This window comes from Nyctibius grandis, chromosome 3 (genome assembly GCF_013368605.1).
Source record: "Nyctibius grandis isolate bNycGra1 chromosome 3, bNycGra1.pri, whole genome shotgun sequence".
NCBI lineage: Eukaryota > Metazoa > Chordata > Aves > Nyctibiiformes > Nyctibiidae > Nyctibius > Nyctibius grandis.
Genome location: NC_090660.1, coordinates 30561554 through 30633642, shown reverse-complemented (window position 1 = coordinate 30633642; position 72089 = coordinate 30561554). Strand labels below are relative to the sequence as shown.

At 40.0% G+C, this 72089-nt stretch overlaps 2 protein-coding genes across 6 annotated transcripts; one reads left to right on the top strand and one right to left on the bottom strand.

Moving 5' to 3' along the window:
- Nucleotides 1–35169: 35169 nt before the first annotated feature.
- On the bottom strand, nt 35170–60144 carry ATPSCKMT (ATP synthase c subunit lysine N-methyltransferase). 5 transcript variants are annotated; one of them, XR_011047823.1, is made up of 6 exons: nt 60079–60144; nt 59024–59307; nt 56808–56945; nt 55630–55680; nt 50449–50790; nt 35170–35214 (listed from the first exon to the last, which is right to left on the bottom strand). XR_011047823.1 is itself a non-coding variant. In XM_068396410.1 (5 exons), exons 1-5 carry the CDS (start codon nt 60116–60118, stop codon nt 50593–50595), a joined length of 711 nt encoding a protein of 236 aa, XP_068252511.1. In that variant the 5' UTR covers nt 60119–60144; the 3' UTR covers nt 47121–50592. The 5 variants fall into 5 exon arrangements, 4 of the variants coding, with proteins under 4 accessions (XP_068252511.1, XP_068252512.1, XP_068252513.1 ...); XM_068396410.1 differs by lacking the exon at nt 35170–35214 and having other exon boundaries at nt 47121–50790; XM_068396411.1 differs by lacking the exons at nt 35170–35214; nt 60079–60144 and adding an exon at nt 59838–60016 and having other exon boundaries at nt 47121–50790.
- A 59-nt stretch (nt 60145–60203) lies between these two features.
- Nucleotides 60204–68128, top strand: CCT5 (chaperonin containing TCP1 subunit 5). The gene is made up of 11 exons (XM_068396095.1): nt 60204–60367; nt 61207–61267; nt 61354–61518; nt 62017–62215; nt 62992–63184; nt 64034–64183; nt 64512–64631; nt 65043–65228; nt 66212–66349; nt 66740–66920; nt 67840–68128. The coding sequence occupies exons 1-11, from the start codon at nt 60263–60265 to the stop codon at nt 67965–67967; spliced, it is 1626 nt and encodes a 541-aa protein (XP_068252196.1). The 5' UTR covers nt 60204–60262; the 3' UTR covers nt 67968–68128.
- The last annotated feature ends 3961 nt before the right edge of the window (nt 68129–72089 follow it).

The following is a 72089-nucleotide window of genomic DNA, read 5'->3' as shown; positions in this document are numbered from 1 at the left end:
TATTTTCTGCTCAGCCTTTCAAAACTAATTATTTAACACTGAGGTTAGGAAATCGGAGAGTGAGCCTCAAGAGAGATGGGGCAGAAGGTCTCCTTAAAAAATAGCATTTGAGCCTTGAGGGGAAAGGAATATTCTAAAAAATAACTTTTGTGAAATTGCATAAGAATAAAAGGCCCCCCAAACAAACCCTGTAAAGGTCATGCACTTCAGCATTGTTTTTGTCTTCACACAAATGTCTTATGAGACTGAAGAGTTTTATGGCAGGTGAAATTCACTGCTGATACATGTAAAGTTATGAATATGGAAAAAGAAAAGAGGTGTGGCATACAAAGTGACAGGCTCTGATTTGACCATAACTAGCCAGAAAATACAACACAGAGTTGCTCTACGACAGCCAGTAGCAGCCACGAAAACAACCCCTGAGATCACCTCCAATGAAGAGAAGAACAACGTACATGGATAGAAGCATATAGGTAGGGTTTCCTGCTCTGCATTTATTACCTAGAAGGCATGTTGTGACCTCATAGTACATATATAGCAATGTGCATACAAGAAACCGTATGGAGCCACCATTTTAAATTAAATCTTAAAATAGACTTTGTGACTGCGAGGAAACTATTTTCACACAACGTAATTCATCATCATCTAAATGGCCAGCACAAGGTTCATACACCAATATTCCTGCTGGATACCCTTAATCTGGATGGTATCTAGAGGAAATGGCACTAGAGTTCCTACAGTAACTGTGTCAACCAAATATTTACCATTGCAGGAAGCAATGCTTACACAAAGTTTAAGACTTGCTTTGGCTATGCTTAAAGCACAGCCAAAGATCAAACTAAGGAGTCTTGATGGAACAGAAAGGACCTCGGCATCACCTCTGAGAGGATCCTCACCATTTTCCAAGATTCACCTCTAAGTCTGCAGGTTGTCTAGTGAGTGATCTCCGTGTTGTCTTGCAGACAAGAATGATTTCCCTTGGATAATCCAGCAAATCTCTGTCCTACTGTCATCCTTCTGTGCAGATCTTCATAAATACCACTTACTGTTACTACAGCTGCATCATGGATGGGAGGCTGCTATTAAGGAATGTATAAGCATCTTCTAAAAGGCCACTTTCTCTCTGCTAACTTACTTTGATAGCATCTTGACCTGCAAATTTATTGACAATCAATTCTTGTTTCACTGCATAACTTCAAGTATTGGTTTCTTGACAATAGAAAGAAACAAGTTAATATGCAACGTTGTTCATTACCAGGTGCTGCAGAATCCTGCAAATCTTTCAAAGGTTATTGCTTTCGTTAATGATCACATCTAAATTAGGCTTTAGTACTGACAGCAGTGTTTAATACATTTCATAGCTACAGTAATATTACTGTTTAGAATTACCAAATATGTTTAATCAACTACTTTCATGTACGCATCAATAAGGAAGATGGGCAAGGGCGTCACAGAAAACGCCTCTCTGATTTAAAGCTTCAAGAAGAGTAACTGTGATGGCTGTGGATCCTGCAATAGGGAAAACATTGAACAGTAACAAACACGATGATGAAAGAGTCAGCACGGTGGCTGGATGATACCACTTGAAATACTCAGATACAGTCTCGCCAGAACCCTGCACAGGAATCCTGTCACTCAACAAAGCATTGCCCAAAACCCACACAAATTACATCTTGTATCTATCTTAACTGTCCAAAATCAGCACAAGACAACAGTAATCTCTAACAATATGCTACTTAAATTTTAGCAAAGAATTCTGTCTGCCTTAGACAATCAAACTGGATTTATATTTTTCATTTTACCTCATTAACTCTAGGTTTTTTTTACCACATCTTTCATACAAAACCCAAGCAATCCATTCATAAAATAAGAATAATTATACTGTCCCATGACAAGAGCCTCAGATTTGCCTGGTAAAAATAACGACTAGACAGGAAGCCTACAGCTTGATGCTATTTTCGCTTAGTTTAGCATATCTTCCCTTCAATATCATGGCTGAATGGGCTGAAAGATCTCCTCTTTCAGACCAACATGACTGATACTAAAAGCAGAATCTTTCTCCTCAGAAACAGACTTGGAATCAGTTAATCCAGGCCTAAGCTTTTGATATCCTTCTCAAAGAAGAGACTGATTTAAGAATTCACACCACAGAAAAGCACAGGAAGATTACTCTGTATTACTGAGGAGAGTAAGATTTGTTCGTAAAACAAATATGAAGAAAATACAATTTAAGAAAACCCTAACTGTAAAAAAAAGGTAATGTGTTATGACAAAAGCACAGGAATTATACCTAGAAAAATGCAGTTTTATAGCTGCAATTCAATTATTATGAAGTATCTTAAGGTGGGGCTTGAATACAAATGGAAAGAAACAAGATTAAAATCTAAATCATAAAAATTACTGTATTTTATGGTGTTTCACTAGAATTACATCTAGCAAAATAGTGAATTACATAGTTTCACAAGCATAATTCATATGAAGATCTGCTCTATGAATTTAACCACAAAAAAACCTTATGGTAGACCCTAAATAAAAGTCTGTATTTTAAATTCAAGATTATCTGTAGCACACAAATGACTAAAAATGAATATGATTCAGATATGTTAAAGGAAGAAATCTATATAGGATTAATACAAGAAACACATTTCAAAAGTTCAAATCCATCATCAATGAGTCTGCGCATTGCTATCCCTCAGAGCAGCACGCACATGAACAATATTCCATATGAACAGAAATGTTATTAAATGGGTATCACTATTAGGGAAAAAAAAATAGATTGTTTTTTCTGTAAATGTGCCTCCCCTTCCCCCCCTACAAAAGAGTAAAGACACAAAGAAAAACATATTTGCGATAAACTAAAGCCCCAGACGCATCTACACATAATTATGATATGAATCTTCCAACATGTACAGGCCCAAAGGATTTCTTAGCTCTGAGGAAGCTCAGAAAAAATCTTTCAATCTATTAACCTCTTGCAGGGTAAAGAATACTAAATGCCTGAGAGGCAATCAAGACTTTTAATTTGTTTAATTTGGGCACCACTTTCTGACAAGCTTAAAGAACATTTCTACTCAAGACACAGAAGTATCTATTAAGTATTAGAATTTCCAAATCTTCTTATTCCTCCTTTTATTTTTTTTTTTTTAAATCTCTTCACCTCTCCTAGGAGCTCTCCCCACACTACTTGATACAGAGGGCATTTGTTCACTTCAGTGGGCTGTGGATCAGGCGCTTAATCACATGACCACCTAATGTAAATATTCACCATAAAAATGGTGCAAAAATACTGAGTCTGATTTTCCTCTTCCTAATTCCTTCTTCTCTTTGTAATCACACCACTATTGTAAATCAGACCAGCAGACAGAAGCTCTCGCTGCCTGCTGCTCCAGCAGGGTTGAGAAGTGGGGGAGAAGCTGCCTGGGGAGATGTACGGGATCTGCGGATGCGGGGACGTACTTTAGCGATTAGTTGCTTTAGCTCGGCGAAGATGGACTTTCTGTGAGCAGATGCCTGCGTGTCCTCTGATGGAACTGGTGCGAACACCTCCTTCTCCACCCTACAGCAGCTCCCTGTGCGAAGTGATTAAAGGATTTGTGTCTACTTGGACCAGTGAAATACAATCTCACTCTGGGCTTTGTGCTGTACAAACAGGACAGAACAACTGAAAAGGCTCATTGTTCAGTTTATTAGCAAGTCTAATTAGGCTCTATTTCTAACAAACTCTATTAAGCTCTACTTATTAGCAATGGTATTAGACACTACTCCCTTGCTACCGACTGTCTGGACCCTCTCTAGCATGTGCAGCACTGGGGTCCAATACCATCACCTGCATCTGCAGTGTTGGGGCTGCAGATGTAGGTTGGGTAGTGGGGGACTGTTGGGCTTTGGCATTGGGGTGGGCTTGGCAAAGGCAGAGCTGAGGCTGCTGCCAGCATGGGCACTGCAAACCATGGCTGACAGCAGGGAGGCAGGCCAGTCCCAGGGGCTTCTGGCTGCATGGGTCCAAAGGTGGGATGCCCTGGCCCATGTGGAAAAGTTGCAAATCGTGGCAGAGAGGCATAAGCAGCACGCTGGAGACGATCCAAGGTTTGACTGCTGTGCGCTGGTAGAAAGAAGAGGGCCAGAGGGATGAACATCTCGCTGTCTGCTGCTCCAGCATGCTCTGGAAGTGAGAGAGCAGCTGCCTGTGGAGACGTATGGGCACTGCCGAGGCCAGGAGGAACTTTAGCCCATCGCTTGGTGGGTGCGGTCATCATGGGTGGAGATGTCTGCGTGTCCCCTGCAGGTTGACCATCTGGGCTTTGGGAGGGCTACCTTTCATTCATCTCCACATCCTGCCCCGATGCAGCTGAGGCTCTCCACTGGAGGCCAACTCTTCTCTTGCACCTCTCCAGCAGGTTGGGATGCTCTCTGTTAAAGTTGGGGTTATAGTAGTACAGCAACTAAAAAAAGCAAAGGAGAAGAATTAGTTGCCACCAGGTAGAGACTGGAAAATCCCAAGCTGCAAGAAGTAAGACTTTGAATTGCAAAAGACAAACACGGATATTGAAAAGGACTATCAGGGGCAGCAGAAAATCAAAGCTTAGGCTAACACATTATAAGATGGTTATGTTAAGTCATCGATACCCCTGGGTTTTTGCCATCTGGGAGCAGAGCAGTATAGGATTTTCAAAAGCATAAGAACTGATTTTGAAAGCCCAATACCACTACTTTTCAGCCACTTGAATGTGGAACGAGCACTCAGGTAATAATGATCCTTAGATGTATCTTCTCACCATTCAGGAGGTGCCATAGGAAGATTTCAGATTTGGTACAGCAAGACACGTAGCAAATACATTCAAAGAAATCAGGTTATGCTGCGTTTGTCCTTCCACTGAACAGGTTCAATCTAAGCAGAATAACTGAAATGCATCTTATCCGAATTTCTACTAGTCCGAAAGACTAACTCAAAACTTCCTGAAAATGACCTGAGAAGGAATTTAAAACCAGACCACTCACTACCATCCTCATCTCCTATATTGCAAGGCCCTATCTTATACGAATGCCAGTTGGTTGACGTGTGGAGCAACTGCTGTAGCTTGCTGTGAGCAGAAGCTGCTGCTTATTCTACCAGGAATTCAGGAAGTGAGGCCGATCTTTGGAAATCCTGTTGCATTTTGACGAATCCATAGAGGTTGAGCTGTCGCATGAAACTCCGCATGTGCTCGGTTGCAAAAATGTGCATAGGTCCTGCCGGGCCCAGCACTTCTTGTTTGAAGAGGTCTTCACTGATGGCAATTCATTTTCCACCCTTGCTCCACCAAATGGACATAAATTGGTCGCTTTCCACCATTTTTCAGAGCTCTTTTGGAAATGAGAGGGATGAGAATTGGTTGGCTTCACCCACGCTCTTGTTAGAAACAGGAGAGACTCGTTTGGTCTTGTGCTCATCACTGCTAGGTTGGACATCCTGCTCCTCCTTTATCAGTTGTATGGCAGCATCCTGGGGTGCTCTTTCCTCCTGTCCTGGAGGACCAGGAGAAGTTGTGTCTGCCAACTCATATATTGTCATATATTGCAAAGAGTAGCTGCAAGTATGTAGGAAGAAGGCTCTGCTAGGCAGAGGAGAAGGTTGTCCAAAACACAAGGAAACTATCAGATAAAAAGAGGAGGGGAATTTATCTGGTCCTCAGCTTTTTGAAGTGGTATAAATATACGGAAGAAAACAGCAGGAAGAAAACCTTTTCTGAAAAATCATGAAAGAAAAGGAAGGAAAACCTTAGGCAAAGATGTGACAGGATCAGCATCAGCTTACATCTTTTCACTGTGGTAATGCAATGCAGAAGCATCATCTCCAATACAGAGAATCCCTTGCCTGACATCTGCTCTAGAGCAGCAAAGGTGCCACTTCCAAGCACAAGGCAGGAGTTAGGGCCAACCTGTTTTCCTCTAACTTTTTTCCACCACGGACAGGGACAAGAAGGCAGTGCTCACATAGAACCAGCTCCATTTTCAACCATCATATGCTCTACACTGAAGAAACAACCACAAGCCATCCACTCCTCAAAACAATGCTGAAGGGTGCAACTGCATCCTTAGTCATCTTAGTTGTGAGATAGCCTGCTCTTTGCTGTGATACAAGAAAAGGTCCAGTTGGAAAGTCTAGGTTTCAAAGACTAATTTCTCCAAAGCATCCATAGTCCAAGAAAATCCATCAAATGTCTTTTTAAACGAGAACAGCGGTGAAAAGCACAGGTTAAAGTCCATGGTTATTGCCATGAAAAGGAAGATAGCTCTTTAGAAGGTATGTAGAAAAAAGAACAATTTTAATAGATCAATGCAAAGTTTTATGTTAGCAGAATTGAGAAAGCCTTGAAAAAAAAATCTGCATTGTCACAGTGCATTTGCTGTCTACAAAACATAGCTAATCTTAGTGAGTGGAAGCAGTCAATATTGTCCATAACGGTGAAGAGTAAAAAGAGAAACTATTTGTATTTTACAATTCTCCTACCACCATGTTAGAAGAAAATATGTACCTTACATAAAGAAGAGAGCTAAACACAGAATTTGAGTATATTCTGGTTTACTTGCTTTCAGGAGAGTATGGGGTTTAGTACCAAATTATTTAAAATATTTTTATATAGTATGAATATTGGGTACCTGGTGTGTACATTTCACATCTGCAAAATATAATCCACTGTAACATTTTCATTACAAGCCTGCATTTTACTGAAATCTCTGAAGGTTGATCAAAAAACTGTGGGGAATGGAACTGCCCAGAGCCTTTCTTCCCCTTTCTCTGGGGAACCTCCTCTTTCTTCTCTCACTTCTTGCTTTTGATGGTGTAATAACTGTGTACTTTGTCAAGGCCAGCGGGGCCCCAGGGAAAGCTTATAATTCAGATCCACAAAAGCCTAACCTTTGTAGCAGTCTGCATAAGTCCAGGGAAGAGCACGGTGATCATGGTAGTTGTTTCTGTGGTGTTAGGAGTGTACTGGGATGCAAGAACTGGGCAAAAGGTATGCAGACACTCATGGTGAGTGGATGGGGCTACTTGTACGAAACACTCCAAACTGTCATCAAATACTAAACACTGTGGAAAATTATTAGGAAGGATGGATTACGTAGTGGAGGTGAGGGCAGGCATGCCTCTCCTGGAGGTTAGAATGGCTCGGGTGATCTGACTGGGGTGAGTTTGTGAGCCATCCTGATGGAGGGCCAGAAGAAAAAGCCAGTCTGGTGCAAGGCTCAGGAAGAAGGTGCTTTAGCTCCATTTTCATTTGGCAAATCCTTTGTTATTGCAGGGGCCTAGGCTACATGCAGGCAGCATCATTTGTCTCTCCTGCTCCCTCCTTATGGCACGCTATAGGTATCATCTCTTGTGCTACAGGCATTCAGCTCTCTGTGAGTCTGGGGAAGTGTCTGGGCATGGAGTGGAAGGGTCCTGGGGCAGATGCACTGTGGGCACTAGTAGAGGAAAATCTTTGCTGTAAGGCTTCCTGCAGTTTTCGTGAGAGTGGTGTTGGTGTCTCCCATGTCCTCATCTTGTGCGTGCCAATATAGTTCAAAACAGAGAACTAGTTTGTTTTACCTAGACCCACCCATTCTACTTTTTCTCAGCCTCACAAAGAAATATGAATTATCATCTTGGTTGCTGGACCATCTCGCTGATATAAAAGTATTAGGGCAGACTAAATGAATCTAGAAAGAAAGAAATCTCCAAGTCCCGTTGCCAGGCCCTTCAACCAATTCAGTCTTCTTCCTGTAGCAGTAATATTTAATTTATATGTCACTCAGAACACCCAGGTAAAGTGGAAGGTGAAAACCATGCTGAGAAAATACTGAGAGGGACCCTTTTCTCTTGGGTGTTTTTGCCTTCACTTATCTCTAAGAAAAATCCTTTTGAATGCTGAGCTGGGATCAGACAGTGATGTTGAAGTGTAAGGTCAGTAAATCCAAACTTTTTTAAGGAGAGGGAGAAAACACAGAGGTAGCATCAAATTACTCTTGGATGACAACTACCCTGACATCTATGAAAGCTTCCATGTACTGAATCGAGGAACATAAGCAGAATTTCTAAAACACTGAGGCATCCCGCTGTTGCTACTTGGCCCGTGTCAATGGTATTTCTAGAGTAAAGCAATCCCAAGGGCTGAGGCACAGTCAGGAGACTAAACAGAGAGGTACTGTAGAGGTCAAGCAGACAGAACAGTGTCTACCTCACACCCTTTCAGTACTGCCAATAACGTCAAAATACCATCAGCTCCCTGCTAACCCCTTTATTTTACTGCCCAGACTCCAAATCAGGCCTTTTTTTCCATATGTAATATAAATACATGCTTTCTGATATAACCATGCTGTAAGTCCTTTCTAAACTCCAATTTGCACGCCTGCCTGGTGCCTACCCCAAACTCGTCTGAGGTTTTTGACCCCACACTTCAACTTGTCAATTCTGTCTGAACCTTGGCCTCATTTCTTCTCCAAGTACTCTTCATTCTGCTCTCCCAGGTCATGACAGGCCTTAGAAGAACCCCCAATTCCCTGCCTACACTAAATGTTGAAGAAGAAAAGAGAGAAATTGTGTTCATTACTTGCCAGCTACGTGGACTACCCAGACTGCTCAGTTTTTTCTACTCCTTTCTCTTGTGCTCCAGATGAGAGCACAGCATGGGGGAGGCGGGAGGAGGGATAAGTTCAGCACATCTCTCTGACAGACTTAATTGGATGCTTCTGCCTCTGAAAGTGAGCAAGTAAGGTAGCAGAAGGCACTTTAAAAATAAAAAAAAAAAATTAAACTAGACAGGCTCCAAAAAAGGAGAGACAAGCTGAAGGTCCCAGTTCCAATCAGCATCCCAAACACTTAAGAAAATTCAAAACACTGACAAGCTACCCATCTTAATCAGATATTCAGGAAGCAAGGGTCAAATTTAGGTCTCCTCAGGAACAACAATCAGGCTCCTGGCAGGACGCAAAACATAGCCAGAGGCAATACTTTATGAAGGACTTTCCACACAAATCTGCTTTCATCCAGACAGCACTGCCATTCAGTGGCCCCACTGCCTCTGGCAGAAAAGGATGAGAAAAGAAACACCACCAACATTAAGATGACAGAAAAAAAATCCCATTTAACAGTGCAAATCTAAGATAGCTGATGAGGAATGCTGTAGAAGCAGTGTCCTGAAAACTGACTAAGACAGCGTCTTCCACTGTGTGTTGAAAAGCAGCTATCCGGCATCTTCAACAACATGCATAAAATGGTTGCTGCACATAGGACTTTTCAATAGTAAGGTATTGCTAGGTCAGGTGTGGCATTAAAAAAAAAAAGGGGGGGGAAGGAAAGGGGGAAGGAGGGTGGAGATCCATCATATCAAAGATTTCTGTCTCGTTGAGTTTATGAAGACGATATGCACGTTAAATTTCAAAATGGCACCTAAAAGCTGTGAGGAAGGAATGACTGAGGAAAGAGGAATCTAAAAAGGACAAAGAACAAAGAAAAAAAGATTTTGTACAAAACTGAGCTTGCTAATGTCTGTGTAGAAAACAAAGTCTTCTCTTAATGATAGCAACAATGAAATCCAATAAATCAATGAACAGGGCAACTGGTGAAGAGTTTACAGAATTTAAACTAAAAAACAAAACACACAGGAAATTACTCAACTTTCCCTACAAAATGTTCACCATTTAATACTGTGTAATGTACAAAATATGCCATTGAAACTTTTCTAAGCCATCTTTGGTTCAATATCTATATCACATAGCTTTGCATTTGTGGAGATCTTTAAGAACTTTATTTTGCAATTTCTAAAATACTAGTTTCTAGGGTTTTAATTAAACATCAGCCCTGTAACAGAACTAATCTCACTTTTCTAAAACATAGTGCACATCAATATGCTGTACACATCATTCATTTCAGCCAGTCATTCGGAAAGTTGGGCAGCTGAAATGTGAAGTAAACATTAATTTCAGATAAAACTGGAATTGGTAGATACACATTTTAGTCACAATGCTGCGCTTTTGTACTGTGATCTTTTGCTAAAAAATACTAGTACTCTGCCCATCTTCAAAAGTATGTGCTTCATTTCACTTTTAAATGTACTAGTGTTTACTCTCGTAATTCAGAAATAAAGAACATGGAATTACATAGGAATGCTCAGAATAAATTCAATGTAATTTCTTGGTAGAAACATGTAGAGGAATACAGTTGGCAGCTTCTAGGAATGGTAAGTGCCTCCACAATTGTGGTGGGTTGGCCCTGGCTGGACGCCAGGTGCCCACCAAAGCAACTCTATCACTCTCCATCTCAGCTGGACAGGGGAGAGAAAATATAATGAAAGGCTCATGAGTCAAGATAAGGACAGGGAGAGATCACTCACCAATTACCATCACAGGCAAAACAGACTTGACTTGGAGAAATTAATTTAATTTATTACCAATCAAACCAGAGTAGGGCAATGAGAAATAAAAGCCAAATCCCTTCTTCCCGGGCTCAACTTTACTCCCAAATTCTCTACCTCCTCCCCACCAGCGGCACAGGGGGACGGGGAACGGGGGTGCGCTCAGTTCATCATACATTGTATCTGCCGCTCTTTCCTCCTCAAGGGGAGGACTTCTCACACTCCTCCCCTGCTCCAGCGTGGGTTCTCTCCCATGGGAGACAGTCCTCCAACGTGAGTCCTTCCCACGGGCTGCAGTTCTTCACAAACTGCTCCACTGTGGGTCCTGTCCATGGGGTGCAGTCCTTCAGGAACAGACAGCTCCAGCATGGGTCCCTCACGAGGTCACAAGTCCTGCCAGCAAACCTGCTCCAGCATGGACTCCTCTCTCCACAAGTCCACAGGTCCTGTCAGGAGCCTGCTCCAGCACGGGCTCTCCATGGGGTCACAGCCTCCTTTGGGTGCATCCGCCTGCTCCAGCGTGGGGTCCTCCACGGGCTGCACGTGGATATCTGCTCCACCATGGACCTCCTTGGGCTGCAGGGGGACAGCCTGCCTCACCATGGTCTTCACCATGGGCTGCAGGGGAATCTCTGCTCTGGTGCCTGGAGCACCTCCTCACCCTCCTTCTTCACTGACCTTGGTGTCTGCAGAGTTGTTGCTCTGACATATTCTCACTCCTCACATATTCTCACTCCTCTTTCCAGCTGCAGTTGCACAGCAGTTTTCCCCCTTCTTTCTTAAAAATGTTATCCCAGAGGCACTACCACCATCGCTGATGGGCTCGTCTTGGAGCTGGCTGGCATTGGTTCTGTCGGACATGGGGGAAGCTTCTAGCAGTTTCTCACAGAAGCCACCCCTGAAGCCCCCTGCTACCAAAACCTTGCCACGCAAACCCAATACAATATTTAAGACTAACTCATGGGCAGCAGCATATTACGGATCTGAAATTTGAGTTATGACTGTAATGTGTTAATCGAGGATGGAATTCCTAATCAGTAAAAAATTAGTTCCCAGTATCATTCTGAATAAAGCATGATATCTTTTTCCCCCCTAAAATACAACTGCTACTGAAGCTTAAGTGATTATGGTGTTCAATATGCTCTGTTGTCTCTCTCATAAAGGCTTAATCACTGTATGCACACACACAAATTGTTCTGAGACTAAAACCCCTGGAGCTAAATGCTGTACCATTCCAATACTCCTTGATAAATAAAATACAGACAACCTGCAACAGAAGTCTGTCATTTGAGTGGGAGTAAAATACATTCCTTTGCTGAAACCACAATCGGAAAGATCACATTTTCTACCTGAATGGCCCTCTTGTCATGATATGAGTGTCATTATACTTCTGGAAATGTAAGAGTTTGTTCAGGAAGGAATGAAACCACAATATATTAATGAGAAGAATGAAAATAACAAAAGGCTTTCACGTTATGCTATGAACATTTCAATTTTTTAATCTGCCCTAACAGACAAGTGTGCAAATGAGTGTTTAGGTTTGATTAAAAGACCACTCAGAATAAACTGAAATTTAAAAATGTTTGGGAAACAGCACGGATTTTAAAAATAGATATATGACTATTTTAGTCACAAAATTCAATTTATCATGCTACCTGAAGAACCAACAATGTAGCATCTGTTGCAGATGAATTCTTTTAAGAAGCCGTAAATTAGAGTGGTAAGAAATAATCTCTGCCCCAAATACAGAAGACTTGCAAGAAGCTATTTCAAGTAGGACAGAAAGGAATTACATTTGGTTAACACAAAAGAGATCTCATATGACAGCTAAAGAAAATGAAAGCAGAACTGTAACCATGGATATTTACTTTGTCTCTATATTGAAATACACAAAATGGATTAGTAACTATTCCATTCAGCTTTTGAAACTACTGCTGTGATGTCTTTCCAAAACCTAAGTGGAATGCAAAATTTAATAGTGCTCTTCTGATCGAGTTACATTTCAATTACACATGCATGATGGTTCTATGATGCAAGTTAGATCCACTCACAGATGACATAGAGGAATGGAACAAATTCTGCTTAAATTATAAATTGCAGATAATTGTTCCTGCATGTTATGGATTCCCCTTTAAAAATAGCCCTTCTTGCTATTAAAAAGTGAGAAGAGAGGGACAAGTATCCAGCTAAACAAGAGCATACACAAGAAACTAAGGAAGGAGGAAAAAAAAGAAAAAAAAAGGCAGAAGGAACCAATCTATTACACTAAGCCAGTATGCAAGTAATGTTCCTATCGAGAAGACAAGAGATCCAGGCTAGAACAACGGGGACTGGAGTTAAAAGTAACCTAAAAGTAAAATGTCCTGATACGGGATAAATCTTCTATTCGCTTTGCAGACTTAGGAGCAATATTAAGGGCTGCAGAATAGTGAGGAGATAAGAATCCCTCCCCACCAAAACAAAACCAAAAGGTCTCGTGGATGAAAGTGCTAGTGAAAAGATCATTGTAAAAGATGGTAGACCCTTACACTTTCAGTAACACTTTTCTGCTGAAATACGATCATGTCATGCATTTGAGTCTTATGCAGGAATGAAGAAATTTTCACTGTGACACCAAGACTTGGTCTAGTGTTTCCAGCCAGCGAGCTCAAGAAATTTATGGAGTGAGTTCCTGCATATTAGGAAGACCTGGACTTGAAGAGAAAATTGACACCAATATTTCTGTCGCTTTGAATTATTTATTAAAGAACAGAAAAAAAAAAGTGAACCATTTTTAACTATCCATTTTATGTGGATTAATACTTGCTTACACATAGCATAAGAATCTCCCTATATCTCCTTATAAGAATATAAGGAGATGCTTATATGAAATCTGTAATATGAAAAAGCAAACTAGCAGAGCCTGAAAAGGGATGAAACATCAAGCTTTTCCATGCCTCATGAGGGAGCAGCCGCAACAGGAGTGGACCAGGTGGCAGCTCAGCAGAAGCAGCAGCTGCTCCAGGAATTAAATCCAACGGAACTGGTGTAAAAGGTGTGAAACAAACTACTGCAAGCAGCCACGTTCTTTCATTTTTCCTCATAGGGTAGCTGGGAATCTCAGTTGGCTGGAACTGCCCACAGAGCCTGCCAGATGAGCCAGTTTCAGGGGATGGGCTGTGCTTGTTATTGTTACTTCATTTGGATAAACAAACTGTCAAGATTATGCTCTCAATGACTTTGTAAAGGAGAATTCAGGCATTATTTTAAAGGCTGTTTATGTAGGTGCTACATGTGGAATTAAGTACAGTGAAAATGCAAAATGAAGCAGGATTTTTTTTCCAGACAGATATGTTGCAAACTCAAAGCATGCCATGACACTCAGATAGAGCTGGCTGACAGGATTTTTTTTTCCCCAGTGTGAACTTGAATAAATTCATGTACACATCAGAACAGATTGAAGGTGTTTTCTTTAGAGGAATACTTTACTAAACTGCACTTTAAGAGAAACACAATACACCAATTACTGTGGAAATTCTTGCCAAAGTGCTTTAGCATTAATTTTGAAAGGCCTGGCAATAAGAAGAAACAATGAACTCATACCAATTTATAACGTTTGAATTACTCTGCAGAATTCCTTGACTATCAGAGCATTGCTGTACGACTGCATAAAGTTAGACACTGCAAAGACAGCAACTACAATGCACTATTCTCTATGCGTCACCTCATTTATTGCATTTCAGTGTTGAAAGTCAAACAAATGAGAGCACTAATCAAGCAAGCGACAGTGCTAATCTATCTCTTCATCTGAGTTTTGAACAGAATATGCCTCCTTAATGATTTCAGGCTCTCAACTTGATTGTTACACAAAAAGTACGTGTCAGTATATTAATTGTGATCTGGAACTGTCCATGTACACCAAATAAGTGTCTGTTTTTATAATTTGCTCTTAATTAGCTGACAGAGAAAGCAGTGTATTATGCAGCAAAAAAACTCTAATTTTTTTAAAGTTTGCAGTCATTTACTAGCATTATATCAAATTGACAATTAAGCCTGGAATAACAGCACAGCATTACTGGGCTACAGTAAGGCTTTTACAACTAAGTTTCATCAGAGAGTTTAGAAAATAGCCCAAATACCATTTAGTAGACAGGCAACTCATCGTCTGTATGTGGTTCCCAGCTGTGATCCATCAGACAGAACTCTGGACTAAAACTCAGGACACCTGGGTTCACCTCATGACCTTTGACAACGCACTTCACATTTATGTTGAACAAATCCATAAATGCTTGGCTGCTTCTGAGAGCTAAGATTAGAAGACAACAGGATGAACAGCAAGAAGGCTGCTACACTTTGCTAGCTGAAACACCCCTTTTCCCTTCAATATAAAATATTGCCAAACTTTACACAGTCTGTTTCCACCCTGCATCTCTGCTTCAATCTCTTGCAATTTCTACTCTCCCCGCTCTTGCGTACAACTCTAATGCAGCATCATTCAGTTTTTCTGCACCTCCCCTTCATTCCAGATGAAGCCCAACTTCTTCCACAAGACGGAAAGATTCCTTGCCTGGGAGTCACCCACTGAAGTAGTCTCCTGTCTGTGGGATTCCTGCAGCCTTGGTCACAGGGCTTGGAAAGGTCTGTACCAAATGAGCCCCAGGATGGCAGGAGACGGAAGGATGGTCATATGGTTAAGGCAGTTCAGTGCCTTCCTGGGAGACCTGACTGATTTCATCTTTACCTCCTCAGTCCTGGAGCTCTCAGTCTTAAGCAAAATAAACTTCTCATAGTTGATCACTGAATATTCCAGTGCATCCATCTGCTGAGATCCAGACTTACAGAAATACTGATCATGCAAAAAGGTACATCTGAAGGCACTGGGAAGTCTATTTTCATAATAAAAAATTAAATCATTCCAAGTACTCTGGGCATTTAAAAGAGCATACAAAATCAGAGAACATGACAATTTTAGCTTTAAATCTCTCCGCACCTCGTTTTCTTCTCTGTAAAATGAAGACAAATTATTTCCTCTCTTAGCATATTCTTTTCACAGCATCTCTGTGATACTTGTGAAACTCTTACTACAGTAGGAAACCTAGTTTTAGAAATTGTCTTTTCAGGAGGAAATTTAAATAATTCATTAAATAAGGCATCAAGTGAGGTATGGAGGGGTTGTTATACTTTTTTTTTTTTAATTCTGGCCATTCAAATGTAATTATCAGTGCAGAAACTGCACTCCTATTGTGTTTGCTCAACACTTTGAGGTTTGAACTGCTGAACAAATTTTCATTTCTACCTTTCCTAATTTCTGGGCACTTACACTGCCTCTCTGCTGTCCCAAAGCTCTGCAAGCTTTATATCACAGGAAAAAAAACATAAAAGGGCATGAAAATGAGAAATATTTTTAGAATATTAAAAACTACTGAGTTCTGTTTCAAGTTCAGATTGAACTTTCACAGTAATTCACATTTCATGTGCTCCAGCTCATCCCTTCTCAATTAAAACTTGTACATTTGCCAATAAAGATTTAGAGATCAGCAGTTCATTTATCATGTTTGCTTGAGTTACTCATTTCTAAATCACATGCCCATTCCAGCTACTTACCACACAGCAGCGTTGGAAGGACTGATTAAAGACCATGGTTTCTGTTGCCAGTGACAACTATGATAAAAGCACTTTTCACTTAAAAGGAGGAAGGATTGGATCCAGTGCCACGAAAATACTGTGCTGAAATACAGCAAAGTTTTTAAATCTTAAGATGAAAGTATTTTCCAACAAGACAGATGCACTTGCTCTGACAAAACTGAGGCTATGAAAAGCCTGGCCGGCTAAACACCAATCCTGTGAGTTACAAAAAGACAAACAGCAAAGCACCTGTTTCAACTGAAAAATGTTAAATATTCCAGTAGCTGAGAACCAGAAAGAATATTCCATTTGTTTATAGTTTTGCAAAGAAGTGTCTTCATGTTCAGATTAAGCATGAAAACTCATCACGGAAAGACATGGCAGGGAGCAAGGAATTAATGTGTAAGGGGAAACAGAACAGAGTGCTGCAGAGGTAGGCATTCCTGCGATCATACTGATAAAGTAGTCTGAATCTGCTTGCTTGCTACAGAGGATTCAGTGCTCAGCTGTGAACAATTCTTCTTTCTTGTTTGCAAGACTAAAAGATTTGAAATCTAACTCTTTCTTATTCCACTGTAGGTTTTAGGTTGGTGGGGTTTTTTTGTTAAGTCAGTGATGCCTTAAGCAGCTGCACAGCACATCTTAAAGAATATAAACCTTTCATCCATTTTGGCAAAAAACTCAAACTACAATGACTGGAACTCTTAAGCAAAGAGAAGAAATCAAATTTACATCTGACTCTTCAGGAGAGTCTCCATGATAAAATGAAGCCCTAGAAAATTAGGAGCATTCAGGCAACTTGTTCAGGGAAACCTCCCAAGATATTTGTAAATGAATGTCCTGAATGAACAATGATTTATTTTGTTCCTTTTTTTTTCCACTGTAGAGGTACCAGGAGAGAATAAAATACACTCACCCAAGAAAGCACACAACTCAGGCATGTTTTTATTTTATTATTCAAACAGACATTTTCTGACCTACACCCTCAGTTTCCTGTACTTAGCAAAGCTGCTCGTGGCTTCACTGAAGTTTCTGCCTGCATAAGTAAGCATGTGGAAATAGCACACTAGGAAAGTTACGTGGCAATAATAGCTATGGAAGACAGCTGAAAGCCATCACATTAAAAATTCCTGATTTTTAAATGAGGCTCATGACATTTTGGTAATCAGCTCACAATCAGACTGTATAAAGGAGGCAGTACTGAAACTACAGTAAGAAAGGTGTGCTTGTATGGAGGCGTTTCTGCATGTTTGTTGTTTGTTTGGTTGGGGTTTTTTTTCAAAAAAAACCCTATTTTAGGTCCTGCAATTGGTTAGGAAAATGCATCATTTGATAGTTGCTCCTTGTTACCACCTGCTATTACTATACAGACACTACTGCATGGCCCTGGCTCAGTAACAAACTGTGAAAAAAACAAATGCTCATTTATCATGTTTTTTAGGGATTTATTTCTGGTGAAAGGATTTTTTGTTTGTTTGTTAAATAACCTATGGTAATGTTAGATAATTTAGTCATTGGTTCAATTATACTTTTCCAGCCTTGCTGTTTTTTCATTTACCCATAAAGCATTAGTTTTCCATCTTCACGCTCAGGACTTTATGTTTACTATACTGGTGAAGGTTTTGGCATAACATCAGTGTGAAAGTACTCCAATATATGCCAGTAAAAGTCCTGGGGGCAAATACTGACTATGACTATACTGCGAATGCAACTGCCATGTCCTTAATTCCATGTCAAGCTGGGACCTGAATACAATTTTCTGGCCCTTCTTTCCTCTCCCCTCCAAGTTATAACTGAAGGAAACCAAGCACTTGGACCCAAAGAAGTTGGAAAGGAAGAGGAGCACCCCAAAGTCCCCCTGCTTTTCAGTCCAGCCAGCCACTTTTTAATGGTGTATTTAGACAAGTAACTTAGTTATTTGAGCAATGTGCAAAAAGTATATTCTGGCAAGAGTAAACTGCATCTACAGCCAGTAGACTTTGCTGGTAAAGCCAGTATAGATTAGATCTAAATAACCCTTTTTATACCAGTCCCCTCTTATCTTTATCCTACCATCTCCAGCTGATTCTTCTACTTTATTCAGATGCTCAACCACCTCTTAAAAGTTGGACTGAGCAGCCTGATAGAAAAGATGTAGGCTTGTCTTCATGTCCTTTTTGCAAAGGAAATCTCTGGGAATACCTGCAGCCTCAGAGTTTAGTCAGCTTTTAAACACTTTATGCAAAACCAGCAGGGAGCAAGGAGGAGGAAAAATTTTTCTCCCAAGTAGTTTGATTAATACATCTCAAACCAAACTTCCATCTCAGCAACAATTCACAAATTAACCAAACTGTAACAGTTTTGAGCAAAGGAGAAATAGTGAGTCATAGGAAAAGTAAAACTGCAGTTAGAAATTGTAGCTGGAATTCAGACCCCAAGGTGGAACTGAGACATCTAAAGAAAATTCTTAGAGAGTGGATTGTTCCTTCTCTAAATACTCAATTCAGTAAACAAATAAAAATGGAACATAACACTCTAAATCCTTTCCCCATTAGAAGTTTCTTCAAGATTTTGATGTTGGCTTTGGAGAGAAAGAGGTTCTTCCTAACTCATTTTCCTTCTTGAAACTATATGATATTTCTGTGTTTCCCAGTCAAGAAAAAGGTGGGTGTAGTTTGATTAAGGTTTTTGAACTCAGAAAATAATGAGACCTTAATCCTAGAGTAACAAAAACTAATGGTTTTCCTATTTGAGGAGTGGAGGTTTCAGCCATGCATCAATAAATCCATGTCATTTCCAAACTCTCTACAGAAAAATGAATCATCAGTCCTTTGAGTCAGTCAAGCCTTTTTAAAGACCATATGGACTGCTTTCTCTCCTGGAATAGCACAGAAAACCTTCTTGTTATTTCCAGAAGTTCTTCAACTACAGATAGATGAACAAACCCCTTCTAACTTATTCACTGCAAAAAGTGAGTACATCATAGAAATAATAGTCTTTAAATTATTGTTATTATGTGCTACATAGTTTGAAGAAATTCTTTTCACCAAAATAAATCTGATGCTTTCTCCTGGAGAATTAATACTCCAGGAAAGGTCAGAATGCACTATCATCTTCTAATAAATATAAATACATTTTCTCAGTTCTTTAAGGAAAGAGTTTACCTATTGTAAAAGTATGCTTATTGTTCTCAGTTTAAAACAAACAAACAAAAACCAACCCCAAATTCCTTTGACATGTAATCCAAATAAAAGATCACACTTCTGCAAAAAGACAAAACATGAGATTTCCCAGAATGAGAGTGGCTAACATCTCAAAATAGCTTTCTTCATTATCACCATTTGCATTTTAGCATTTTTCAAATATCTTCTTGTATCTCTTTTTACAGACATATCCAGATAAAGGAAAGGCACTGTTAATGGCAGAATCAACAAGATGAGCATCAGTAGAAGAAGTCAGGTGCTTAACAGGACTTGGATCTCAGTGCCTTAGATGTCTAGCTCCCACTGAAATCAAATGTCAGGCACTGAGATTTGTTTAAGAACGTGCAACAGGGTTCTTAATACAGACCTAGACCAATATAAGCCTTACATTATACCATAGCATTTTTAAATACTTGATTAAACGAACATTCTTTGCCAACCTTAGCACAGAAAGATAAAGAATTAAACTTTATCTTATATCTATTTTCTACTCATACCCCAACAGAAAGAATTCATTACGCAGTTGAAAAGACTTTGATCTAGAACTGTTGCCATCTGCTTATATGAAAGGAGTAGAAGAAATTTCAAAAGAAAAGGGAATAAAGGAAATTTCTAGTGCATTTCCCATTATATAAGAAACCAAGGATCAAACACAAATAAACTGCTTGGCTGCAACATGTATGTCCATGTCTGGCCCTACCTTTACAGTGAATTAGAGAACTGGGGAAGTAATTCCTATTTCCTGCTCATGAACCATGTCCTAAATTTCTCCTTAGCTTTCTCAGATACACGCAGACTTTCTTGTACAGTGTACAGGCTCGGGAAAATTGGTCATATCTGCCTTAATGCATGGGTTAGTATTCCACCTTCAGCACAGAGTTGTATTTATCTCCCCATAGCTGGAAGCTAAGGCTAATGCTGCAATAAAAGATGTCTGGGGTTTTTTTGCTTGTTTGTCTCAACTAGAAAAAAAAAAAATGAAGTGGCTCATAAAGTAAAGCTTATGGGGTTTTACATAGACCTTGATCTTCCCTTTCCACCATATTCTCCACCTTTCATATTAGCATGTTAGTAAGTGCCCTAGATTGCTCATCAGTGTAATGGTCTCTTCGGATAGCTCAAAAGTCTCTTGAGATAACTCAAAAGCAAAGGAAGTATTTTACTGAATAAACTAACAATGCCCAAGATTCCCACTTTACAGGTATCATCGTGCCATGTTAAGGTTCACATCTAACCTAAACAGTTCACAACCTAACCTAAACATCTAACCTAAACAGGTTTTCTGTTCCTTTACTGCATGAAGTATGATTTCTTTCTAATATTTGTACTCAAGAGAATTATGAGAGTGGAATACTGTTTGAGCTGTGAGAATATTTATCTGTGTATCACATTTTTTTAAAATTCAACACAATTAAGTAATGATCAATAATAATAATGTACTGGTCTCTACGAAGTAATGCAACAGCTTTCTGAAAGTAAATCAGCAGACACACAGAATCACCCTCAATGCCAACTAGTATTAGTCTGGTCACGTGTTTGTCCCGTTATAGGCGGCACTCTATAAAGGATGCTGAGGTTTCAGCTTAATGACTGCACACATAACGTTTCAAATGTAGCACAGAACTTAAAACTAAATGGTAACTTCTTCAGCCTGCAAATACATTGGGGAGTGAGTAGTGCAAGATTTGAATAGCCATGATCATCTCAGCACAGACTTTAATGTTAACTTTGTATTCCACTGCTAATTTTACAGCACCAACGGCATTATTCAGTGCTATTAAACTTACGGCTGGTAATTCAGAACAAACAACTAACACATCCATTTGTTATGTTAGCCAATAGCAGAAAAGGCAAGCGGGTGCACTTAAACATTTACAGAATGTGAAATTGAGTTCAGAGTCCCCTGATGTCATAAAACACCTCTATGTTCATTCCCAAGGAAAAAGGAAAAGGGCATTGCACGTGCCAAGAGCCTTAACAGACCTTGAGAATGCAAGATCCCAAACTGGTCCCAGTGATCACACCTACTGTTCCCTACACAATTACAGAAGCCTACAGCTTTTCCTCACACTCACTCCTACAATTTAGTTATGGGCTGTAAACACAAATATCCATAACAAGTTGAAACCTGAACTTTTTAGACAAATAAGCAAAAAGCCCATAATATAAAGCTATATAACTACCACTAATATTGGTACTAGTCACATTACTTATGTTTAATAATTAACTTAAAGGTTTGAATTGTAATTTAATTGACACAAGCTTTAGGTTGGAAAATGCTACTGAAATAAAGTTAAAGCTTTGCTTATTTTACTGTATTTATTACAGACAGCACTTTCACCATCTCAAGGCTGTTGGTGGATTTCAATGGCTGAACCAACAGAGGTTTCTAAGGAGTCTAAGGTGAAATAGTGTAGGTTATAACCACATTCATCACATTCTCCCCACGGGGACAGTAACAAAAGTTCAATATTTGCCCATGGGGCTTAACCATGAGATTTGGAAAATGTTTGTGAGCTTTTTTTAGAAATTACATTGTCTTCAGTCTTCAGAATTTTCAGACTGTCTTATACAAGAACTTTCTTTTTATGAAGTTAACTACTGTTGTGAACTACAAGCCAATCAAATCTACTACCACAAGATAAAATAATCAGCAGATGCCAGAAAACACATTCATCACAGGTACTGGTTTGTATTCGGATACCTGCATGATGGTTTGATATTTATTCTTCTGATCCATCAGCTGACACAACATGCCACATGACACAAAGGCTACGTTCCACATCAAGACTGTTGTGACAAACATAATTAATTGTATGCCTTTCACAAATCCATTTATTTGGCTAGACCCACAACACATTAAGTTCAATCAAATATAGAGACATACAACAGAAAGACAGCTCAAAGCAGCATCATAGTCAAGTAGGCAGAGCAATTATTCAGTATACATTCAGCTTGGTATATTTATATGACCTAGCTTAGAGCTGTCTCTTCAGAAATGGAAGAATTATGGGAAATCTGGAAGGTAGTGCAACGTTCAAATAATCTATTTTTTCAAAATAATGCAAAAACATGCTAGAATAAGGCTTCTATGCGTTAATCTAATTGGAATACTATGCACGTTGCCTTTGTGTTATGCCAGCAACGTATTATTGCATAAGAGCTATTAGCCATTAGTGAAAGACATTGTTTTCACAGTATACAATGTGGTGATACAACGATCCAATCTTTCCCTGCTCAAGTCATATACTTTTAATCTTTTCAAACAAATCTGGTTTTGAATTACCTAAGAATAAAAACTTCAGGCGCATCTTGTCTAGCTCTTCCCATACATCCATATTCATGCAACTATTTAGGGAAAAGAAAGATGAACAAATTTTTGTGAAACTTTAAAGGAAACATACACTAGTCTGAAATCACATATGATGAATCTCAGACCAAACATAACCTTTTGTGAAATTTAGAAGTTTAAGTTATGAAAGCACATTCTCTTCACCTAACATTACAGTTTATACCAGCAGTACCAACATGTTATGCTTCTCAGAATCTAGTTTGTGGTATCAGAGACAATGGCAGCTCCTGATCTGGCTTGCAAGAGTGGGTGTCACAGACATGATTTTGAAATATACAGGAACTTAGCAGCCAAATTCCTACTGGTTTCATAATCTTCCTTGAAGCAAACAAAAATCACCAAGAAATATGAGCTCTACAAACACCTGAGGGAACCATTTAATGGTCTCCACCGACACGGAGTAGGTGCGAGAGAAATTGGAAGACTGGAAAACATTAAAGAGAGATTTTTAGATTAAAATATAGGTGTTTTGGAGAAACGAAGGCATTTTGGAAGACCAAGATTTAGAATCCAAGCAAAGAACACAGAAATAGGTAGGAACAGAAATTACAGGGACACAGAAATATAGTGTAAAGAATCAGCAGGATTAAAAAGGGTTCCAGGAAAGGCAAAGCATGAAGAAAGGGACAAGCCCCTTTTCTTTCAATCTGAATGCTGGATGCAAGCAAAACAAGAATATGGGAAATCAGGAAGCTAAATCAGGCAAATGAGTTTTCTCCCCAAGGACAAGTTTACCTCTTCTCACCAGCTCAGGAATATTGAGGTTTCTGCAATCCCTTTCGTGTCCCACAAACGGGGGGAAATCATAGTGGTTAGAAAAAGTCCAGCAAGAAAGCTGAGCTGGGCTACCGCTGCTCTTAACATTAAGCAGCAAGGCAAACGAAGCCTCAGGCAATGGAACTGCACTGACAGGAAACTAAATGGAAAGTGTTGTATTAATTACCATGAAATAGATAAGCTCAGGGAGTCAATGATGCCAACAAGTTCCTGTCATTCTCCAGTCCTAAGCAGTTAACAGTCGTTCAAAGAGCCGAGGGCATCTGCTTTGACTCATGCCAACTACCACTTGTAAATCTTTCTGCAGTAAATCTTTCTGCAGACCTTTAATAAAGAAAACACAACTAGAACATTTTAGGTTTAAATGGAAAACCTAACTTAACATTTAAACAGCACAACTTTCAGCTGCAAAGCATTTCAAGAGCGTTTCCCCTCCCCACTGACAATCTTCAGAAGAAAAAACATTAGCTGAGCTGGGCTAAAGCTCCTGTTAAAATCTGAACCATTTTTCTTAACAGAAGACTAAACACAAAAGAGTAATGAAACTACCAAAAAAATATAAAGGCATTTGGTAATCTTTAGTGCTGGCTCACTCAAATGCATCACTGGACATGGCACACAGTGTTATCAGTGACTTCAAGACCTGGCAAATGGACACTGCCCTCAGAATATGCCTGGCCTGGTTTTGGCTGTCCCATTGTCCCAAGATGCACAGCAATGCCACAAGACACTCAGTTACTGACTGGCAGAGGTAGAGACTCCTTAATAAAAGGCAAACTCTGTAAAGGAGAAAAAACGAGAAATAAAAAATTAAGAAACATGTAAGAAAGGAAGGGCAGAAACTTCGCAGTTGAATTCCGGTTATCTGGAATTTAATAAAATATTAGTGAGATGCTGGTTAGAAAATTCATCTTAACAAAATAAAACACAAAGGAATTAAACAAAAACTGTAAATGCATGAACTATTTAAAGACTTATTAGAGTTTGACAGTAACAGATCAAAGTGTATCTTCTGTACATTTCATGGAATAGCCTTAAACCGAAGCAACAGGTTTTGCTTTCACAAATTAATTTTTTTCAGATACCAATGTTTTTATTGAGCTTGAAAGTTTGTCTGGTAAGGCAGTTCTTCCTCCTTAACTATTCAAATTAACCCTGAACCTGGTCCCAACAGAAATTTAAAATTTGTAAAATAAGTCAGATTCAAACCTGAGTTTTGGTTTTCTCAGTTTCAGTTGATATCAGCGGGAGCTGGGGTACTCTCATCCCTTCAAAGCTGTTCAAATATAGCTTTCAGTAGAAGATGAGGAGTACTTACATCTTTTCTATGTCCTTGACAAAGTGTATAGCTCAAGGTGGTATGTGAGATTAAGTGAAGCACATTTAACACATACCAAAATGAACATGAGAAGATGCTTGTCTAAATATAAACAACAGACCGTTTAATGCTACACTTCAGCCCACTGTCCCAAAGTGCTCCTGTTTTCAAATCTCTGTCACAGGTTGCACGCTCCCTGCATGTTCAATCTGTTGGTCACACAACAGTACTAAAGAGTGGGCAGCAGAAACTTTAGAGCAGATTTAAAAATAACAAAAGAGGTTTCCACAGAGGAGACTGACAGGAGTAGCACCACAAACACATCGCAAACCGACTGTTGCCAAAGAAATACCTGGTAATAAATGTAATTCATGTTGGATACACTATCCAGATTTTTACAGTGGTCAGAAGGAATCTTGAAGGGTTTACAGTTACTGTAAAAATCTTCTTTGATGCTTACAACTACTGAAGAGGATGCTTGAGCTTTCATAACCCCTTGTGTTCTCCACAGTTTTCTGCAAGTACTTCTAGAATTTACAATGTCCAAAGAACTGCCAACTGTCCTGACAGAGGTCTAAGTAAAAAATTTGTGAATTCCTAAGAAATATCTGGGATTTTTATAAAACAATTTCTAAGACAAATTTTGAAAAAAAAATTATGCAAGTAGTTAAGTATTTGCCCTTCCCATAGCTGAAATTTCAGCCTTTAAAAAATAATCAATTTAACTTCACAGAATCACAGAATCACAGAATCACAGAATCACAGAATCACAGAATGTTAGGGATTGGAAGGGACCTTGAAAGATCATCTAGTCCAATCCCCCTGCCGGGGCAGGATTGCCTAGACCATATCACACAGGAACGCGTCCAGGCGGGTTTTGAATGTCTCCAGAGAAGGAGAGTCCACAACCTCTCTGGGCAGCCTGTTCCAGTGTTCAGTCACCCTTACAGTAAAGAAGTTTTTCCTCAAATTTAAGTGGAACCTCCTGTGTTCCAGCTTGCACCCATTGCCCCTTGTCCTGTCAAGGGATGTCACTGAGAAGAGCCTGGCTCCATCCTCTTGACACTTGCCCTTTACATATTTATAAACATTAATGAGGTCACCCCTCAGTCTCCTCTTCTCTAAGCTAAAGAGACCCAGCTCCCTCAGCCTCTCCTCATAAGGGAGATGTTCCACTCCCTTAATCATCTTCGTGGCTCTGCGCTGGACTCTCTCTAGCAGTTCCCTGTCCTTCTTGAACTGAGGGGCGCAGAACTGGACACAATACTCCAGATGCGGCCTCACCAGGGCAGAGTAGAGGGGGAGGAGAACCTCTCTCGACCTGCTGACCACACCCCTTCTAATACACCCCAGGATGCCATTGGCCTTCTTGGCCACAAGGGCACACTGCTGGCTCATGGTCATCCTGTTGTCCACTAGGACCCCCAGGTCCCTTTCCCCTACGCTGGTCTCCAACAGCTCTGTCCCCAACTTGTACTGGTACATGGGGTTGTTCTTGCCCAGATGCAGGACTCTACACTTGCCCTTGTTATATTTCATTAAATTTCTCCCCGCTCAACTCTCCAGCCTGTCCAGGTCTCTCTGAATGGCTGCGCAGCCTTCCGTTGTGTCAGCCACTCCTCCCAGTTTTGTGTCATCAGCGAACTTGCTGACAGCGCACTCTAATCCCTCATCCAAGTCATTAATGAATATATTGAATAGAACTGGTCCCAGAACTGACCCTTGCGGAACTCCGCTAGACACAGACCTCCAACTGGACTCTGTCCCGCTGACCACTACTCTCTGGCTTCTTTCCTTCAGCCAGTTTACAATCCACCTCACTACCCGATCATCCAGACCACACTTCCTCAGTTTAGCTGCGAGGATGCTGTGGGAGACCGTGTCAAACGCTTTACTGAAATCGAGATAGACCACATCCACAGCTTTACCATCATCTATCCACCAGGTAACATCCTCATAAAAGGCTATCAAGTTGGTTGAGCAAGACTTCCCGTTGGTGAAGCCATGCTGAGTGCCCCTAATGATCCCCCTATCCTTGATGTGCCTAGAGACAGCGCCAAGAACAAGTTGCTCCATCACCTTTCCGGGGATGGAGGTGAGGCTGACCGGTCTATAGTTACCCGGGTCCTCCTTCCTGCCCTTTTTGAAGACTGGAGTGACATTCGCTTTCCTCCAGTCCTCAGGCACCTCTCCCGTTGCCCACGACTTAGCAAAGATGATGGAGAGTGGCCTAGCAATGACTTCCGCCAGCTCCCTCAGCACCCGCGGGTGCATCCCATCAGGGCCCATGGATTTATGGACGTCCAGGTTGCTTAATTGGTCCCTGACCCAGCCCTCATCTACCAAGACAGATTCCTCCTCTATCCTGACTTCTTCTGAGGCCGCAGGGGTCCAGGGCTCCTCAGAACAGCCTCCAACAGTATAGACAGAGGCAAAGAAGGCATTCAGTAACTCCGCCTTCTTTTTATCCTCTGTCTCCAGGACCCCCACCTCATTCATCAGTGGACCTACATTGCCTCTAGTGTTGGCTTTACCTGCAATGTATTTGAAGAAGCCCTTTGTGTTGTCCTTGACCTCTCTTGCAAGGTTTAATTCCAAGGAGGCCTTAGCTTTCCTAGTTGCCTCCCTACATCCTCTGACAACAGACTTCTATTCCTCCCAAGTGGCCAGCCCCTCCTTCCACGATCTGTGCACCTTCTTCTTCCACCTGAGTTTGCCCAGCAGTTCCCTGTTCAACCATGCAGTATACTTCAGTATACTTTTATACATACTTAATTAAGTTCAAGATACATGAATAGTAATTATATTTTTTTAAAATTAACTCATTACTCTTCTCTCAGACTACAAATTGCCAGGCATAGTGCTATGTCAGTAATCATCTGAATACTTTCAATGGCTATTTTGAAGTGCATTCACCTGCCCGAAATAACAATCTTTTATCTTCAACTTTTAAAATAAACTGAACACAAACTCAACATACATACATATTATTGGCAGATTACTGAGTTTGGATAATGACCTCTATTCACTTTTCCAATAACCTCATGCAGTTATCTCTTTATTTACCTATAAGTGTTTTCCATTCAAAGATTAAACATGCTTCAAATTTTCTGATGGCTGCATGAAAATATAGAACATTAATGCAGATACAACTGTCTTCTGACATCCAGTTTTCTGAAAACAGATTACATCTCTTACTGGCTAAGCTCATGTCTCGAAAATACTACTAAAAAATTTAATTTCTGGTTATATTAAAGTTTATCCTCAAACATATTAAGAAAACAATAGCTTCTGTATAATTTTTATTATTTAGAAGATAGTGATAAGCTTCTATCATGTCAGTGAAAAAAAACTTAAAGTTCTTATTTTTCCCTCATAATAATGTCATCCATAATTTGTACAATTACTGTCCATTCATTTTTTTAAGACCAAACATACTTTTTGAAAAAGGACAAAATTTAACTTGACAAAAATTCAAAGAAATCTAATGGGGAAACTGATATTTAAACTTCACCTTTTTTTAAGATGCATCCATCAGTTTTTCTGCAGTAAGGAAATCAACAGCTCTCTTCTAATTGTTGTGCTTACATGACAACTCTAGCCAGCAAAATCATCTTGCTGAAATTGCTCTTCAGTAATAAAAATCCTTTGTTTCCCTGCACCAACATCAAAACAGAGACTTTTTGTTATGCAAGAGATTTGAACACAGTCAGTAAATTATGATTTTGTTCAATGTCAACATGGTTTCACGCTTTCATGGGAAATCAACTCCTAAAAATGTAGCTAAGCAGGCAAGCAGTTATGGAATGCTTGAAATCTACTTTTTTCAAGTATATGCATGCATGACCTCAAATCATTGTTGTTAAGGCAAAGGTTTTAAAGAGCTCATTTTTCAAAAAAAATATTTATTGTAAGACTAAAACACGAGGTGATATACTGCATGAAAACTTCTGATTTTAGAAACACCTTCACACTTACTGATTTCCCATTTAAAGAAAAACAATCCAAGAACAGTAACTGCTTGAAAATCTTCCAACTACACTTTTATCAACAATTACAGGAAAATTATGACTCTGTAAACAAACCATCATTTTTTTTTCATGATGTGCAAACACTTCAATGAGAAAATCTTTGTCAGAATGAGCAAATGACACAAAAATAGATATCGACAATAGAGAAACGGATTTATATAGGAACCCTTCACAACAAAAAGCAAGCACTACAGCACGCAGGAACTGAGCTGCAAGATTTACTTTCAAATTATAACATTCTTGGTATTATTCCATTCTTGTTTTCTTATCATTTAGCTTGATGTCACTAGCAAATTTACTGCATTCTGAAATTGTTTGCTTTACCAAGTCATTTCATTGCTACAAGAACTGTAACTTGAAATCTTAACATCCTTTCCATGGCTGGTTTTTTTTCAATTTTTACCTCAAATTCTTTCTTCTCTTTAGCATCTGGGTTTATTAATTTCCAAATAACATCCGTCTTCACAAAGTAACATCGTACTTTTGAGTGTCATTCAATCACAGATTTGTAATTCCATTTGTGGGAAGGAATTGATGACTGACTGTTGAAAGTTTTCAAGTAAATTACATTAAATATTAAATACCTTATTCACCTTCTTGGTGTGAATGTAAGATGCAAACTTGTGTAAATAACAAAACAGGCACTCTACTTCCATCTACTGACCAAATATTCTCAAGTAAAATAATCACTCTCTTGTCTTAAAAAAGACTGGTTAGAAATTTATTAAAATTTCAAATAATTTTGAAGATAAATAAACAAAAGCTTTTCAATTAATTACCACAAATTATCATGTTTTCAGTTGCAACACTGTAGTAGTTAAAGCTTTGTCAGGTTTTTAGTTTCTGTCATCCCAAAACACATTAAAAAAAAAGTATTCCAAAAGGGAAAGAAAATATTCCACATATTTAAAATACACTGGACTACAATAAGTATATTAAGATGGTACTGTACAAGTTTTCACTGTCCTACTACAGAATGCTTTAGTGAATTATGCATTGCAAGAGACTATAAAATAAAATATCATCAAGGACTGTATATTAAGTAGCTGTTAATTATACTCCTTATTTAAGTTTTTAGATTAATTACTTTATGCATAACATAAGATCAGGAAATAGAGACAGCCTTTCCAGTTTACACACACCACATAACTGGTAGTCAGAGCTAAGGATTTAGGGCATAATCCAAAGTGACACTTTACTGGATAGCAACACAGGTATCTGTCTCTTATTTGCCAATTAAGTCCAAAAAAAAGATTTATGATGACAAAAAAAAGGAAGCCTTAGTGTTGCCTGAAATGTGTACAGAGTGCAAATGAACAGGTTTGTCCTCATTGCCAACGGCATCATCGAAACCTAGGGGTCGGGCGAAGCAAGGAGAACCATGCCCAATGCTGGCAGCAACCTTTTCCTGCACTCCTCACTCTTCACTTGGGTGAAGGAGGAGACAGCGGAGTAGACAGCAGTTCCTCAGTGGGGAATTGCTGGGGCAAAGCCTCTCTAGGACAGAGAAGTTTTCATGTCACTTCCACACCACGATAATGCAGGGACAGTGCTAATTTGCTGAAAATATGGAGAACACAGGGGACACAAGAGGTAAGAGAAGTTCAAAGGAGTTGCTGCTTGCTCTTTTCCTCTGGTGGTAGAGAAATTGCTTCATCATTGCTTAGGATCTTAATGCCAAGGCTATCCTTCAGTAGTGGTTATTGAGATGTGGGACTCCCAACTTGCAGCCTCTGCAGCAGGGGTTGCTTAATTATTCATACAGAATGAGAGAGTTCTGTGCCCCAGCACTAAGGGGCACAGACTTCTAATTCCCTCAGGCAGAGAAAGGATTACAATCCAGGCAACTAGAGTATTTTCCACTGAAAATCAGAACACTCTTTTATATTTAATTTCAGCAAGGAAAAATAATTCAATTCAGTTAAATTCACTTATATCCAATATAAATCCAAATAGTGTTTAGGCCAAAAATTTGGAAAATTATGCAATGTAATAAAAAAGATCTGACATTTACATAAATAGGACATGATTATTCCCATTATATCAAATACTACTCTTCCAAATAATATATTACCTGGACAAAAATAGCCATATAATACATGAGTTCTCCTTCTCAGCCTTTGTAAAACTAGCAGTGTCATTCACATATTTTAGAAATTAAAAGAACCCAGCCAGAGCAGAATTATCTATACACAGCTTTGTATGGGATGCTGCATAGAGACCTGTGCAATATTTATCAAAGCTCATTTACTTACAGAAAATACAGTTCCAGGGTCAAAGATATTTGTGAATTAGGTCACAATTCAGTGAACAGCTTTAACCAAGAAAAAAAAATACAGCAGTCAGAATGTTTTCCTTCAAAAAGTTAAAATCCAAGAACATTTTTATTGCAGGCAAGCTACAAGTTCTGTACTGTTCTCAGAATATCTACACTTTGTTCATTTTGCTATATAAAACCATTTTTTTCTGCCATTTTCATGGCCTTTATCATCCTTGGCGTCCAAAGATTTTGATCGCATTGCATCAATATAATTTCTCCCTATTGCATACGTTTAGCAAAGGGGAACTTAAATAACTGTGCCCTAAATTCACCTTTTAAAAATACCCTTCACAAATAATAGTAATTTCAGGCACATATTGTCTTAATGACAATAAATGTCATTAAGGACATTTGCAGGAATCAAAACACATTCTATCATTTTTTCTGGATCAGGTCGTAGGACATCGGTGTTAGCCTCCACACAGTGACTATGAACAAAACAGGACTATACAGGAAGAGTCAAAAAATATACAGAAAGAGGCAAAAGTTAACATATATCATGAAAAATTCTGCCTTTCACAGACTTGATACCATTCTCATAATTAAGGTAACAAATTAATTATTAAATAATCAAGAAAAATAGTTGAAATCCATGCAAGACAAGCACCAGCTCAAATACCAGATTTACTGGGAATTGGTAGAAGGAGCAAATACTGCAGAAGCAAAGACTGTGAAGATGCCAGGAAGTCAACCACTATTTTTGTAGAGGAGCAGCATTACAGTAAGCATTTGTATTTCCCTTGCTTAATCTTCATTAAGCTGATAAAACAGCAACATGAAGCCTCTCATGTTCCTCTCATGTTCTCCTTCTTTGCAGAGAAGGACCTGGGAGTCCTGGTGGACAAGAAGTTCACCATGAGCCAGCAATGTGCCCTTGTGGCCAAGAAGGCCAATGGTATCCTGGGGTGCATTAGGAAGAGTGTGGCCAGCAGGTCAAGGGAAGTTATCCTCCCCCTCTACGCTGCCCTAGTGAGGCCACACCTGGAGTACTGTGTCCAGTTCTGGGCCCCCCAGTACAAGAAAGACAAGGAACGACTGGAGAGAGTCCAGCAGAGGGCTACAAAGATGATCAGAGGGATGAAGCATCTCTCTTACGAGGAGAGGCTGAGAGAGCTGGGTCTGTTTAGCCTGGAGAAGACTGAGGGAGAGATCTTATCAGTACTTACCAATACCTTAGGGGTGGGTGTCAAGAGGATAGGGCCAGACTCTTCTCAGTGGTGCCCAGCGACAGGACAAGGGGCAATGGGCACGAACTTGGAAACATGGGAAGTTCCATCTGAATATGAGGAGGAACTTCTTTACTTTGAGGGTGGCAGAGCACTGGAACAGGCTGCCCAGGGAGGTTGTGGAGTCTCCTTCTCTGGAGATATTCAAAACCCACCTAGACGTGACCCTGTGCTCTAGGTGAACCTGCTTTGGCAGGGGGTTGGACTAGATGATCTCCAGAGGTCCCTTCCAACCCTAACAATTCTGTGATTCTGTGTTACTACCCAGCAAGTTCGGAGTATATAAAGCAATGGCAGAAAACACCAAGCCTATGCACTGAATAGAAAAAAGAGAAAGCAGTTTATTGCAAAAGTGGAAAAAACACAGCATCTCATCTAAAATACAAAATAAATAATAGTACAAGGGTTTGTTGTGATAATTGCATTGGAATAATGGCTTCAGAGTCAAATACATTAACAGACAACTTTTATTTTGCAACATGAAACAGTGAAATTATGGTCAGGACTTCAAGCACAAAAGCTCCAACCCATCCGGTTATCATGACAAAAACAGTAGGAAATGTACCCAAAAGTGTGAAAACATGGACAAACACACACAAAGGAAAAGCTACACAAACAGTTTTGGAATTTACATCTTTTGCAGAACATGGTTTAGATAAGAAAAACTTACATCCCTTGTTTTTTTTATTCCAGAGAGAAGAGTAACCCCCTAAATGGCTCAAACTGATCAAAAGCTTGAATCTTACTCAAAGCAAACACAGGGCTGTCTTATCATTAGCTTTTTTTACACTGATGGCTTGTAGAAACAACACTGAAACACCTAGTCTCAATAAAGAGAATAAACTTCCGAGTCTCATTAACAAACCAGTGCTGACAGAGGTCAGTCTGGCAAGGAGCTCACAGGGCAGATGAAAGTCCAGGGCCAGGAGGGAAGCAGACAAGGCAGATGCAGGCTGATAATTAACAGGTATCAAGACTGAGCACCAGAACCTACATTAGATAACACCATAAGCCAGGTTGTGAGAAGCAGACAACCAGATCGTGGGAGCTCCCATGAAGCGTGTCCACAGTCCAGTGCAGTGAGCATCAAGAAGTAGAAACCTCTTACCTACAGAATGGATAAAATAAAACTACCCATCAGGCCCACAGCCCTACTTCCAGCTAGTCATGCTTGGGCCTTCAGATGCAGGTCAGGATGGAAAATAGCTGATACTCCTGTGACTGCTGAGTCCCTCTCCCTGCCAGCAATAGTTGGTTAGTGAGAAACCTGAAGCTTCCTTCAACCATTTGCAGACATGATTAGAAGCCTGTTACATTATACAAGATGAAGCATATTCTGTCTGCCTAGGGAAGTTCACTGACGAAATCATGACTTTTCACTCAAAATAGCCAAAGTGGACACTGAAGGCCTCTGTGCTTACTACAGCTGGCAAACAGTCGCACCCAACTTAATTATGCCAACAAAGTCTCTTCACGTATGGTTATGGGTAAAGATTACAGAGTACACCAGGCTTTAGTCACAGTTCAGTCTTTCAGTTGTTACTGAAATACAAGTTATACTGGATAAAATAAATTAAGTATGGGCATTTATCTAGAGAATTCTGTGATAGAAATGTTACATCTGCCTTGTATTCAATTTCTTTCAATATCTCAGTCCCCTATTTAAGGAGACAGAGTTGCATACTACAAGAAAATTATTATTTGGCTACCTTATCATTAACAATTTGCCTAGGAAGTGAGAATCAACTATGTCTAGGAAGGCTTAGAAGCAACAAACTGAACATACTCCATAAGGATTATAGTGTAAAACATATATTGCATTACAAATACTGTGACATTAAATACTGACCAGTAAAAGGCTAAGGACTGTCTTACTGCTGTTTAATTGAACATCAATAAAAAGACAGTCTTCTAGGTACAAGGTTTACTATTGATTTAAAAGTCTGCATCTCAACTATCGTTTCAATCTTCTTTCCAACAAGTTCAAATGTTACTGTTTCTAAGTGACCTCCACTAAGACTCACGTACAAAATGAGGGCTGCAACCCACTGAAAGAGGTTATTTATTTCCTGTATTTTTATATTATCCATACTGAATGAATACTAATAAAGGAGAATGTGTAAGTAATGTCAGGAAACAGATAAGCAGAATAACCAAGATGAGGCTTCTAAATTATCTAAATGCATGTAAAAAGTAGACATAGAATACTGACTGGGGTAAAACTAATTCAGGTTTTGTTTTTGTTACAGTTTCATTAAATTCTGTCAGAGTAATTTGAGGAATTCAGAGTAGCTCATTAGGATTCAGCATAATTGCATATGATCATATAAATCCCCACCTGCAGAAGCTGTCTGCAATCTTGGCGTTGAGATCAGCTTCATTTTCCATAGGCCAAAGGACACGGAACTGCTCAATCAGCTAAGAGCCAGCAAATATAAAAGTGTAGTAGGTCCAGACCAATTACACTTCAGAGGGATTTATCACTAGCAAAGGCTAATTAATATCTTTACTCCCTCCATCTAGATTTATTTTAGGAGACAGAAAGTTAATTCTACTTTGTAAGTCAGAAGAACACTACCAACTATTAGTGTCTTTCCAACAGCAAGGAAAAAAGCTCTGAGCTTCTCCCTGTAATGTGCCATTGCTAGCCACCTCTGCAGTATGCACTTCAGAGAAGGCTATACCTTCTCTTCATGTCTAGTAGCACTTCAGTCCTTGTAACTAAGTCTCATGTTTGGATTTGGCCTGCTGGCATGCACTTACCCAGTTTGTTTCAAAAAAATACCAGGAGACAGGGATGGGAAGAACCTGATCCTTCCAGAATAGGCAGAAGCCCAAGTGAAAACTCCCCTGGGTGAGCATCCATGTTCTCCTTGCTTGCTGGACATGCGCTGAACTGTGGCTTTCAGTTGCTCTAGCTGTGGCTTTGCCAATGCATAGGAACAACTCAGACCCCTGGCAAAGGTTCAAACGGCACATCATCAGTCTGTTTTGCAGATGGTCTCTGATCCTCGTATTCAGGAGAGCAAGACTGTTTAAGAAAGAGCAGCATTAACATGAAGATCATTCATTAAAGCTTGTATATTCAACATTTCTTCCTTCTTTGCATATTTTTGATGGACAGGTGGTCTAGCAATAGCCATCATCTGATCTTTCACTCTCTTCTTTTCCCCTCCACCTTCTTTAATTGAAGCAATCAGTAGTTGATTTTATCAGTGTATTTTAAAGATTCATTTTCTTCAGGCATTAAGATAGCTCTTTATAAACTTTGTCCCCTAGTAAATACCTTCTACTTTACTGCTTTTTCAGTCTGGCACCTTGAAAAGGATTTGCCATAAGTGGCTTTTCTATTCAGTAGTAAGGCTTCTTTAAAATACACTTTAACTTCTTTGGTGAAGGCACTAACTTAAATCCTCCTATTGGTATCTTCTAAACTAAGAAACTGTATCTAATGTAGAAATAAAAACTGTACCAATTTAGCTAGAACTCCATAAACGTAGCACCTAGGAAGGCAAAAACGGGGTGGGGGACACACACACACACACACGCAAATGGCAAAAATGGGCACTGCTGATATACATGTAAAAGTCTGATCTCTGTCTGAAGACCAACTAACAGAATTTGACCCAGAAACTGAAAGGCAAGTGAAAGCAACAAGAACAATTTGAAAGAAGCAGAACAAGGATTAGAGTCTTTGCAGGTCCTGCAACTTACAGGTCCCCTATAATTATAAACATATCAATCAATTGTAAATAGATCACACATGGAACACACCAAGATTTTGAAACATTTTATCTTAAAATGAGATGGTATCAAGTTATTCTTAAAGAACACGTGCATTAATGCCATAGTTTCTGAAATCTTAGTGCCTTCACTGTTATGAAATATAAGAGCTGAAATCTGGTTTTGAAATCTTTGATGCCTGTTGGTACCATGTACCAGTAACATGCCTAGCCCACAACTCAGAAGAAAATACATTTTTGTTGAGACTGACTAGCATATGGTATAAATTCAGAGTGCTCTGCATGGTAAACAAATTTAAAAGATAAGGACTGTAATCTATTCCAGCAGATTATCCATCTAAACATGCTGAAAACTGGCATTTGCAGTACAGATATTCGATCCTTGAAAATTAAAGTTCTGTTGTACAATTGCTCAAGAAAAAAAAAAACAACAGTTTTCTTTATGGCAAAACTACACTAAAGATAGGCAGAGTTTTTACCAATTTCCTACATTCTTTTCACTCTTAATGAACAGGCTTCATTTGTCTTTTAAATACAAACTGCAGGACAAATGTTTTTTCAAATAATATTTATCAGCATAATCTATTAATATTGAAGCAGTCTACAGAACAGATAGTCCCTAATGCATATGAATATAATAGATGGTGTAACAACTCCGTAATAAGGAAAACAATTTAATCAACAGATACACATTTCTTCTCTATCACTTTTCAATAAACATTCTGAAAGCAGGTAGCATATAGGCTTCTTGCTTCTTAGAAGCAGATTTAATCTTTTTTAATTCAGTCGGCCTTTTTGAAGTGTTTATTCCCTTCTTGGCCCTAGCTGAAAAAGTGTATTGATTTTTACCTGATCTTGTGGCTTTTGCTGTACCGTCAATGTGGCATGACAGAAGTAGCATGTCAGCAGTAGGCTGAACATCCAAGCGTTACTATGGCTGGATAACACTACCTAATTGGTAGTAACTACTGTTCTCCCTAGCACCCTTTCCTATTTTATGTAATTCTAGTGGTATAAATTACATGTATCAACATATTGAAGCAAAGTAGTATTTTGCATAAGGTGATGCAGAGGAAAGTCTTTCAGTCTCTGGGCTGGGGAAGGGCTGTCACTAACCTTTTGACTAGGTGGGGAGGAAAAAAAAAAACCCCAAACAAAAAAACTCATGTTGCTGTGTAGAAAACTGTCTCAAGCAGCCTTTTTGTATACCCGTTCTGAATTGCTTTTTTTATTTGGCAAGACTGGTCTGATTTTGCGATCGCTTTTCATGATTCAGTGGTAAGAGGCAGAAACCAGCAATGCTGTTTACTGCATTGGTCCTGGACTAACAATCTTTGACTATGTTTACTTAACTGGTAGATAAGTGATTTGACTGCCATGGTGGAGGTAGTATATTTGTTCATACATTGCTCAATATGCATTTTCCTGCATATGGTAGAGAAAGTATTTTGTCTTGGGTTTGTTCATATTTAGAGATGATGCCAAGTTGTTGCCTCTTATTTTAGAAAAATTAGTCAAAGTAACTAATCTAGGAAGATTCCACACGTGATTTCAGCAGCCTGTTTTCCAAGCAGACGAATATAACATGCATCCATGCTGATTCTGAGCTGGTTAAGCTGATCACTATCAAACAGCTTCTCAACCAGAAGATCAAGACAGTAACTGTACTTAAAACTGATGGTTACATCACGGTAAAATGAGTTTGGGCCTGTCAGGACAGAAAGTTATAATAGCAAGAGCTGTTGACAAGTCACACCAACAGAAAACTCTTTCATTCAATTTTACATGCCGTTTTGATGAAAGATAAAGTTATTCAGGCCTAAGGAAAATAGTTCTTCTCTCTGTTCATCTCATTTGTACCCATGAACAATTACAAATATAGCAATAAAAGTGAGAAATGAGAACATATAGGCTTACTAACATAGGCCATGACAGATCAATCTGACGACTTCATAAAAATCGAGTTTCATTTATCTTTAGTGAAGTGTCCTCAGGGAATTAAGACTTAGACCATGCACAAACGTTAAAAAAAATTATAAGGCAAGTAAAACAGTAAGATCCAAAAGTCACAACACCTATGCTGGATTGCATCCAATTTACATTTAATGCTCCCAATAACAACAGATATAAGTTGTTCAAAGATTTGAACTTTTCTGCCATAAAAAATGGAGATCATCAAAACAGAGAAGATCCAGACTGACTCTTGCACAAAAATAGACCAAGATCTAGTACATGACGCAAAGTCCTATACTTCAATAGAAATAGTAAGTTTTACTTCAAACTAGCACATATAAACAGTGACAGAAGGATCCAAATGCAGTTAAAAGCAGTAACCATGAGACATCAAATCTAGTAACAGCTAATAAAAAGGTAAGATTGAAGAAAACAAAACTGAGATCATGAACCTGACAGACACAACCACCATAGGTGCTACGTCTTACAGTCATAAGCAGTAAGAAGGCACTAAATGGCATACGTGAGAATCTGAGCTTTATATCTCTGGCTCCATCAATTGTGATAGTGCACAGGTACTGCCACCCTCAGGAGCAGCCACTTAAAAAATACATTCTTCCAGCTGTAGCCATAGACACGCAGTTGCAGACTCAATCATTTTAATCACAGCATTGCTACGATTACTTTTGTGGTCTTGAACAAATTAGTTCCTTGCTATAGTTCTTGCAGTTGTAAAGGGTGAAAATAACACCAGCCAACCCTACAAAACTGTTGCTAGATTTGCTATTCAGTAGCAGTTTGAAAATGAATACTGCTGTATAAACATTGCATTTTACTGCAGGGCTAAATGCAAACTAATAACTAGAATTCCAACTGCTATCTTCTACCTCTACTTTTTTTTTTTTTTAGACATGCAAACAAATTCCCTCAAAGTTAATAGGAACAACACACGCTTACTGAAGGAAACAGGTTTGTGTCTCTTCAACCTAGAAATCTCCATTCAGTAACATTCAGCTTAGTCTATCACCAGAGCATTAGTATCAGAAGATTATTCTTATACTTTCATTATATCAATATATTGTGATATTTTTACTGATATATAAAAGAAATTATGCTACCATAAGGAGCAAAACTTGACTTTTGACATTCCCCAAAAAGGCAGACTGAGAGAGTCCTGCTACTCCAAGCCTCCATACCAGACCCAGTATCAACCGCCTTGAACAAACCTTAAGCCACAGGTGGAAGTCTTGGTGGAAACCCACAATGTTCCTAATAGTGGTCCTGACAAACAGCATCTGTATGAGCAACAGGAATTTGAGAGAAAGCCTTCCCATCTCTACTGGTACAAGACTTTCCAAAGGGGAAGCCCCTCAGTTAAAGAGACTTGCTCTTAAGTTTGTGCTGGAGAGGAAGGACTCTGGTGTTAGGTCTTTCCCTCCAGTGAAGGACAGTTTATGATTAGGCTGTACCAGAAACAAACAGCACTGTAAAACTAAAGAACAATGTTCTACTACTATGAGGCAGAGGGAAAACTGGAGTGAATTTATCCTCTGCTTTGCAGAGTTCCTACACTGGGGAAGAAATCAAATTCAGCAGCGCTAAAGCAGTCTATAAAAGCCTGCCAAAAACGATGCTGTGCCCCATCATGCTAAGGCAGCAAGCTTCAGGCAGTCTTCAGCACCCGGAGCCTGCTTGTTTCAGTGCCTTCAGAGACTATGAGGATTTCTTAGACAGACCCTTGACTGATACAGCTGAAGCTAAAATTGAGCCGGCTTACACTGAAATATAAGGTGGGAAGGCCTCACTAGGCCTAGACAAAGCTGGAAAGTAATGCGGTCATATGCACCAGCAGCTGAAAACCAAAAGCCACATTCTGATGCGTAAGGTTTGGGGGGGCTGTTTATTTTGTGTGTGGGGTAGTGATCGGGGAGGAGGAGGTTGCTAACAACAATAAATGCAAAGTGAAGCTCAGTACTTTTGATTGGGTTATCTGCTGCGGAGCTTGAGCTCCAGTATCCTTTGGTTCAGTGCTGCTTGGAACACCCTAACAAGAAAGCTGCATCATTCACAACCCTGGTACTTACAAGTTCAGACAGTGAATGACCTGCATATCCAACACCAGGAGGGAATGCTGTCTCACATGGTAGTAAAGGCACTCAAGGGAAATAAAACATCCACTGCGCACTTTGCACAGAAATGGAAAGAGACTTGTACTGCCAGCAGAGATTCTTCAAGCATACAAGAGAACAGAAAGATAAACGAACCACAAGCAACAGCTAGTTTTATGCCTGTGGAAATTAAAATTTTACCAGAGTCAGATTAAAACAATACCAGAAAAAGGATCACTTTTGATCAGTTACCCTGAAAGGGATTAAAGGTTCAACCTCTAATTTGTCCTTTGTCCTTACACATGCAAGTATCACCCAAGTGGGCAAAAGTCCCCACTCCAATCATCTGATGTCCACAATCACTCAAAGTACAAACATGAAGAAAACACCTATAGATAAAGCCTCATGAAAGATCCAGCATCTAGGTTTGCTGTTTCCTGGAAAGTGCTTAGACTACCTAATTTTCATGCAGTAGAAAAATAATCCTGAGAAGAGTGCTGTTTGATCAGCATTTCGATTAGAATAAGCAAACAACTTAACTCGGTTCTCATGTCTAGGAGACTCATAAGAAGCGTTAACTTTTTCTAAGAAACTTAAACCGTTCATTAAGTCTGTCTGGATCTGACCTACAATATACTTAACGTGCTCTGGTAAATAAGACCCAGTTGCTGAAGCCAGCAACTTTTTTCATATTAGAAGCTGTTTCCTAATCTTTACTTTCTAAGGGTGATAAATGTAGCTTCCATTTTAAATCTGTAATGTTGTCACTCTAAAGGTATTTTTTTGGGGGGTAGGGAAGAGGAAAAGGTAAAGAAATTATCTGCAAGTACTATAGAATAAACACTTCAAGATGCTCACTAGTTGTATTAGCTCAGCCAATCCTGCTCTCCCACCAACATACTCTCTATCAGAACAGTAACAGTACTTAACAATTTAGATGAAACCAGAAGGCAGCCTCTGATTATAGTGTTAGAAAATAAATTTCTTTTAAAATACCACACAACAGTGCTGCTTTGCTACTAGTTTTTCATTCCTTGGCTTTGCTTGATATATCAGACTGACAACTGAAAAGTACCTCAACGGCAGGAGACTCTACCAGGCCTGTGACTAAGTAACATCAGTATTTTCATGTCATGACCCTTACTTGTCCCGTTCCTGCTCAAAATCTTTTTTGAATTGCCTCAGTGTGAGATCTGTGTTTGCAGATAAACTTAATTGGTACTGATCACACTCACAAAGCTTATTTATGCTTTGAGCATAAAGGTAGTCAGAGTATAAATTTGGCTTGTATGTGTGCTGAAAAAAAAGGAAGAAGCAATAAAATATAAATTAACATAGATGATGAAGGTCCCTGTAGACAATTTAGAGAATGGTACATTTGGACATATAAATTATTTTGATTTGTGTACACTCTGAAAAGCTTGAAAAAACAATGGGAAAGACAGAAAAAGAAGTATCCTTTCAATCTTAGGGGAAAAAAAAGCATCAAACGTTAGGGGCTAGAGTGATAGTGACAGAGAAGCCCCATTAAGATTTTGGCTATATCCCACACCATTCGCATTTTTCTCTCCCAGAACTTACACTGATCCTCAAGTTTTCATCATTCATTTTGTGTCCTCTCATCAGACTTCCATTTTCAATCAAGAAATCAAGAATCAAGAGAGCTTATGCAAGAGCTAGGCACTTTTCTGCTCATCTGAACCAGAGTTCTGGTATGGACAGCTGCAGACATTATAGCATTAAGGAGTTTCACAGTGCCCATTGGCTTTTTAGACAGGCTTCAGTGGCAGCTGATCAGGTGTTTTGAAAATGGAATTTTCACATTTAAGCAGTTCCTAAAGAAAAAAAAACACAACTACGCTCTTAAACCAGATCTATTATAGATTAACTAAAAAGCTAAAATTATTAGAACGCAATGGGAATGTGCAAAACCATGCGGCTGCTCTCACATAGCAAAATATGAAGTTACATGCTTACCAGAAGAGACACAGAGGCTCATACATGTGTATACTGCAGAGGTTCAAGGCTCAACAGTCCATGCAAGCAACAACAGAAAGAAGAAAGCTCCTCCCTTTGATAAACTCATTTCCAGTTAGCTAATGTCTTATGTAAACCCATACTTTTAGTTCAGGGATTCTCAAATGATCATTTCAGACACATTAAAATTTTCCGATGGAAGGCCTCAACCACGGGTAGCAAATATAGACCTACTGGCAGTAGATCTGCTTTTTAAATTACTTTTTGTGGATCCCTCAGAAAGTACCCACAAACCTCAGGTTGAAAGCCACTAATTTACTGCTTCTGACCTTGCAAAGACCTCTGTTCACCTCAAAACTTTATGCCACAAGCTTTATATGGGTCTTCAAAAACCCACTTTATTTTTAAAAACCACAACATATAGAGTAAGCTGAAAATCATCCCTGCACATTTACTGGTAAGCAGGCTTTACTTAATTTTTACCAATGCTAGCAGTCCACTGGATTGTATTACAGTGATTTTTCAAGGACTACACAGCAATTCGCAGGAAAAACAGCAGTCCAACATTTCAAGCAAAGCCTCTAATAGAAACCTCAACACTATACTATGAAAAAGAAAACAGGAGAAGTCCCACCTGAACAAATAACCCAAATCCAAAGAACTACTGACAGTAGTTCTGATGCTGATAGAGATAAAAGACCTGTATTCATTTACCAAGTGATGAAATATAATAAAAATGTTAAATTAAGTACTTAAAACTACTAAATAGTCAGAAGTGTAGACTGAGGCCATTTTTCAGTCTAAATACAATGGGGTGGATGTGTTTTTATTTCATTTACTGGAAACAAAAGTCATGCTATGTCAGCATACAGAGTGCTAAATAAATTAAGGAGGTTAGTTAAATACATGTTAAAATGTTAGACAGAAGAACAACATTCCTTAACATATTTAGTCTTCCTGCAAAGTTGCTGAAAAAAGGCAACTAGTTTACAGAAAAAAAATAAAGGAAACAAGAGTATCTGACGAATTTATGAAGTCAAATACTCAAATTGTAAAAAGACAACATGAAAAATAAAAGCAAACACTGAAATTGTCAAAACTAGTATTGTTAATAATAAAGATGCCACATCACAGATCTGTGGATTGGGGGGAAATCTGACCCCCGCCCTCCAAGCTAAGGTGACCTTAACAATAGAAAATGCTACACCATTTACTGCGACTGTGTTAATTGCCCCAATTAAAGAATATTTCTTGAGTATTGGTATGTTGACAGGACGAACAGTTGAAACTTTAAATGGTTGCTTCTGCTTTGGAACTTCGCAAGCAGGATTCGCTATTCGATCTATAACTGTCTTGCGTGCATTCCTGAAGTGGGATCCTGTTGTGCTGCCTGTGCCTGCCAAGGTGATAGCAGTAAAAACAGTATCGTATTCTAGGGGGGGAGGAGGAAATTACCCAAACCAGATGGCACTTGGAGAATGACTGTATATTACATAGAACTGAATAAAGTCCCCCACCCCCCCACCCCATGCAGTTACTGTACCAGACACGGTTACTCTTATAAAAAAAAAAAATCAGCAAAAGTTTACAACCCTAGAGAGTGGTGACAGACCTTGCTAATGCTTTCTTTTCGCTAGTCACTGCTTCAGAAAGCCAAGACCAGTTTGCCTTTACCTGGCAACAAAAACAATATACTTTCCAAGTTTTTGCCTCAGGGATACAAACACAGTCCCTCCATCTGCCACCAAATGATAGCAGCTGATGTTGCCCTATGGTCAGGTACTGTTACTGTTTATCATTATATTGATAATCTATTGATTATGGCAGAGTCACAACAAGAAATCGCAGCTGCGGCAGGCAGAAAAGGCAGCACAGACTCTGAGATCGAGGATGCAAGGGCCTGAAGCCGAAAGGCCTACGTTTTGGTGTTGTTGGTTTTTTTTTTTTATTGTTATTATTTTTTTTTTTTTTTTTATTTTATTGTTATTCTACTACCCTATTTAACTGCTGTAATGCAGGAGCCGGACTATGCAGTTCAAGATAACAACAACCATTCCCTGTTTTCAGCTCTGTGTTCAGAACTGACCTTCAACACATGTTTACTTCTTTCATGCCTCAAAAGGCCCTGTGAACTGGTCTCGGCTCCTTTATCTTAGAAGCAAGCAAAAACTATTCTCAATGCAGTGTTCCCAAGCAAATCTTCTGCTCCCCAAGTAAAGTACAGCTGTTTGCAGGGCAAGTGTTTTCCACAGCAGCAGCTGCTGAATCACTGAAAGTGCATTTAAAGGACCAAGGCTGGGCAATTAATTCAAAGAAAATACAGGGCCCTAGTACTACCATACAATTTTTGGGAATAGATTGGCATATACTTCTCCTCTTATTTGACATCTTTTGTTAATATTGGATTCTCAAGTTCTTGTATTTCAGGCATCTTTGATGACTACCTGTACCTTATCTAGAGGAGATAGCATTGGAATAGTTTTATTGTTATGTTTATATTAATGTTTATAAATATGTAAAGGGCAAGTGTCATGAGGATGGAGCCAGGCTCTTCTCAGTGACATCCCTTGAAAAACGCAGCTAAACTGGGGAAGTGTGGTCTGGATGATCGGGTAGTGAGGTGGATTGTGAACTGGCTGAAGGAAAGAAGCCAGAGAGTAGTGGTCAGCGGGACAGAGTCCAGTTGGAGGCCTGTGTCTAGCGGAGTTCCGCAAGGGTCGGTTCTGGGACCAGTTCTATTCAATATATTCATTAATGACTTGGATGAGGGATTAGAGTGCGCTGTCAGCAAGTTCGCTGATGACACAAAACTGGGAGGAGTGGCTGATGTGCCGGAAGGCTGCGCAGCCATTCAGAGACCTGGACAGGCTGGAGAGTTGGGCGGGGAGAAATTTAATGAAATATAACAAGGGCAAGTGTAGAGTCCTGCATCTGGGCAAGAACAACCCCATGTACCAGTACAAGTTGGGGACAGAGCTGTTGGAGACCAGCGTAGGGGAAAGGGACCTGGGGGTCCTAGTGGACAACAGGATGACCATGAGCCAGCAGTGTGCCCTTGTGGCCAAGAAGGCCAATGGCATCCTGGCATGTATTAGAAGGGGTGTGGTCAGCAGGTCGAGAGAGGTTCTCCTCCCCCTCTACTCTGCCCTGGTGAGGCCGCATCTGGAGTATTGTGTCCAGTTCTGGGCCCCTCAGTTCAAGAAGGACAGGGAACTGCTAGAGAGAGTCCAGCGCAGAGCCACGAAGATGATTAAGGGAGTGGAACATCTCCCTTATGAGGAGAGGCTGAGGGAGCTGGGTCTCTTTAGCTTGGAGAAGAGGAGACTGAGGGGTGACCTCATTAATGTTTATAAATATGTAAAGGGCAAGTGTCAAGAGGATGGAGCCAGGCTCTTCTCAGTGGCATCCCTTGACAGGACAAGGGGCAATGGGTGCAAGCTGGAGCACAGGAGGTTCCACTTAAATATGAGGAAAAACTTCTTTACGGTGAGGGTGACTGAACACTGGAACAGGCTGCCCAGAGAGGTTGTGGACTCTCCTTCTCTGGAGACATTCAAAACCCGCCTGGACGCGTTCCTGTGTGATATGGTCTAGGCAATCCTGCCCCGGCAGGGGGATTGGACTAGATGATCTTTCGAGGTCCCTTCCAATCCCTAACATTCTGTGATTCTGTGAAATAAGAGGGAGAATTCAGAAAACAAAAATGAAGGAAAAAAATGGTAACTATCCATGTATAAGTCTCCCTCAGTAAAGCACACAAGGATGAATAGGAAGATTATCATACAAAGAAAAACACTGAAAATATTAATCCTGCAGCTATCTCACTCAAGTGCAATTTCAAAGTTAAACATAGATGCCACAGTGTCTTATGAAGAACTCAAGAAGTCTTCTAGAAGAAACATATGTTACTTCTGAAAAAACAAGTTGGGGCTACGTTGCAAAACTAGAAAACTGCAAACTCGGCAAACGTAAAAAAAATAATTAATTCATAGCAGAATTTACTGGCATTAAATCTGATGTTAGGCTGCCCTCTTCAACCATGAATTTGAAGGATTCATGCCCTTTCTTGAATAAATGCTTCAGTATTTTTAAACGATCATGAAAACTGAAACCACGAAGTCTGAGGTCTATCAAGAATTAGTGTCGATTCAAGTGTAATGGTATCAGACATGAACCCATTTCTGAGTCAATGCTCATCACAGTCCATTCTTAGTGTGGATGCTCCTGTCCAACGAGAAGTATGCACAGCTGATGTGCGAGTCTGTCAAACTGCTTTTCAAATAGTTCAAAACTGCCATACTTAGGCCGTAAGACTCACTTCCTCCTTTCCACTCGTAGCTCAAAATACAAAAGATAAACAAAACGAGGGAGGTGATTCTCCCTCTCTACTCTGCTGTTGTGAGACCCCACCTGGAGTACTGCGTTCAGCTCTGGGGCTCCCAACATAAGAAGGACATGGACCTGTTGGAGCGAGTCCAGAGGAGGGCCACGAAGACGATCAGAGGGCTGGAGCACCTCTGCTATGAAGAGAGGCTGAGAGAGCTGGGGCTGTTCAGCTTGGAGAAGAGAAGGCTCCGGGGAGATCTTCTAGCAGCCTTCCAGTACCTGAAGGGGGCCTACAGGAGAGCTGGAGAGGGGCTTTTTACAAGGGCAAGTAGTGACAGGACAAGGGGGAACGGTTTTAAACTGAAAGAGGGTAGATTTAGATTAGATATTAGCAAGAAATTCTTTCCTGTGACGGTGGTGAGACACTGGAAGAGGTTGCCCAGAGAGGTTGTGGCTGCCCCCTCCCTGGCAGCGTTTAAGGCCAGACTGGATGGGGCTTTGAGCAACCTGGTCTAGTGGAAAGGTGTCCCTGCCCATGGCAGGGGGGGCGGAACTAGATGATCTTTAAGGTCCCTTCCAACCCAAACCATTCTGTGATTCTATGAAAATGCTACCTCTGCTTACTTCCCTTTTAGATCTTAGAATATTATGGTGGCAATTTTTAAAGAACACATATGAGAAAAGCAAAGTTCAAGTCATTCTTAAAAAATTTATGCAGAATTCAGGAAATCTGTCGCCTCCTGAGCTGTGTCCTTCATTAAAGGTGAATGACTTTCCCAAAGCCTGGGCTTCGGAACTTTTTTCCCACAGAGCACACTCATTCAACTGTCTTGTGAAATGTGGTACTTTATTTTAAACTTGATCCTGTACCTTCTCACCTGGCTACAACTCATGAGTCAGAAATAAACAGCAGCTCAGAGACAGAGGATTAACTTCCTCGGAGCAATATTAGATTAAGTGACAGCATATAATCAGACTCCAGAGGATAAGTCAAGAACTTCAATATACCCAGTAATACAGAAATGCCTAAAGCTCACAAAATACGTGCACATTTCACAAACAAATCTGGACAAGCTTGGCTGACATTGCTGTGTAGCTGTAGTGACTGTGCAGTATACTATACTGAGCAACCTGCATATCAGATGTTTCTCTTTTAGCCATATTCCCCTCCTTCTCCACAGAAAGCCAATTTATGCAAAATAGAAAACTACACAGTTAGAATTGTAGCATTCAAGCGCTGCATTGGTACAATTGATCTCGCATCACAAAGCCTGTGGGGACATAATGTGTCTCATGTGAAAAAAAAAAAAAGAGGAAAAAAAAAGAAAAAATTGGAAAGTCCCACTCCTGGAGAACTCTGACCTGTATTACTTTCAAACAGATCAAATTCTACAATATTTCAGGAAAGCATTACTCATTCAGCAATGTAGCAACTTTATTTCTAAGATCTGGCAGGATACAGAAGGAATAAAACAAGTGACTCCCAAAAGGCAAGTGATTCTACTAGAAGACGTAAACAAAGATAAACTATAGCTTTTTCTGTGTATCTTAATTACTTTGGTATTGAACAGCATGTGTAGCCTGAAGGTTTCCTTCTTTTGGCTTCAGACCTACACTATAATTTGATTAAGCCAGTTCTCTAAGGCTTTCCTGGTTTTCAGAAGAAACAAGTTTGTAATCTGAAGTAGCATATCAATGAAATCATAATACATTACCCTAGCAATTGGAAGTGTATCAACATAATAATCCATACAGTGATAACTGAAGTCACAGTTAAGTATGTAAATCTTGTAAACTATCAAATGAATGTAGCAAGTGATAGAAAAATGGAGGACAACATGACAAGAAAATGCTTTTCCAGTCCCCCTGTGTAAATTACAGCAATTTGCTTTCCATTTCACACTTCAGCCATGGAAACAGAAAATACAGCACATTTCCTTATGTAATAATACCAAACCTTCAGACCACTGTCTATCCCTGTATAGGCCCCTAAAAGTAAATGGCCAGAGCAAGAAACAGCCCTCTGCTTTACTTTAAAAGCATTCATAAATCTCTCCTTGCCTTGAGGACAGCACTTACGTGCTCCTGAAGCTCAGGCCATCATGTCATTAATTCTCTCTCACCCTCCTCAACCAGTGTTTCAAGAGCGGTAGGTGGTAACTAAGAAGTACACTCCCCAAAGCCTTTACCCCAGGCAGAATTGAGAAATTCAGTTTGACCTTTTAATAGGCAAATGATAATGCAATAGACAAATATATAGTCAAGCACATCAGAAAAAGTAAGTACCTGCTTAATTCCCTGCAAATGAACTTTAGTGAAAGCAGGCAGTAGAAACTTGGGTCAAAGCACTGCACTGCAGATAAGTCACAATTCATTTGATCAAAATCTTTTGCCTCCTCTTCTTCTTTATAATCATTCAGGGAAGGACTCAGCTTAAGCAGCTAATTTCCCCTTTGTATGGTCTGGTCTTTTTCAATAGAAATAATTCCAGATTTCCTTTGTCTGAGGTTCCTGTTTAATGGCCTTGGGATATTAAAGCAAATTCAGCCATTTTGGATAAGCCACAGTAGCCCTGTCCTGTCACTGCATAATAATTATAACACTTAGATCATGGGAGAGTTCAGTGTAGTTTTGAAAGGCTGTAAAAGACAGCTTACCAGAAATCAGTGTTCCTCAATACATACAGTCTCCATGTTTACAGCTGTACCTTGCCATGCGAGGCTGAAATCACCTCTCCTTTGCAGACTCCAGAGAGGATACATTTGCCCCTTTCTTCTCCTGCTTTGTATACATTATCAGGACAAAACCATTCTACTGCTCCATTTCAACTCCTCAGTGTAGATTTGTATTTTAAATTCTCCTTTCTTCTCAGCTCCCACCAAAAAAAAAAAAAGCCTGGGCACAGGTGTTAACTGTAGACTACACATCCCAAATAACATCTAACTTCTCTTCAAGTCAGATACTGTAGTCCAGCAAATGTGCTTTCCTAATGCCTAATAAAATGTCACAGGCTTTGTATTTATGTGAAATTGCAAGGTGTCAGCACTTCTCTTGGTCTGAGCTAATTTCAGTTGTGGTAATGATTGCCCAGAAGTCAGGTGACGATTCCCTACCCTGTTTTAGCATCATTCTATGGATATCATACATGCAAAGGTCTGACGAACTTATGCAGTCACTGCTTAGCAAACAGTCTACATGTTAACCGGGGCCAGAGGAGGCTAACTACGAACTTTGACTAACTGTTAACGGATGAAAACAGCCAAACTTTACCCGTGAACCAAAAGAAAGACCCAGTAAGCAGACTGCTACAAAATAAAAAAGTGCTGTAACCACGTTAGAAAAGGAAAATGTCATGGCAGTGCCAGTACCCGATTGCAAACCAGCATCAGCAAGAAGACAGAGAGAACTTGCGTCACTTCCAAGGAAAAGCCATGCAGCGATGCCATGAGTTTGAGATCTCATCAGATGGTGTAGCTCAGAAAAGTAGAGAGGAAAAAGAAGCCTGATTGAAAACCTTCCTTCCAATCTAACTATAAAATAAATGAGGTCTAATCAGATTTAACCAAGCTAGCCAGACCAACTAGTTCTGGAATCAGAGACAGTCTGAATTAGGAAAAATCATGGTCATTTGCAAAGGCTTATACCAATAAGTGTTCAGTAAGAGCTCATTTCTGCAGTTTTGCCTTCACGTAACAAGTTAAATGAAAATACATGAATATAAACAAGGGTTGCACTTGAGTCAATTAATAAACAACTTGTTATATTTGCTTGTTGTGTCACATTCAACTTTTAAAAAGCACACGTTCAAGGCTGAGGTGTAAAACACTGGTATCATCACCATACTCAATCTGCACCAGTTTGATGTATGCAGCATTATGCCTACTTGGCATACATAATGAAGACACTTGGGAACCGTGGCTCATTGAGAAGCCACTTGCACACCACTTCCAATACCAATAACAAATTCTATGTAGGATCAGAAAGAATGCACAAATTAAGGTCGCCAATTTGAGCATTTTAACTTATACATATATTCCCCTTAACAGTAGTCAACCATGTTTTATCCCATTTTCCATATTAAAAGTTTTCCATTTCTATAAAACCTTCTCATATTTTTTACTGACTACATTAAGCCATTTAACTCCACCTTCCACTAACCTTTTTGTGCTTTCAGATAGCCAGTGTACTTCAGTTATTTTAGTGAATATGTGTCTCCATATCCTGGGACTCTATTCATGTTAATATTATCTTTAACAAGTAAAGTCAAAGGTGAAATTTTCAGTACAAAAACAAATTAGATGTTTAGAATTCTGTCTCTGGTGTAATTTCCAAGATTTTTGTTTCACATTCTCTAGAATGTTTCAAATCATAGGCCCACACGGTGTCTATTCCCTCTCCAGTAGTATGATCTGGGATCCAGCAAGGGAAAGGAAAACGACAGGCAATGATTCTGGCATTACATTCAAGTTCTTCTTCTAGCTTCTTCTCCAACTGTGGCATCTGTTAAGCAACAACAAAAGCGTTCAGAAGCAGTAAAAACCACAAGCATTCTCTTTAGAACCTAATTCAAATGTTCAAGAGAAGTCCACGGTTTGAGGAATTTTTGGAAAAAAAATTAGGAAAGTATTCATGATATACATTTTGGCTTTGATGCATTGACAAAGAATATCTAAAACTAGAAAATCGTTATTGTGCCCTGACTGGTGAGATAAAGAAAATGGTAACTCTAGGTTCTAAAAATCCAACCAAAACTTTAGATTATCCCTTAGATAAAAACCCCCACAAATTAAGAAAAGACTTTGCATGTTCCAATTCATGATTGCATTCAGTGGATTCTCCTCTGTAGAGAACGAGAGTTCAGCCCCATCAATTTATGCTATTTATGACACCCCAAGTCGCATGAACTATTACGTGATACTCAAAGGCCTCTTATAATTTCCAGCCTGACTCCAAAACAGATGCCAGGACACTCAAAACATCATATGGCCAACAACCCAAAGCAAACATTCTGCTGTCACTGTATGGTAAAGTACTGGTATGTTAAATACTATTGACATTGAGCTTTGTTGGCTCCAGCCTGTTAATATATGCATGTCAGGCCCTACAGCAGTACTGTATGAAACAGCATATAGAATCATAGAATGGTTTGGGTTCGAAGGGACTTCCAAAGATCATCTAGTCCAACCCCCCTGCAGTGAGCAGGGACATCTTCAACTAGATGAGGTTGCTCAGAACCCCATCCAGCCTGACCTTGAATATTTCCAGGGATGGGGCATCTACCACCTCTCTGGGCAACCTGTTCCAGTGTTTCACCACCCTCATCATAAAAAATTTCTTCCTTATATCTAGTCTAAATCTACCCTCTAGTTTAAAACCATTACCCCATGTCCTGTCGCTACAGGCCCTGCTAAAAAGTCTGTCCCCATCTTTCTTATAGGCCCCCTTTAAGTATTGAAAGGCCACAGTAAGGTCTCCCCGGAGCCTTCTCTTCTCCAGGCTGAACAGCCCCAACTCTCTCAGCCTGTCTTCATAGGAGAGGTGTTCCAGCCCTCTGATCATCTTCGTGGCCCTCCTCTGGACCCACTCAAACAGGTCCATGTCTTTCCCGTGCTGAGGACTCCAGAGCTGGATGCAGTACTCCAGGTGGGGTCTCACGAGAGCAGAGTAGAGGGGCAGAATCACCTCTTTTGACCTGCTGCCATGTTTCTTTTGATGCAGCCCAGGATATGGTTGGCCGTTACGGCTGCAAGTGCACATTGACAGCTCATGTCCAGCTTCTCATCCACCAGTACCCCCAAGTCCTTCTCCTCAGGGCTGCTCTCAACCCCTTCATCTCCCAGCCTGCATTGATAGTGGAGGTTGCCCCGACCCAGGTGCAGGACCTTGCACTTGGCCTTGCTGTACCTCATGAGGTTCACATAGGCCCACTTCTCGAGCTTGTCCAGGTCCCTCTGGATGGCATCCCATCCCTCAGGCATGTCAATCACACCACTCAGCTTGGTGTCATCTGCAAATTCACTAAGGGTACACTCAATCCCACTATGTCATTGATGAAGATATTAAACAGTACTGGTCCCAATACGGACCCCTAAGGGACATCACTCGTCACTGATCTCCATCTGGACATTGAGCCATTGACTGCTACTCTCTGGATGTGACCATCCAGCCAATTCGTTATACACCAAACAGTCCATCCATCAAATCCATCTTTCTCCAATTTAGAGAGAAGGATATTGTGGAGGACTGTGTCAAATACCACTATGCATCTCTCCTTGGCTGAAGACCCACAGTCTAGCTTTCCTCCATTCGCAAAAACTGAGCAGATATGAAAGCCTACTTAAGGGAAATACCACTGCTCTTCCAGAACAGAGCACTCTGCCCGGTGAGATACTCTGTCTCCAATAAGTACTTTCAAATTCTGCTGTGGATTAAGTAAGAAATGAATTAACACGTCTAGACTTCAAAGAAATTTCTTTCCCAACCCAGATAGTGATTATGTTCTCAAAAAAATAGAAACTTGATAGATTTAGCCATTTTTGTCCTTTGGAAAAGTTTGATGTTATGCTTAAGCAGATCAGTGCATATCCATTTGGAATTTCTTTTATTCTTACATACCGTACCTATCTCAGGCAGTAATTATAGCAGCAAGCTCCACAGCTTACTTCTATTACATGTAAAAATCTATTTACTTTGATATCATGACATAGGATTTAGATATTAAAAGGTTAAAACAAATACAGCTCAATTTAAGTTACAAAGGACACAAAATAAAAAATTCACAAAAAAAGAAGAAAAAAAAGAACATTATTAGAAAACAAGACTGACTGAAGAAAATCTATTTGCAAAGGCTGCAGATAGCTTCCGCTATCACATACATGCAGGGTGTGCCTTTGATGTAACATCCTGTTATAGCTACATTTAAGTTTACAATGGAATATTTTAGGAAAATTATAGTCATAGATCTAATAAATCAAAGAGTTACCTCTGAATATTTTTAAGCATTCAATGCTCTGATTTCATCCATACTGCAAATGCTTTTAAACATTTTTGCTACCACATCTTAAATAAACTAGAAAAATAAGCCCATTTTGGGATCTCAAACTGAGCTGAGACACCAGAAAAGGAAGGACTAAGTTGTTACAGAAATTACAAATACAGACATAGCCTAATTTTTAATGAGTAATTATGAAAATTAGTGCTATCTCATGTCTATAATAGCTCAAATTAGAAACCTTCATTAATAGCGCAGCAAAAAGAATTGTATCCTTGGACCAAACAGTCAAACTAGTTTTAAAGCTAAATTTCTCAGTAGCATTAGGTGTTATAATCATACTGTATTTTATATCAAGCCAGGGTTGGGTTTTTTGTATGTCTCACAGATACATAGTTTAATTAACCTTTTGTACAGTATATAATCAGTTAAAATACACAGAAGCTGCGAACATGAACACCTGGTAAGAATTCTGTCATCCCACCCTGAACAAGTAAAAGGCTCTCTGCAATGACTCATAGACAAACACATCTTCCCCCAGACACTTGCAAGAGCAGAGAGGTCTTAGTCTTCCCTGAAGATCAATAAATCCAAGTTCTGTAAGCTAATCTTGGATATGAAATAGAAGCACTGTGTGACAGCATCAAATCAGACCAATATTATTAAAAAAGCTGAAGAGATCTATTGCCTTCAGTAAAAAAGACAAAATGCATTAAAGTTTCTAGAAAATCAATTTAGTCATTCAGGATGCTAAGCATTCACAACTTCCCAAGTAAATTTAAAGGGGATCACGAGCAAACAAATGCTCAGGAAACACAGTAGTTCATATGTTTGGATCTGTTACATTTATGACGGTATTTTTATTGGAAGAATTTAGCCTAGTACTTAATGAGTTTACTGAAGTTATTCTGAGCTCTGTAGCTACTCTTTCTATTATAGTTGATACTAATTTATCCCACTTTATACTATTACATTTAAAGTTAAGCCAGTATTTCTGCTAGGTCTACTCACACTTTCCCAGGGCATTTGTTTCTTTCTAGTTTACTGAAATATCTTTCTTCACCTGCACTTTTCCCCTCAGTGCGATAATTTCTGACTGCAAATTCAAATATTTATACTGCCCCCTCCCGGAACTCGAGCCAGAGAGCACAGAACATCCAAACCTGGCAACATCTGTAGCACAAGTAACATTACAGTTCTCACTAATATGCCACCCACAAAAGTGTGTGGGGGGGGAAAATGCATTTTCCCTTCAGTTTCCAACATGAGTTACAATTTGAATCTTAAGTAGGTATTTAATTCCAACGCTATTAAAGAAAAAGCAGAGAATACGGAAGCTTTATTATGCTTCTTGTTGCATCTTCCTGTTACTACTACAGAAATATTATCAGTGTATGTTGTATGGTACAGCATCACATAAACTTCTTCACTCATTTCATCCCACATCTGTGTTAGCAGAGGAAGAAGCCATACAGAAGCATTTATACAATACTTCTGTTTCACTCCTCCATACGCATGCAACCTATATAGAAGATTCTAATAACAAATCAAAATATCAAGAATATTTAAATATTTAAGATTTTTTTCTCTTTTCTAGTAAAAAGAGAAAAATAAAACTAGATAAAGCTGAAAGCCAAAGTAAATGTAAAGTCTGACTGAATTTATTGAACATATCACTAAAGCAGTCACTCTGCAACTCAACTTCTACAGCAATTTTGAAGAATGCATTTTCCCCAGGGACACGACAAACATAGGCTACAAAGCCTTCCTGAAAGGCAAAGGATTTGTGCACTTGCACGCTAGCAATTATACTTAAACTATTTGTCTCCCTTCCTAAACCCTCACAGACTAACACAGGCAAGGGATTATTTGAATATACCACCCGCTGGCCTATTTGAGGTGATCCGGTTTTTGGAGAAGAACATAAGCAAAGTTCAATACTCTCCTCTAATGAAGTTCCCAGAAATCAGCTGTAGACAATTTCCTATTCCATTCTCTCCCTGCAAACTCCTCCTTTTTTCAGTATGAAAAACTGAAATTTTCAAGAACCAATCTATCACATTCCCCCCCCAAGCAACTTAAGCACAGCAGTTTTCATTTTGGTTCTGAACTAATGGACAGAAAATACTTCTCAAAAACACATGTATATTTTTAGAGCTCCAGTCTGCATACTGTCACAAGTTTTACCAGATTTTATCATGGACATTAATAAGCAACAATGAAATATCAAAATATTAGTACTAACTACCTTTGACATTCTGCAGGTTGGTTCATTTTGCAGATGAATGTACTAACACTGAATGTCTTGGTATTAAAATAATTAAATAATGCAAAAACAGTAGACTTACCATTTGAGGTACCCCAAAAACAATGACATTCGTATAATGGGAAAAAGAAACCTAAAATAGAATTTGAGAACCCATGTTAATAAAAATGGCATTTATATTTGGAGACGTTCTCACCATTCTTTTCCCCTAATCCCTCTAGCTGCACTCCTTTCAACAGGGATTTAGACCAAAAATAAGAAAGGAGATCCCACATCAGCTTTGCACCACACAAATTTCCACACAGAGAAAACTTTCTATTGATGAACAGCAAAAAAACTTCTACTGCCTGGCCAAGAATACAGCACCAATTCTAGTAGCACAAAAAGTATCAATTTAGAAAACACCTACATGATTTTACTTGTAGCTAAATTTTTCCACAACTCCTATATATGTTTTAAGTTTGCCCCCACTTTTGTTAAATGTTAGCTAACTATAAAAACCTCCCAGGCATTCCAACGCCTGGATTCTTCCAGTCAGTGCCTGAAGTTTTCCTGTGCTCCTCTCTGAACAAAGATAAAAACAGTACATTCACACTTTTCCCAAAAATTTCTGGTATCCACTTTACCCATTACAAAATGTCATTCTTAAAAAAACAAACAAACAATTAAAAAAAAAAAGCCAGAAACAAACAAAAACCCCCCACAACTTTGACAGGAATAGCAGGGGAGAGGTCCACACAAATACAACCCAAAAAACCCCACCTCATAAAAGAAGCAATTGTGACTCAAATGACTGAAAATTGCAAAAAAAATTCGCAGCCACATGTAAGTTACCTTAAAGCAACACTCAAAATCAGGTAACACATTGCACAGCTACAAAGGAACACGTCTCATGAAATGTCAAATGAGATTGTGATCTTGCACATTAGGTGAATATAAGAGTCTTGCTACTGACTCCACAGAATCAGCTCTCAGTGGAGCCTGACGTTACAGCACCCCACATCACTGATTAGGCACAAGCATGACAGCGTGTGCTCGAGGAGCCTGTACTGAAAAAGGACAGCACTTCACCGAGGCACAAAATCAGCAGAGCAGTGTATTGTGCTGTGAGACTGGTTTCTATGGGCTCAAGCACTTTTCTCAAAGCCCAATACAGCACCTTGTGGCCAGACAGCATTCTGGTTCTTTCAAGAAAGTATCTCCAAATTATGGAAATCTCTCAAACATCCCAGATTCGTTCTTACATACTTCACCACCTACCTTCCATAAGTCTGAAATATAAAATTTGGTGTTCTGATGTACCCCATCTCTCCAGGCACGGTATCTGGAGTACCAGACTAGCCAGGGATTTAATTCATAACCAACAGCTTTGAATCCCCTTTTTGCAGCTGCTATCACCTACAAGGAAGAAAATAAATCTTTACTTAGAAATAGAGAAAGAGTATTCATCTAAAAAGGAGCACATCATTTTATTTACAATATAAATCAAAGGAATGCACTTTTGTAAGTCAATAAAAACTACAAAAATTGGTCATGGAGAGAACAGTGAAATACACAAGCAGAAATGCTCAAAATAAGAGCACTTAACTTATTTGAAAAGCAGTGATGGGTAGGCACTTGAGAGACCCCTGAATCAGAGCCAAAATGATCTACCAACAGAAAAAGTATGCAAGCAATCTGTTGACCTACATTTTAAAAAAATGCAGGTCAAAAATTTAAATGTAGGTTAAAAAAATTTTAGAAACCCCACACATAAATCCCACAGTACAGCTTTCATCCAATGCTAAGCTTCATATATCATTTTAGAAGGCAAAAGGTGATTCAGATAACAAATAGATTTTCAAAGACACTCCTCTAAATTAGATCCTAAGATTTAGAATTGTTAAGCTGTATAGCAGGTGTCTTCGAAGAAGATCAAAACCTACAGATTTTTTAGAAAAAAAAAAAATTAAAGAAAATACAAAAAGGCATCAGTTTCTAGAATTAAGGTTTAAGTCATAATTTTAAAAGTTACTGCCAAGTTTTAATCAGAAAAAGCCTGATGAACTATGAACTACAGAACAGGCAAGGTGAAATCAGGTACAAGTACACATTTCTTAATAGAGCTTCTCAAACAGCATTATCTGGACAGTGTATTTCACACTATTAAAATAATGCATCTTCCGTCATGCACACAGCATTCACAAATATACTACAAGAATCTGACATTTTTACCATGCTTGGAAATAAAAATATGGTCATATTTATCCACTGATTACACCTGAGTAAGTGCTAAATATTTAAAAGCATCTGAACAGAAGCTCAACTTTTTTCAGGACAGATGCATTAAGGCAACACCAACCATTCCATTTTAGGCACCTGGCTCTCCAAGCAGTCTTCAATCTCCATTTAGGCACATATATATATATGTGTGTGTATATATACATATATATACACATATATATATATAAAATCAGAATTAAACATGTGGTACCTAGTCAAATTAGATGCCTCAGATAAGGGTCAACAGACAGAATGCTGAGCAGAGAGGGCATCAGAACAGCAGTTCTCTCGTACCTATGTGCTTTTCTGTTTCTGACTCGGGCACAATTCCTTCTAAGCCACCTTCACAGATTTGGATTTCCAAATCAAATTTTTTAGTGTGGACAAATGGTTGACTCATGCACATGAAATATGGACAAAGGCAGCATTCAAGAACTTACTTGTTCCCATCAAAAACCCACTTAGTGAGCCTAAAACTGTTTCTAAAACTGACTTGAAGCAGATGGTTATGAAATGGTACACAAAACACCACAACTACAAAAAACCCCTTCCCATTCTTCTCTATACCCTCACTGTCACATTTCACAAATTGGAGTTGAGACAATGTCCTGGAAGCACAATATCACTTTGGCGATTCTCACCATTTCTCTCGGTAATTATTCTAGTTTCACCACATTGATTTTGCAGAACAGCCAGCACTGCACAAAGGTGTGAAGACTACAGTTCTAATAATACCAGGATATTTATTTTTGCAATCAGTCACTCATTTCTCACTCTCTTTTGTTCTTCTGTCACTTTTATACAACAAGCATAGAGCTGCCACTCCAAAAGCACAGTGCTATTTAGTCTCACAGACTCACATGCTGCAGCTATAAACCTATGTGGAATCACAGCTCTTTGGGAATCACAATACCAATACTTCCATCGCATCTTTTCATGTGAATGCAGTGCAATTCCCTCCAGCCAACAGGATGGGGTTATCATTTTGTACACTACCTTGTCAAGCTGCAGGTTAAGACTAGATCAATAGAACATTACTCACCTAAACTGAATTTAAACCTTTCTCAACTTTGAGCCTTTTCATAAGACTGAAACAAAAACACTGGATGCTAAAGACGACATTAATAAATATCAGAAAACAACAGCAGCCACAGCTACTGCATTTGGTACTTTTTGAGAAGTGATATAAAAGGAAGGCAATGTCCATAACTTACAATACGGCCATCCCCACTACCTATGTCAACTAGGGAGCCACTTCGGTTTTCTAACATTTTCAGCACATTCTGGATCTGAGTGGAAGTTGCAGGAACAAAGGGCAGGCACACTTTCCTCAGAGCTGGTGTCACGAAGGGGATGACCACAGCATAGAGTGCCGCCAAGGTCCCACCGACACCAGCGGTGACCAACATCCCCCAGCTCCTCCTTCTGGAGCTGCCCTCACAATCCTCTTGCAGGCCTGCCACGGGGCTCTCGTTCGTTAGCGCCTTGGACATCACACCTAGAGACAAACGTTAAAAGTGTGTTTTCTCTAATAGCTTTATTATGTGCTCACTTCAGACAAAGCAGTATATTATTATACATAGCATTATATCAAAGAGATAGGACATCAGGCAAATAGAACTTATATCCCTTCAGCTGACTCCTAAACCCTAGGGAAATGTTAGTGTTACTGCTTTTGAGAAGCTGAAGCGCCACGTTACTTTTTCAGGACAGGAAAGCAGTTTCCGTTTAAGCCCGTGGTTCCTCCCACCCGGCCGGGCAGCAGCGCGTCCCGAACAGCTCAAGGGCGGCTCATGCAGTGACCTCCCCACCACGGACCGCGCGGAGCCCGCGCTCAGGGAAACGTCCCTGGGCAGTTAGTGTTCGTCCCTTCAGGAGGAACTTCTCTTCATAGTACAACGCCCCCAACTGCAAGCTCTCCGGTCAGCCACCGCCCATCCACCCCCTACAGCTCCTACCCCCGACCGCTCCCTCAGCACCAACAGGAACGTTCTTAGGACCTGCACTATTTATAGGGAAGGACCATACCACTTCTCTGTGCGGCGGCGGGGGGGAAAGTGGGTGATCGAAACCTTTCTGAAGGCTCTTGGGAGAGGAGCGGCGCGCACTCTTCCGCCAGGTGTCTGTCCCTACTCCTTCGCGTTCACGTCGCGCGGTGCAGGCCGCTGCTGCCGCGCTTGGCGCACGTATTCTACCGAATATAGTATCCTTCCCCTCCCGCCCCTCCCCCAGCTGGGGGACGCGGCCGCGAGCGCCGCGCAACTCCCACCGTGCCGGATGCTTCCAGAAAGGTCCGCTGGAGGCGCCATATAGGTCCCGACCGCGAAATCTGTCGCGCAGCTGCCGGCTGCGCAGGCGCGGAGTCGCGCGCGGGCGAACGTGCTGCGTCACGGCGGGGCGGGCGAGGCTGCGTCCGGCTCGTGCTAGCCCGGCGTGCGGGAGCAGCGGCAGCCATGTCGGCCATGGGGACTCTGGCGTTTGACGAGTATGGGCGCCCCTTCCTCATCCTCAAGGACCAGGAGCGCAAGACGCGCCTCATGGGGCTCGAGGCGCTCAAGGTGAGCGGGCGGCCGCCGGGGCCGCCGATCCGTCCGCGAGCCCTCGCTGGGCGGGCCGCGCCGCGCCATGCTGCCGTTAGGGGCGGGGAGCGGGCGCTGGGCCTCGGCGGGAGGATGGAGGCTGTTGGGATGAGGTGGCCCTGCGCTTGTCTTCTGCCCCGTGTCAGGCGCGGGGCGCCTGAAGTCTGGTCTAGACCCGCAGGTGTGGGAGGGATGGAGGGGGAGAGAAAGCATCGCCCGCGGGGCTGGGAATCCGCTGCCCGCCGCGTAGCGTCTGTGGGGTCTCCATGGCGTGAGTGCGCCCCTGAGGCGCACGGTTTCGGGGTCGGCTCCCCTGCAAGGTGAGGCGCGCCCCTCCCGGTGGCTCCTCGTCGCCGCGGGCAGGGAGGGTCCCCGCAGCCCTCTCCCTTAGACACCGCCCCCCCCACTGGAGCTCGGTCGTTGTTCCCAAGAAAGTCCTGGCTGAGCGAGTAGGCAGCCTTGTGTGAGCGCGTGTGATTTAAATACTGATGGAAGAGTGGAGCAAAATAATCCTGGCTACTTCTTTTAGTGCTGGTTGCTTCTGTGGCTTCCCTGCTTTAAAGAGGCTGTTATTTTAGCTGCCCTGCTTTTGCATGCTTTAGCGGTGCAAGTGCGAGCTGTGCAAGAAAAGCAGGGGAAATGTTTCTGGCACAAAAACAATAAGCATATATTGGTTATTTTTTTTTAGTCGTAATTGTGTGTTGTCAGTTAAATTACACTATTTGCGTTAGCTATTTTTCCCTGTCTTTTTCTTAGCTTGGTACTATGGTTTCAGGATGCGTGACAGTGATTTAACTTATTTCTCCTTTGTTTCATAGTCTCACATAATGGCAGCAAAGGCTGTAGCAAGTACTCTGAGAACATCCCTTGGGCCCAATGGTAATAATGAAATAATTTTAATGATTCTTTCTCAGTAATTGTTTTTTGGGATTTTCTACACTTCATGCTTTGCATATTTTTTTTAGGTTTGGATAAAATGATGGTGGACAAAGACGGTGAGGTGACTGTGACAAATGATGGTGCTACCATCCTGAATATGATGGATGTGGATCACCAGATAGCCAAACTTATGGTGGAGCTGTCTAAATCTCAAGATGATGAGATTGGGGATGGAACTACTGGAGTCGTTGGTAAAAAAAGATTTTAAATTGAACTTAGCTTTTTCAGCTTTAAAATCAAGTTGCTTCAGCTATTTTAAGAATTTTTGTGTGAAGTAACAGTAGCTTTTCTGCAGCATGTTTTTAGAGTATTTACTGGTTCAGTATTTTTGGCAGTTCTTGTATTAGAAATCTTTCAATCAGAAAGATTCTTATGTGTCTTTTCTAAGTATGGTAACGTTTTAAGTTAGTGTTGAGAGTCTTGTTTGTACTTTCAAAATTTTTCTGCATAATATTCTTGCATTCTGCCTATCCCGCCTTGGTTCTTATGCTCCTTTTTTTGGTCTAACATAATGCAGTTTTCTTTCTAAGCATAGCAAGTAGGGGGTTCTGTCATTTAAGAAAACTTGAACTGTTAAAATATTACAGGAAAAAATCAGGAGGTGTACTTTTTAATCATATGATAATGTATTAAAAATGGTGCTTCAATCTGTGGAAGAGTAAATGTTATTTTTAAATTTTGTTTTATAGTTCTGGCTGGAGCGTTACTGGAACAGGCTGAGCAACTACTAGATCGTGGTATTCACCCTATCAGAATAGCAGACGGTTATGAGCAGGCAGCCCGCATTGCTATTGAGCATCTAGACAAAATCAGTGACAGCTTTCCAGTTGATCCACAGAACACTGAACCTCTGATCCAGACAGCAAAGACAACACTAGGCTCTAAAGTGTAAGTCACAAAAACTTCAGAAGAACTTCAGAAGAATATTTAAGTTTCCCTTAAAAACACTTTGAGAAATCCTGTTGTTTTGATGGATTAGTAAATTCTTTCTGTTACCAGAGTGGCTGCTGAATGCTGTTTTATGTTTGATTTTGGCTGATTTCTCAATGAACTCATGTCTCAGGATAAGAAATTGTGAATCCTTTTTCTTTAAAGGGTTAATTCCATGAGGTTAAACAGCTGCGAAATCAATTTCATTCTAACCTGTTAGTTCCAGATGTCTACATCATAGCAAATTACAAGAGTAATGCAAACCTTTTTAAAGTAATTATGTTCCAAAGGTTTCTTTTGGGTTTGTTTTTTTTTTTCCTAAAAAAAAAAATTCTTGTAGGATATTTCCATAAGTACATTTTTCATTATAGGTTCTATGTGTAGTGTATAAATTCAGACATTGTAAGGGCTTCCTTTGCAGAGCTGTCTTAACAGTGGTTTCTGTGACTTGAATGTTTCTTCTTCGTTAATTCTCCTCACTTGTTTCAAATCTGTATCTTGAGACTATGTCCACAAAGACTACTTAGACAAACCATATCGCGTGTTCTGTTTTCTGCTATATTTAGCATCTTTTATTTCTGTAAACAAACAAACAGGACCCCCTCTTTTAATGCAGTGTAGAACAGTTGTTAGCTATGGTGATGCTTTTTTGTGTTCGAGATTGATAGAATCACTTTTTTCTTCCAAATTGTGGATATGTAATGCAACTTAATTGTATTTTTTTTTGACCCTAGAGTTAACCGTTGTCACAGACAAATGGCAGAAATTGCTGTAAATGCTGTACTGACAGTGGCAGATATGGAGCGTAAGGATGTTGATTTTGAGCTGATAAAAGTACAAGGCAAAGTGGGAGGTAGACTGGAAGATACACAGTTGGTTAAAGGAGTGATTGTGGATAAAGATTTCAGTCATCCACAGATGCCTAAAGTAAGTGATGTCCCTGTGTGCATCTCATCTGTAATGGCTTAAATAAGATTGTGTAGCCCATTTCAAATGCTGTCCTGGCATTTCTTAAGTATTTGAACAGTGTTGTGGTTTGGCTTGGTTTTTCAGCCATATATGAACAGGAAAGGGGAGAGGAGCATTACATCCTTCATGTTGGGAGAGACCAAGTCAGAATTTACAACAATCTTGAGAAATTGAGAAATGATGGGGGAGGAAGGGGGTGGGGAGAATTACTGTACAACTAAGTGAGGACAGGTGCAGAGTTCTATGTTGAAGCAGAAATAATCATCCATATTGTGTAATATGCTTAATGCAACTCAGTATCAAGAAATGCTTCTTAAGCTTTGAGTTGTCATGTTGTCCTGTTTGGAACACCCCAGAAGCTGTCCTTTTATTATATTGGGTGTAGGTAAGGTCTACAAGTCTTTGTGCTGCATGCTTCAAGAAAGATGGAGGGAATTTAAAATTTCTACTGTTCTAAAATATTTTTCTAGTAGGTGACACTGTTTATCCTATGAAAAGGAAGACTGATGGAGAAGATCAGTTGTGTAGTACATAGAAGGTGGCGAAGATGAGTGTGTGGTATTCTCAGTGGTCACGGTGGATAGGGCAAATAAGGGTTTCATTGAAGTGTTTTGGTTTTTTTTAAAACATTAAACTATAAAAAGACCACTGGTAAAGATTGTTAAGGGCTTAAACAGTGTCTTGAAGCTGTGGAATTTGTCCTCCTATCCCTGTGTTTTTACAGATATATCTGTATGTTTTGCAAATGTAAGAAAGAGGTGTTACTGATGTCAAAACTCAACTTTTTTTTTTTTTTAAATTGTACAGGAGCTTAAAGATGCTAAAATTGCAATCCTTACTTGTCCGTTCGAACCACCTAAGCCTAAAACTAAGCATAAGCTTGATGTCACATCTGTAGAAGATTACAAGGCACTGCAGAAATATGAAAAGGAGAAGTTTGAAGAGATGGTGAAACAGGTAGTCTTTAAGATTCTTTCTGTTTTCTGTGTTTTTCATAGCCTTTACACAGAACAGCATAGTGCATTGATTTATTTCTGGAAATGAGCTAATAATCCTTATAGGAGGCAACATACAAGCAATTGTAAGGCTATGAATGAAAATTAAGTTTCTGTAAAAAAGAGATACCACCCTGGCTTGAAATTTACTTTGATGTCTATGTACACCAGATGGTTCTCTTTCAGAGTTATGTTTTGAGAAAATTAGGAGAAGTAAAACCATGAAGAGATTGTTTTTTCATTACTGTGTTAGTTCTGATCAGAAGATTGATGTTGTGTGTTGCTTTCAGATAAAAGACACTGGTGCAAACCTTGCTATTTGCCAGTGGGGTTTTGATGATGAGGCAAATCACTTGCTGCTCCAGAATGAGCTGCCTGCTGTCCGTTGGGTTGGTGGACCTGAAATAGAAGTAAGTAAAATCTTCTGAAACTGGACTTTGTACCAGTTCTCAAACGTGGGTTAAGTAATACGCTGTACAAGTTAGAAGTTCAGGCTTTCTCGGTAGAACTGCGTAATCGTGTGTATGGGTAGGTATTGGAGAAAAATCATTGGGGATCTGTGGGAAGAACCTACAATGAATGGGATTAAGGTTTATAATTGGAGTGTATGCATGTTGCTTGTTTAAAAGTTTTATGTGGCTTGGAATGTTTCTGCTTTAGTCTTGCTGTTTGCAGAAACAAGGCTTCACCTGAAATACTTTGAAGTGATGGAAAGATAACCTTTTGGAGTAGGCATTTGACATTCTTTTCCACTAGTTTTATGTTATGAAACACATAATGGAAAAGCCTTCTCAAAATAATTAATGGTTGTTTAACTTCAGTTAATCGCCATTGCAACTGGAGGACGCATTGTTCCTCGCTTCTGTGAACTCACGGCAGAGAAACTGGGTTTTGCGGGTGTTGTCCGAGAGATCTCCTTTGGAACAACGAAGGACAGAATGCTTGTCATTGAACAGTGTCAGAATTCCAGAGCTGTGACCATTTTCATCAGAGGAGGAAATAAAATGGTGAGATGCTTAGTTTGTTATGAATGTTGGATACATAAGTTGCAGAATGTGTAGTTTCTTTCAAAAGTGTATTAACTCTTATTGGTTTTGTCTACATTTTCTTTGCAGTGTGGACAAATCGAAGGGAGGGGGGGTTGGAGGCAGACATGACTCTGTGTTAGAAGTCACTTGTTAGATCCACATTCTATGTTTTTGAATGAAAACTTTATTTTCTCACTATTAGACCATATAGTTTGTAAATACAGAAACAATTTTACTCATGGATGCTGTGATTTGTTTTTTTGTCATGGGAGGGTCACTTCTATGAGTAAAGACATATTAGCATTTTTGAAAGATTTGGCTTTTATTATAGACCTAGGTATGGCACTTCTGTTTAAAAAAAAACAAAACAAAACAAAACACCACATTCCCCACACACACCTAATGAGACCATTTTAAATGCTTATGTACATAACCTGGTTCTTGGTTGTACTGTTAGTAAATTTAAATTATATTTAGGTTAAGTCCTACTTTGAGTGAAAAACCTTAGGAAGAAAAGAACATAACCCCTAGTCCAAAGAGTTCTTTAAGAAAGCAGAAATACTGCTTTAAAGGTTAGCATAACTTGCTAAATCCATCTACACCTGTTGAAGTTGGGAGTTGAAACAATTTGCAGTCTGTAAATAATGTTGGCATCTAAATCTAAGTGTTTTGTGTCTTGGAAATATGCGAGATTGAAAACCTTATGTAAGTTTTTGTCATTGCTATTTACAGATTTGACAAATAACATTGAAAAGGTGTGTATTTTTTTTTATTCCTTCTCTGCCACTGGATATCTAACATTTTATATTTTGAAATAGCATAACATAGCAGCAGTAGAGCTTCATTAGAGCCATGAAAAGATTGTACAGTGTATTTGCAGTTTCCTTTTCTGTATTAGGAAATATATCTTCATAGCCTTCAGTTGTTTATATTGTAAAATATGTTTTGTTTTATAATTACAGATTATTGAAGAAGCAAAGCGATCTCTTCATGATGCATTGTGTGTAATCCGGAATCTTGTTCGTGATAATCGTATTGTATATGGTGGTGGTGCAGCTGAAATTTCTTGTGCCTTGGCAGTCAGTGAAGCAGCAGACAAGGTAAGAAAGGAACAGTTACAACTCCTTTTAATTTATGAAGGGAAAATAAGGATTAAGTCCATCTTAAGAGATTCCAAAAAAACTTCAGAGAGCTTCCAGAAAGTGCATATTGTCAGCAAATGTCGGGAAGTTCCATAACCAATGTTAAAAGTTTTCCTTCCCCTCTCTGTAAAAAGTCGTTACCAGTACTGTTTTCCTTTTATGATAAGAGCACTTAAAAATTGTTCTCATTTGCAAGTAGTTATCATCCAAAGGCATTCAGTCGGTTAGAGATGCATATTCCCAAGAAAATCTGCATATCATGTATATATTTTTATAGCTAGTGTGAAAATCTACCTTTACTAGCATTGGAGTTAATAGCTGTATGAATTTAAATTTCTTTTCCCCTAGTGCCCATCTTTGGAACAATATGCTATGAGAGCTTTTGCAGATGCCCTGGAGGTCATTCCCATGGCACTTGCGGAGAACAGTGGTATGAATCCAATACAGACTATGACCGAAGTGCGGGCTAGGCAAGTGAAAGAAAATAATCCTGCTCTCGGCATCGATTGTTTGCAGAAAGGAACAAATGGTAAGAACTGCAGTGTGGAGAAGGAGAAGCTTAACAGTGTTTCTTTCTCAAAAAATCAAAACGCTTACTGTTTTGCCTCTCAGCTCTTGCCCCTTGTCTTTATAAATGGGAATGCAGGTGGAGAGATGCATGCATGTCTACCAGAGAGAAAATGTCTGATAGCTTGAAAACCTTTATTTGGTGGCAAGATTAGTTGCAATGTTGTTTGACATTGGGGTACAGAAATAAAAGCTACTCACTATGAGGCGAAGCAGGCTCTGTTTTAAATACTGCCGTTTTAGTGATCCAGTTCACACTGCAGCCCTAGAAACAGTTGTTTTGAGAAACAGCTTGTGAAGAAGTAAACAAAAGGTTGGAAGTGTCTTTAGATAGTGTTGTTCACACCAGTACGTATGCACGTATAGACGTGTAACAAGCATGTGAAGACTGAGAAACCAATGTATGAAAACTTATTTTCATTTGAACATAGACTTTTCACGCTCTTACTCTGTTGCTCTTTTCAGAAAAGAAGGTGGTAAATTTTGGAACACAATGTAAGATATTGTGTTTATGTAAATTCATAACCCTTCTTTGATTAGGTCTTTCTGTTTTACGGCATTTGAACTTCTTTAGTGGTTGCTCAGCCCTTAGGGTGCTTCTAATATTTGTATGGAAACTCTGCTCTTCAAAAACTAATGTAGAAAGGTGAAAAGCTACAATTGGGGAAGACTTAGTTGGGAAAAGAGTTTGGATCGTAATGTTACAGGGTCTTTGGTAAGAACCCAGACATAAAATTCTAGTTTATACAAATTGTCAACTATGGTGGCCAAGAGTAATAATGTAAAATGTTCTTTAAAGTTACATGGAAATTACTATCTCACATTAAATGTTGTATCTAGATTTGAGGAGGGTATCTAATTCTTCTGCTTCTTTTTGGCAGACATGAAGCAGCAGCATGTTATAGAAACCTTGATTGGTAAAAAACAGCAGATTTCTCTGGCGACTCAGGTGGTTAGAATGATTCTGAAGATTGATGATATCCGTAGGCCTGGGGAATCTGAAGAGTGAAGGCTGAACAGCAAGAAACATTAAGGGGGCCACAGCAGTAGTGAAGACGGTAGTATTCTGATGCTTCATCTTCTGCTATTTATTTTGGACACTTTTTGTTTCAGATACTGTAATGGCTAATTGTTGAAAATAAAAACACACTTTAGCACTGGTGATTTCAAGACTTGTTTCACAAGTATTGTTGCATCTTTTCTTTGTGAATATTCATAGAAAACACTTCTTGAATGTACAGGAAAAAAAATTGGTAACACAGTAATAAAATTCCATGGGTCCTTTCTCATTGCTCCTGCAGCTAACTCCATTAGCTGCTTGTGAGCAAAGCCCACAGGTTCTTGTGTTAAGAGGTCTGTCACTCTTCAGTGAAGTAAGCAGAAAATTATTGAAATTGAGAAGTGGTAGACCAGAACTAATGTGCAAATTTTTTGCCGATTTCAAGAGATAAGGAAGTATTGAAAATACCAACTCAGTTATTTGCATTACGTGCATAGTTTAGTTTCAGAGCCACAGTAGTACAGAGGAAACTTCCTTTTTTTGTGCTGACTGCTGTTAGCTTAGCAGGTCCCGTCCTAATCATTATTTGCTATGATTATACATCACTTGAGTCAAACGAAATGAAACCAGTGCAGCTCAAACTGGTCCACTTTCACAGCAGGAGTAATTGAATTTGTGCTTTGACAGAACAGTGGGAATACCGCTATTGTGATTTTTGTGCTGTGGTCTGTTTCTGGTCAAATAAAACAGAACAAACATATCTGAATTATGATAAGGTTGTGGGAGACAAGCACTGATATTGAAATTAATCATGGTGTGTTAGTAATCATCAGGAAATAAAAGCCTTGCCTAGTCATGTATTTGGGGCTGGTGGCCACAGGCCCCAACGTCTCTGAGTACTACTCCGTTACTCTGGGGAGAACATGAGGTTCACCATTGGAGGGCAACATACACATGTCACTGCTGGAGCAGACAGTGCCCAGATTTAAAAGCGAGCTGAAGCAGCCTGGCAGGTCTTTCCTAGTGTCACTGACATGACACACATATGTCATCAGCAAGACCTGAATCTTTAAGAATTCCCCTCAAGAGCTCAGTTACTTGAGCTAGTTTCACGACTAGCCCCATGTGTTGTCTTAAATCCAAGTTTTCACATCCTTCTAGGACCCTTACCCTGGCCCTGCCACTTTGTTCCACTAGTTCTAGTTCCCCTGTTACCAGCTGGCTTTTCCCAGCCTCCGTTTCTTTGTCTCCTGCTGCATTCCCAGGTTTGGGCTCCTTTCCCTCTCCCATCTCTCGCATCTCCACACTGACACAACGCTCGTCTTTGCAGGCGTGGGAGGCAAGGCTGCCAGGAGCACAGCATGAAGATTCTTCTCCATCCCTCCCGGTCATGCCTGGCCTGCAGCAGCTGCAGGGTGCCGCATACCCAGGGCTGGGCTTCTGACTTCAGGTGTGCCACAGTATTCAGAGAAATCAGGTCTGAGTGGATTTTTTTCAGGAATAGGGTTAAGCAGAGCTGTGAAACAACATCTTGTTTCTCTACAAACTGACTCTTTTTAATACAAACATGTTTTTCTTTCGCTTAGGAAAAAAACCTGCTGTTGGATCATTTCTGACCGTGTTCTGCAAGGGGAAAGATGCCTCTTAACGTGAGCAGTTCCTGTCCGAGTGATCCTATCTGACAAGCTTACAGGCAACAACAGATAGGGTCTTAAGCGGAGCAAGTCAAGCTGTCTCGCTAACCTGCAGGTCTGCTAGCTCTCTGTAATATCAAGACACCTGGATATTAGGATACCTAGACCCAGACCTACTTAAACTAAGCTGACTGGCTCCAGAAGCTGCCCAGGCTGTATGTCTTTATGTTAAGGCTGTACAGAAAAGAGGGCACTGTGGGAGCTGCTCTCCTCTGTGGCAGAATGGCATGACAGTCTGTTGGCCATGGGGATGGTTATTACACCCCCCAGACTCTTACCATCATCCAAGGAAGGATGATTCAGTTGTGAGGTTTGGGTATGGCAGACTAGCCTTGTTTGTCCTCCAAGCATAGAAGTAGCTCTCCATTTCACGTCTTGGAGGGCTTCCCAGGAACTCTTTGCCAGAGAACATTTCTCACCACGTTAAAGAGCTAATTAAATGGACTGACAGTGTTTGCTTTGTAAACAACTCATCTCCATGATACAAGAGAGACAGTTTGCTAAACTCAGATTACTGAGGGGGTAAAGCTTTTGTACATTCTCTGTAAGATGTGGACCCTGCGATACCTGCCTACTGTACTTGCACTAGAATCCACATCCTCGTGGGTTCCTCCCTGAGCTGTTTGGGACCAGTAATTGTGTTATGGTGAGGCTCCTGCCCCGCAGTGCTGAACAGCAGCAGCACAGGCACTGAGAGAAACAGGTCTTTGCCAGCTCTCTGGTGTCTGGGTGCTCATTGAACATGGGACACTACTGTCAGGGCCCTGAGCGCGCTCCCCTTGCTCCCTCCCAGGGTTTGGCTACTTGTGCTGAAGGCCAGCTCTGGCATGGCACACCTATGTCACCTTGAATCAAACTGCTGGGGAAAATGATGGGGGTGACAGAGAGCTGGGAGAAGCCCTCCCACTTTTGCTTCAGAGCTGCATTTAACCTCAGGCCCCTGCCCTTGCTCCTTGCCCGAGCTATGCCTGTGCACCTTGCTGGTTTGACTTCCTGGCTTGTCCTTAGCCTTGTCTTGTCAAGTTGGACTTGCCTGGTGATTTTGACTTCACTGACCCTGGTCACCGTGGCTGGTCCTGCTCTGCTTTTCTTACTTGGATACAGTGATGTCAAGGAGCTCTGGAAGAGAACAGTGGCCAGAAGTTGTCTGGAAGGAGCACCTCAGAAGGCTGTTGAAGGAGTCCTTACTCTTTGGGATGGGCAGTGGGAAGACAGCTCTCCTGTGGTGTATGAGCAAGAAGGGCTGTGCAAGCAAAGGTGGAGTGAGCAGAAGAAAGCTGGGGAATCTCAAGGAAATCAGCACAATCTGATCACTTGCTTACAATGAATGGTGGGCACTTGGGACTTTAGTCAAGAGAAGAAGAATAAAATATTAGAATTAGGAAAACAGATGTCAGTGTGAGTAATGTTATCAAGGACTGCTGAAGGCATGAGCTCTGCGGGATAGGATACTACCACAAGCCCTCTCCCTCTCAGAAAAGTCAAGCAGCTGAGTAACACAGAACTATAAATGCTCGGTGTGGATTCTAACTTTTTCTGCTCACAGTAGGGCCCATAATGGGTTACAGTGTTTTCTGCCAACAGGAAAAGATCACAACTGCATCAGCTTCATCTTCAAAGTATCCCAATGCAGCAGCTAAAGTGAGAGCAGCAACGAGGAACTTCGAAGTGCTAAGAGTGAACTAAGATGATGGACATGGTACTCACCTGTACTGTGGTCATATCTCAGGGATTCCCATTTTATTTGGCTGGAGCTTCACTTCGTGTCTGCCTCCATCAAAATAAAGGGAGATTTCTTTCTTCCTTCTCTGCACCAGCTGGCTGTGCTGCCAAGGACTATATATTCCCTTCCCTAAACTCCAATGTGTAGTTTAGTTCTCAAATCCATGGGGAAAAAAACCCATAAAGGACCGCTACATTTAAAGTTTCCATCTATCTTCAGGCTCCTCCTAAGTCAAAATCTGCTGAAAGCTGGAAAGTGTCTTTGAGGAATTATCACCATATACTTGCCCTGTTCTTACTTTATTTTTTTTTAAGAGACAGGATATTGGATTATATTAGACCTTTGGTCTGTTGTGGTACAGGCATTCTTATTATCTGGGTACAACTATGTTGAGGCAAGCTTTACAAACTTTGCATCACAGATAAAACTAGCTGATTTAAAGAACAGGGAATAACTGGCTAACACTGGTGAACTGGCAGATCATTTCTGATTCTCATAACACAATTGTCAAAATTATGTAGCTGCCTAAGACTTTTAAAGAGAACTTTAAATGTACCTGTTTTCCTGGAACATAGTCCAAAGTTACAGGAAGAATACATTCTTCCTATGCCCTAATTTCTGGCAGAAAACAAATACAATTGTTTTATGTGTGGGTCAATATTATGCCAATTCAATAAGCAAAAAAGCTTTAACTCATTGAAATATACAGAGATG

What these genes read in the sequence shown, in the direction of transcription:
- ATPSCKMT (XM_068396410.1), bottom strand. Translation starts at nt 60,118, where the DNA reads ATGGCGCCTCCAGCGGACCTTTCTGGAAGCATCCGGCACG. An exon ending in ATATTTCAGACTTATGGAAG is followed by an intron (nt 55,681 to 56,807) that starts GTAGGTGGTGAA and finishes ATTCTATTTTAG; the next exon opens with GTTTCTTTTTCCCATTATAC. An exon ending in TTTTTGGGGTACCTCAAATG is followed by an intron (nt 50,791 to 55,629) that starts GTAAGTCTACTG and finishes GTTGCTTAACAG; the next exon opens with ATGCCACAGTTGGAGAAGAA.
- CCT5 (XM_068396095.1), top strand. Translation starts at nt 60,263, where the DNA reads ATGTCGGCCATGGGGACTCTGGCGTTTGACGAGTATGGGCGCCCCTTC. An exon ending in TCAGAGGAGGAAATAAAATG is followed by an intron (nt 65,229 to 66,211) that starts GTGAGATGCTTA and finishes TTATAATTACAG; the next exon opens with ATTATTGAAGAAGCAAAGCG. An exon ending in TTTGCAGAAAGGAACAAATG is followed by an intron (nt 66,921 to 67,839) that starts GTAAGAACTGCA and finishes TCTTTTTGGCAG; the next exon opens with ACATGAAGCAGCAGCATGTT.